Raw genomic sequence first — 72,089 nt, 5'->3', positions numbered from 1 at the left:
TGGAGTTTGGGATTGCAGCTTTAGCAGGTTTTCTATCATAACTGCACCTGCGAGTGTGGGACCGCAAGTGCAGAGCCGCAGAAGCGGCATTTGGCATCGTAGAAGCGGAAATGGGGAGGTTCAGCAGGAGCCGCAGAAGCGGTAGAATTTCCGCAAGAGTGGTACCGTATCTACGAATGGGGCAGTCCAAGCTGCCCCATCACCCTCGGCCTGATAGTGCTGATCAAGCCACCTGCACTCATGTGCACATGTTTTATTTAAAATGGATCGAGTGAGAAAGAAGGTTACCAGTGCATCATTGTAAGGTCGAGGTGAGGTCTTGGTACCCTCTTTGCTGAATGTAAGGGTGTCCTTGGGGGTATATCCCCAGATTTGCCTTTCTCCGGTTACGAGAAATTTTGCTCTCCCTTTTACAAGTTCTTGGAAAGGGTCGTCGCTCCTCCATTATCGTGGTAATGCACAGTGGCCCGTTTCCTTTGTTCCTCCTGGCCATCTTCCATACTAGGTACTGAACTTGAATTCGTTCACTCGTCAGTTCTTGGCGGTGATTTTTGTTGAGCGGCTTGGCGTTTTCCTTCGGAGCCGGTGGCTATCTTCGGCCCCACAGCCGCACTTACTGTGTAGTTTCCGCGCCAGGCTGTGAATCCTTTGAGAGGAATTCGATCGAATTGGTCCGATCCATTTGACGTCCCTGGTTTCGCCCACGGCGAACACGATGTTTGGTATAGCGATGTGGAAATTGTACTATGATGGCGAGGCGCCCTTGCTGGCCATGCTTCCTCGTCGAACCTGGCTTTGTTAACGATTCCTCTAGGATATTGTCCTCGGGCCATTCTCCGATCGTTGCGAGGTAGATTGCATCTCGGGGCGTTCCTCCTGTCTGTGGCGCATGGGTGGTACTTCCCTCTGTTTGGCATTAGTTTCTTTGCTAGGAGCCTATTTGGGTAAGCTGAGCCTGAGGAGGCTCTCGGATGGTCATCCATGGCCCTGATTTGCGACTGATGCCAGGTACGGGCATCCGACCAGGTCTTGGCTAGGTACCTGATCAAGTTTTGTTTGAACTGCGCTGAAATTGTCGGGCTAGGTTTGTTTAGGCTTTGAGTGAAGGCCTGTATTGCCCAGTCATCCGAGACCGGGGGTAATCTCGTTCGTTCCATCAGGGAATGTGGTGTGAATTCCCGTGGCGTTTCATTCTCCCTTTGTTCGGCCCTAGATGCATCGGGCTTTCTCGTCGTTGCTTCGATGGCACCGGCGTGTGCCTTTATGGAGGAATCTGCCGTTATGGTAAGCGATTTTATGGGGTCGGGCTCTAGGTTATGACGCCACATCATGGTTCCTTTCGAGAGTATTTCCCCGAACCTCTTTGATAAGACGGGCTTGGTCTCATTATATTTTGGGTCGTTGCCTTTTTCCGCACACGTATAGGCAGTGATGTGTTCGTTGGGATCTGAGGTCCCGTTGTACCTAGGGAGTTCTGGCGTTTTGAGCTTCTTTGGAATGGGTTCCGGGGTCGTTTCCTCGGGGGGCGGCCACTACATGATCTTCCATGATTCTGATTCGATCTTTTTGGTGAGATCCCCAAGCATCTTTGTTATGGCAGGGTCGGCTACCGATCCGTTATTGCTTGAACTCTTAGGTACTTGTTCGGCAGGGGGAGCTGCTTCCGGTGCTGCTGTGTCTGGAACCTTCGGATGGCTTTGTAACAGAGCGATGGCCAACTATTGTGCCTGCAACATTTCAAAAATAACGCGAAGGCTAACTTTTTGTTCTTCCCGGGCTGGAGTCTTTTGGGCTTCCTGTTGGTCGCCATGTTGTATGCTTCCGTCGGTGCGCGAGCGCGTCTGCCAGAATCAGTCCGGGCGCATTATCGGGATTATGTGATTGCATTCCGGGAGCCGGAACAGCCACGCCATTTTCCCCGTGGTTTTCAAGGTTGTCGTTCTCGACTCTGTTTACCAAGCCAGACATTTTGACCTGAAATCAAAAGATCTTGGACAAGAAAAAGTGTGAAAAATAACTTGCGTTTGTGGAATGAAACCAGCAAGAAAATAATCACTATTATTTTTAGCCCCACTGTGGGTGCCAAACTGTTTACCGTGAAAATGGTAACAACAATTAAATTTGTAAATGGGATTCTAAAAATACGTGATCTATTTTTATGCTAGTTGTTATAGCAATTGGTGCTAAGAGTATGAAGTTTAATGAAGAGATACAAGCTAAAACGGGGCAGTAATCAAACCTAGTGGCTTGCCGCCCGATCCTCGAACAGGTCGATGAAGGAGCCTCGGGGCTGATATCCGGCTCGGTCTCGAGCTATCGAGGGTAGTCGGGGATGGGATAACAGTTGAGATATGATCAAGCAAGGCTCTTTATGGCCAATACCAAACAATGAATGAAGAACAAGTATGAAAGCAATAAACGTTAAGAGTGGCCTCGAGCTAATAAGAACGAGCAAGTTAGAGAGAAGAGAGAGAGAGAGATATTATTGATCTTGTGGAGAATAGTTGGAGCAACATCATCCCTTTACAAAATAGCGTCGGTTCCCTTTATATAGGAGGGGACCCGGTTATAGTACAACATACATTAATTGTAAAGTATGGAGATGGGATGGCTAGACGTGATGCTTCGGCATAGGCACTGGATAGGCCGACTCTGCCAGACTTTGCCGTGTGTCTTGGGAACATCCCATTTTGCTCTAGTCTCAACCTTTTTCTTCTTTGAGTTGGGCCTTGACGAGCCCGAGGGAGGGACTCGGTCGCAACTCCACGTCCTCGGGGTCTCGAGGTATTCTTCCGAAGTGGCTTGATAGCGAGAAATTAAGCCCTCTGATTTCACCGCATACATTGGCCAAGGGCTCGTTTGGTACGAGGGATAAGGACTAATTAGTCCCAGGATTAAATTTGAGATGAGTTTATCTCACGTTTGGTTGGGATAAAATTGCGGTGTAATCAATCTCGGGATTAATTATCCCCGGATTGTAGTATTTTTTACCCCTATGGGATTGTGGGATAAGTAATCCCGGGATAACTTGGTTCCTAATAAAATGACCCCTAAGGGGTCGTTTAGTTAGGAAACAAGTTATCCTATGATAAATTATTCCGGGATTAGTTATCCCACCTTCCAATAGGGATAAAAATACGGAAAAGGGCCAAAAATGTCCTTCAACTATTCGAAATAGCTTAAAAATATCCTCCGTTTGTTTTCGGTGCCAAAAATATCCCTGCCGTCTATGTTTTGGACCACAAATGCCCTTAAACAGTTAGTCTTGCCATTGAAGCTGACATGACAGTCCAACTAGGTTAGATTTTCTTACATGGCCATCCTCCTAAGCAATCTAGCATGACAAAACTATTTTTTCGGAAAAACTATTTTTCCAAATTTTTTTATTAAAACACAAAATCAACATTTATTCCGAAAAAGTAAAAAATATTTAGAAAAATTATTTATTTCGGAATTATTTTTATTAAAATACAAAATCAACACTTATTCCGAAAATAGTAAAAAAATTCCGAAAAAATTATTCTTGATTGGGCTTCATGATTTGATTAAAAAACTCCATTGTTCTCTTTTGTGAATTTATGATTAGTTTTATCTAAATTTTTAGATACTTATCAGTTATAGCTTCACAAAAGGCACACCTCTACTGTAAGTATCAATTGATTCATCCGAAGTTCTTATAATTTTTGGAGTTTTGAAAATTTCAAAAATTCCGAAATTAACTTTAAGTGAAATTTAAAATTTTTACGGTCGAACACTTATTCCAAAAAAGTAAAAAAATTCCGGAACAATATATTAAAGCACGCCCCAAAATAATTTATTTTGTATATTATATATAATATTTTAATAAATAAATAATTTTTCCAAATTTTTTTACTATTTTCGGAATAAGTGTTGATTTTGTATTTTAATAAAAAAATTCCAAAATAAATAATTTTTCCAAATATTTTTTACTTTTTTGGGAATAAATGTTGATTTTGTATTTTAATAAAAAAAATCGGAAAAATAATATTTTTGAAAAAATAATTTTGTCACGCTGGATTGCTTAGGTGGATGGCCTTGTAAGCAAATCTAACCTAGTTGGACTGTCATGTCAGCTTCAATGGCAAGACTAACAGTTTAGGGGCATTTGTGGTCCAAAACATAGACGACATGGATATTTTTGGCACCAAAAACAAACGGAGAATATTTTTGAGCTATTTCGAATAGTCCAAGGACATTTTTGGCCCTTTTCCGTAAAAAAAATACTACAATCTGGGGATAACTAATCCGGAGATTAATTATACTATGATTTTATCCTAATCAAACATGTTATAAACTCATTTTAAATTTAATCTTAGAATTAATTATCCCTTATCCTTTATACCAAGCGACCCCTAAGTGTATAAAATAATCCTAAGGGGCATCGAGATTTGTTCCCAATTTTGGAGAGTAAATTATGTATTGTCTTTTATTTACCGAGAACGTTTTTCTTTTTTATCATTTTTATCAGACTACTAGGTATTTGAGCCACTTCCTTTGGGGAAGAAAAAGAATATTCGAACAATTCTTAGCCAATGGATGGCTGGTCCTAGTAGAGGACGAAACAACAGAACCACACTCCCCTCACCAACACATCCGTTAATTGATTGACTTGTAAATCCTATAAACTGAAAATCACTTGGCATCCTCCGACAAAGTGGGAAGTTCTGATTTGAGCATTACAATCTTTTCTTTACATCTGAATAACTATATGACCGCTTTGCTCTCTTTCCACACTGTTCCTTCCTATGTACTACCCACTAAACCATTTCCAAGAAATAATCTTTCAACACTAGTTCCTCGAATGTCCTTGTCTTCGTCAACTTCTAACCAACAGATAAGGTAATTCCTTTTTTCATAATTTTTTAGTGTCAATCATCTATTGATTATCCTTTGAGCTGCTCTTTTAACACGCCTCTCTGTCCATTGGCATTGGGAAAGTCTTGGTTACCTTTTTTCTTTATTTTGCCACAGCCATTATTTGTTTTATTTTTGAGGTTGCTAATTTGTGCAATTAATTTGTGACCGACTAGTGTAGACATTTTATAATTGTGATATATAAATGTTAAAGGGACTTTTACCTACAGATACAAAATTAGGCCCTAATTTGGTGGTTTGGCAAGATGGTTTAATTTTCAAAAAGTAGCAAGAGTTTATTTACCAAATTTATACAATCCACTAAAAACATACTCTCTTCGTTTCAAAAAGATTGGTACTATTTTCTTATTAGTCCGTCTAAAAAAGATTGGCACATTTCAATATTTTAATTAATAGAAAGCATTTATGGTCATATAAATGTTATGACATGTTTAAGACCACAAGTTTCAAAAGTTTTACGGTCACACAAATACTATGGCTTATTTAAGGCCACATATATCAAAAGTCTTCCCTTTTTTGTTAAGTTTGTGAGTCAAACTAGGACAATCCTTTTTTGAAATGGAAGGAAAATAACTTATTTACATACAACTCGCATACAAATATTATTGTATATATATATATATTACTCGGTAAAAGCATAAAACTTACATACAACTTGCATATATTATGTTGTTGTATGTATTATATATATATCATTTACATGTATTTTGTATGTCGAGTATGAATGTCCAATGATATATCCATACCACCCGACATACATCCGGCAAACAACTATTCTACCACCGGACCACCATTCAAAAAACCACCATACTAATCACCATAAACCATCATTCTTTAAACCTTTGGCGGAGTGGTAAGTACTCCCCCATTCTTAACTAGAGATCTTGGATTTGAGATCTAGATATGGAGTCGCCTTTGAAAGGGAGCGCTTCACCCCTTAATAGCTGCTTCCTCACTTACGCTGCCATTGCCATGAATGACGCTCAAAGCTACAACATTCTTTTTCCATCCTTTGACTCTATCTACAGTTACTGGCAACATTTAAGTTGCTATGTATTGAATATCTTGCTATGTTAGTTAATTAAGTGCAAGCATCCCTAATAGTAGGCTTCCAATTTTGCATATCTAGGTGAAGTTTCCAAAGTCAAACTCAAACATCACTAGGTGGAAGAAATGTTTAAATGAGAAGTATGGTAATGAATGAGGTGCAAGTCTCATGGGAGTATAGCCATGTCACTTTTCATTACTCTCTCGATTGTAAAAGTTCTTTGTAAGATTTTCTTGGGATATAGGGTCAAAGTGTATATAGCAAAAATATAGGGTGTGCAAATTAGTTAAGAGTGGTTAGTTAGTTATAGTGGTTAATTGACAGCTGCACAATGGTTGTCATTTAGTTAGTAGAAAAGCCCCTATATAGCATAGTAATGGACGGAGGTCTCACTGATTTTGGCAAATACAATTCCCTTCTTCTTTCTTCTCCATTCTCAATCTTCTTCCTTACAAATTCAACGTGGTATCAGAGCGGGAATTGCTGGGACTGTAATTTCCGATCTAGTTCCGGCGAGATTCAAGTTTTTCGGCAGAAATACAGAGCTGGAAAATTCTTCAATTTTGAGCTCAATTTCAAGCAGTCATGGCAGACAACGAAGTCAGCTCACTCGATCATAATCATCCGCTATTTTTGCAAGCTTCAGACGCTCCAGAACTAGTCTTAATTCCGCTCAAGCTCACAAGCCCAGAAAATTACTCACTGTGGAGCAGGGCGGTGAAATTGGCACTCGGGGGAAAGAGCAAGCGTGGATTTGTGGATGGATATTTTGTAAAAAGTATGTATAAAGGTGTATTGGCTGAGCAATGGGAGAAATGTAATGCAATTGTTCTATCATGGATTGGTAGTACTGTTTCGAATGAATTAATGCCTAGCATCGTATATACATCGAATGCAAAAAAGGTATGGGCTGATTTTCAGGAAAGATTTGATAGGTCAGATCTAACAAGTATCTATCATCTTTGGACTGCTATTGCAACTTTGAGACAAGGAACAAACTTGGTCACTAGCTATTATTCAAAAATGAAAGATCTATGGGATGAATTAGATGTCATAGCACCTTTGGCTTCGTGTGACTGTGAGGAGTCTAGGCCTTCAGTGGAGCTCTTGAAAAACATTCGCCTATTACAGTTCCTTATGGGACTGAACGAGAGTTATGGCAACATTCGAAGTAATGTCTTGGCCAAAAGACCTGTGATCACAGTGAATGAAGCTTATGCAATAGTTATACAAGAAGAAAGTCAAATAACTCTAAGAGTCACATGCACATTGAAGGATCCTCTTACAATGCTGGCTGGTAAAGGTCATGAGTTTAAACCTAAGAGGCCAGGATTAATATGTGATTATTGTGGTTATAAAGGACACCTAAAAGAAAATTGCTACAAGATAATGAGGTATCTACCAGATTTCAAAAGCAAGAAGGGCAAAATTCAGGAGGCAGGTCCTATGTGAACAATGCAACAAGTGAAGAGAAACAGGTGCCTATGCTGCCAACACAAGGAAATTTCTTCATTGAGGATCAAAACAAACAACTAGTGAATTTGTTGCAGAAGACTACCACAAATGAATGTTCCATTAATACTGCAAGTATCATTACTTTAATGACAAATGCAGCTGCTAGTGATCATGTTTGGATAGTGGATTCAGGTGCTACTCACCATGTGACACATTGTAAGAATGCTCTAAATAATCTTAGAAAAGCAGATCATAGGGCAGATGGAGTACAGTTGCCTACAGGCAGCAAAGCAGAAATTACACATATAGGAGATGCAATAGTTTTAGGGAATAAACTATGGAAGGAGTATTGTATGTGCCGGATTTTAAATTCAACTTATTTTTAGTGTCAAAGCTCACTAGACAATTATATTGCTCAGTTGGTTTTTATCCTGATTTCTGTATATTTCGGGGGCTCTACAATGGCAAGGTGATACGGATTGGTAGATAAAACAATAGATTATATTTGATAAAAGAAAATTTACCAACAACAGGAATTAGTTTCTCGAAGGAACATGGAGAAACAACACTGTGGCATTTGAGGCTTGGTGATGCATCAACAAAATCTATGCAGCATATTTCAGAACTAAAGAATAAGATACAAGCTGGAGAGAAGGACAACTGTGAAGTATGCCCTTTAGCAAGGCAGTGTCGACTACAGTTTCCACTTAGTAGCACCAGATCAAGTAGTTGTTTTCAACTCATACACATGGATGTTTGGGGACCTCATAAGGTACCTACGTATGACAGGAAGCTTTATTTTGTTACAATAGTAGATGACTACAGCAGGTTTACTTGAGTCTGCTTAATACAGTCTAAATGTGAAGTAGTTGTAATAAAGAACTTTCTTGCAATGGTAAATACTCAGTTTGAAGCTACTGTGAAGATCGTTAGATCAGATAATGGTACTGAGTTCTTCAACTCTCAATGCAATGTTTTATTTGCTTCTCTAGGAATCATACACCAAAGTGGTTGCCCATACACCCCACAACAAAATGGGGTAGTTGAACGAAAACATAGGCATATACTGGAGGTTGCAAGAGCCTTGAAATTTCAAGGCTCAATTCATAGGAGATTCTGGGGTGATTGTGTGAGAACTGTAGTATACTTGATAAACAAACTGCCCACTAGTATTTTGCAAGGAAATTCCCCTTATGAGTTATTGTTTGGAAAGCCAGCCAAAATAGATCACTTGAGGGTGTTTGGTTGCTTGTGTTATGCAAGTAATCTGTCTAAAGGTGATAAGTTCACAGCTAGAGCAAAAAGGGCTGTCCTTATTGGATACTAAGAAACACAAAAGGGTTATAAGCTGTATGATTTGGAGAATAGAAGTGCATTTGTTAGCAGAGATATGGTATTTAAAGAGCAGGTCTTTCCTTTTGAGAGAACTACTGATTCAGATTGTACAGAGGATCTATTTACTTCTCAACCTTCAATTGTGGAAATAGATAGACACCAACCACATGCACCTGTGACTCGAACCACAACCCAGAACATGCAAGTGCCAGTTGCTGAAAACATACACCAATCACATGCACCTGTGATTCCAACCACAACCCAAAACATGCAAGTGCCAGTTGCTGAAAACATTACTACAGAAGTGGAGAATACTAATATGGACACAATCATAGATCATGCAGAGTTTGCTGAAGACCATGAGACTGCAGCTGATGCCCCAATAAGTGAGAATCTCATTCCTGCTATCCTTGAACCAGCAGTTGAAACAAGTGAGAATCTCATTCCTGCTATCCTTGAACGAGCAGTTGAGACAACAATAGAAGAAGCAGGAACAAAAGAAATGCACTCACAACCATCACCTATAGAAGTAGAGACTAGGAAGTCTAGTCGACAAGGAAGGCCCTCTGTTTGGCTTAAGGATTACATCACCACTGCCAAGACACACAGTAACACTGTCTATTCCATCTCTAATGCTCTCTCTTATGATCATCAATCCCTTACGTACCAATCATATCTCAATGTTTTTCAGTTTTAACTGAACCACAGTCCTTTAAGGAGGCTGCAAAAGATCCAAGATGGATAGAAGCTATGGACCAAGAAATTAGAGCACTTGAAGAGAACCATACTTGGGAAGTGGTCGACTTACCAGAAGGGAAGAAACCAATTGGTTCTAAATGGGTGTTTAAGATCAAATATAAATCAACTGGAGAGGTTGACAGATTTAAGGCATGACTAGTAGCAAAGGAACACACCCAACAAGAAGGGTTGGACTATCATGAGACATTCTCACCAGTTGCTAAAATGGTAACTGTTGAGAACTGTTCTGAGTATAGTAGCCTCCAAGGGATGGATCCTCTATCAAATAGATGTCAATAATGCAGTCCTACAAGGGGATCTTTATGAAGAAGTATACACGGTCTTGCCACAGGGTTTCCAACGACAGGGGGAGAACAAAGCTTGCAGACTATTGAAATCACTCTATGGCCTGAAACAGGCTTCATGACGGTGGAACATTAAGCTCACAGATGCCTTAGTGGGAGCAGGGTATCAGTAGAGTGCATATGATCATTCTCTATTCACTAAGTAGACAGCATATGACATTGTGATTATATTAGTGTTTGTTGATGATCTCTTGATCACTGGTAGTAATGTTTCCCTAGTGGAAGAGGCCAAGAGCACATTGCATAACAACTTTAAGGTCGAAGATTTGGGTGAGCTCAAATATTTTTTAGGCATTGAAGTGCTGAGATCAGGTAGGGGATGTTATTGATCCAGAGAAAATATGCACTGGAATTAATATCCACCACAGGACTGGCTGCTGCCAAACCTACATCCACTCCTATTGAACTTAATCAGAAACTCACCACTATGGAGTATGACAAACATGTTGGGCACAATGGTGATGAAGAGCTGCAAGATATGGGCAGTTATCAAAGGCTGGTAGGCCAGTTGCTCTACTTGACCATTACACGACCTGACATTTGCTTTACCGTGCAAGTTTTGAGTCAATTCATGCAGCATCTCAAGCAATCACACTTAACTGCTGCACTTTGAGTGGTCAGATACATTAAAGGTTCACCTGGCCTTGGTGTCTTCCTCAAGAGGGATCCTATTACCCATTTTTCTGCCTTCTAATATTCAGATTGGGCAGCATGTCTAAACACACGAAAGTCGATCACTGGATACGTTGTCAAGCTAGGGGATTCCTTATTGTCCTGGAAGTCCAAGAAGCAGCAGACAGTGAGTCGAAGCTCAGCTGATGCTGAATATAGAAGCCTAGCAGCAGAAGCAGCTGAAGTTACTTGGCTAGTTGGATTGTTGCAAGAGTTGGACATTGAGATACATCAGCCTATTGATATATATTGTGATAGCAAAGCTGCGCTTCAAATAGCAGCAAATCCTATTTTTCATGAAAGGACAAAGCACATCCACATAGACTGCCATTTTGTTCGAGAGAAGATTAAGAATGGCTTGCTCCCTCCTCATCACATTTCAACCAAACTGCAGTTGGCTGATCTTATGACAAAAGGTCTTGGTGTTGCTCAGCACTCGTTCCTTCTTTCCAAGCGCGGAGTGTTCAATGCATTCTACCCTCCAGCTTGAGGGGGAGGCTTGGGATATAGGGTCAAAGTGTATATAGCAAAAGTATAGGGTGTGCAAATTAGTTAAGAGTGGTTAGTTAGTTATAGTGGTTAATTGACAGCTGTACAATAGCTGTCATTTAGTTAGTGGAGAAGCTCCTATATAGCATTGTAATGAACGGAGGTCTCACTGATTTTGGCAATACAATTTCCTTCTTCTTTCTTCTCCATTCTCAATCTTCTTCCTCACAAATTCAACAGATTTATTTGATACTAATGCAGCTCATCTTAGCACGATAAATAATTGAAAGAAAAATTGCAGCTAGTCGCTCAATCCAATAAGCAATATCATATAGCATGTCTTTTGATAATTATTGCAGCTTGTGTCTAGTTCAATTTACCGCAATATGTACTCTACTCCTAAAATGAGTTTATAGAATATTTTCTAGCATCTATGTAGAAAAGAGGATTTTCTGTATGACATTGTTTCATTTGCTGAATATCCCTTTTCTGTGAAGCAACAAATGTTATTTGCCAGTTGATGCTCCATTGAAAGCAATATTATTTGACATTGATGGAACATTATGTGATTCGGATCCTATCCACTACTATGCCTTCCGAGAGATGCTTCAAGAGGTTGTATTTTCTACTCATTGCATCTGTTGTTATCAGTTCCAACTCTGCACAATGAAGTCAAGGAGATAGTTCTTCATTTAACTAACAGTTTTCATTTCAAACAGATAGGTTTCAATGGTGGAGCACCCATAAGTGAGGAGTTCTTCGTAAAGAATATTAGCGGTATGCATAATGATGAGCTCTGTAACGTCCTTTTTCCGGATTGGGATTTCCAAAGAGCTATCAAATTTATGAATGATAAGGAAGACATGTTCCGAAAGTAAGCTACTGCAAAATTAATAAGTCCATTGATCAAAATGAAGTATATGTCATATAACAATTATCATTAGACCTCCCTGTATATGATTGATAAATTGCATGATTCAGATCAGGATCTAGCTCAATTGCATAATGTTGGGCTCAACCAGCCTGGAGATATTCTTTACATGGTGTGATATTATCCGCTTTAGACCAAACTCGTACGATTTTTTCCAAAAGGTTTCACACTATTACGAAATCCCTACAACTTATATGTAGTCTCCCAATCTTTTCAGCTGCCAATGTGGGACTTTGTTCGCACACCTAACACATAATGTGGCGGACTAGGCCAATTTTTTTGTTTTCTTTTATAGAACCAGCCAAATTATATTAAATAGAGTAGACTCAGATGCTATAAAATTTGGAAACTAATCATAAAAATGCACAGAATTGTATCAGAACAGCTAAAACCATTGGACGGCCTTGAGGATGTATGCAAATGGATTGAGGACCGCGGTCTGAAACGAGCAGCAGTGACTAATGCTCCAAGAGCGAATGCTGAGCTGATAATCTCAATGCTAGGCCTTGCAGATTTCTTTGAACTACTTGTCATTGGAAGCGAATGTGAACGAGCAAAACCTTTTCCTGACCCTTACATGAAGGCACTTCAGGAACTTGGAGTATCTCCTAAGCACGCATTCGTGTTTGAGGTTTGTAATACACATTTAACACTAATGATAGCCGTTGGTACATAAAGATTGATAATCAACTGCAATATGTTTAATTTCGATAATTACTCCTATCTTTTACTGAGTGTAGGATTCTATCTCTGGAATAAAAGCTGGAGTAGCTGCCGGTATGCCGGTTGTAGGTTTAGGTCTAAGGAACCCGGAAAAATTACTGTCAAAGGCTGGTGCAACATTTGTTATCAAGAATTTCAAAGACTCGAAGTTATGGACAGCTCTAGAAGAGTTGGAAACAGAAATGGATGCAGGAAAAATGAAAACTTGAGTTGGAGGCAGGGTGATGTAGAATGTTGTATCACCATAAATTGTTCTTTGATTGAACATCTATATGAACTTCAAAGTGTTCTGTTATATGTCCACCTTTACTGATCACCTCATGCTGAAGTTTGCATGATAAGAGTAGTATTTGTTTATTTTGGTTGAGTTGTCTTTATAGCAAAGTTCAAGGATTTTAGTTATATATGCTACAGTGAAAAATGTACACTATTAGTGTAGTTTAACTTGTTAAAGTACGTTAATTTCCAATTTTACCAGGTTAGCAACTAATGTTTATCATTAAAATTAATCAGTAGTTTAGCAACTTATCTCATTGCTACTACATTTCTCTGTCATAAACTTATGGCATCTATCCACTTATGGATCATATTTATTCCATTGTGGTGTTTACATTTGAAGTTTGTTCCTTCTATAATGGGAGTTATCTGCGCTATGATCCAGCACCTGGAGCTGTGGGGTTCTTCATGCTTTCGGCAAAATAATTTTGGGGAGAAGTTTTGTATTTGGACTACCTTTTGAGAATGAGATCTTGGATAACTTGTGTTGGTACTTTTGAAAGCATACTTTGAATTGTTTTGGTTTCCAGCAAATATTATGTCCATTTTAGGAGAACTAATATGTATTTTAAAATCAACACACTTGTAAAATTTCTCGAAATGCTAGACTAAATGCATAATTTAAACGAAGAGGTGCCAATGCCAAATCCAGTTTTCAGGTAATGGCCCCAGATATACGTATAAAAGTTGAATTGAAATCCATGTTTAATTCAAGGATTAATGACCAGAAATAATGTTCATCATTCTCTTTATGTTTTGTACATACTTTTTAGCTGCTGGAAATTTTTATATATGTGGAATCACGTTTGAGAAATTTAAAGAGTTATCAGTTAATTTTTAAGATTGTAATCGCTTTGTTCTGTTTAGACTTGTCTCACTTGCTATCTAAAGGAATGGAAAAAATACAATAGGTCCCATAAACCATTGTTTTGTCGAAGTGACAGCAAGGTGTTATCGCTTCATGGGGTGAAGTCATGTACTTTAAAGAAGTGTGTGCTTCAAACAATGACAGAAAATGTCATCCCAACGAAAAACAACTAATTCGTTGGATTTCAAGTTTGAGGAGATGAATTAACATTAACATTACTGTAGATTTAATACTGAAATTAATTCTTAAGTAGAAATTTTATTATTATGGTATAATGTTCAGTATGTTTAAGAAATAAACCTTCCATTTGGCATAACATCATCTCCCTTCCACTTAATGACTGGCTCCCACGGAAACACATATCTCATAGTTCTGGTCCGGCAATCAAGCTTGGCGAATTATGAGTGAAGCCAGTCCATCCCCATTATCATGTCAAAATCCACCATCATCAATTCAATGAGATCGACTGTGGTATCTCGACCATGCAATGTGACAATACATTCCCTATAAACCCCGCGTGACTATAATAGACTCACCAACTAGAGTAAATACAGAGAACAACTCACGAAGTTGTTCCGGTTCTATCCCAAATTCCATAGCAACATAAGGAGTGACATATGACAAGGTAGAACCAGGATCTATTAGAGCATACACATCATGAGATTGGACAGTCAATATACCTGTGACAACATCTGGGAAGCCTCTGAACTCTGGCGACCTCTCATAGCATAGAACCTACTAGGTCCTCCCGAACTCTATCCACCACCCCTAACTGCACCACTCCCTTTGGGTGCTGGAGTACCTCGAGTCGAAGGAGGTATTGTAGAAGTGGTGGCTACTGAACTGGATGGCTGCATCATACCCCCACCAGTGCTCTAACGGGATGAAGGGCAATTCCTCAGAATATGACTCCTAAGACCACACCCGTAACATACAGGATGGTCCATACAACAGACTCTTGAGTGCATCTTTCCACACCTAGGGCAAGTGGGCCTCTGCTACGGCTGAAATCTCTCACCTGACCGACCTTGCGGATAAGATCCTTGTTGCCCTGACTAGGCTTGAAGCAACTCCACTGCTGCTGAGCTGGCCCTGATAGCGATGCACCAACTGAAGACTAAGCAAAGGACTATGTCGGTCCAGATGATCCTCCCTTAAATACTGCCCTTCCACCACAATCCAAACTAGAAGAACCACCAAAGCTTCCAGCGGACGGGGCTTTCTTGCTACCCTCTCGCTCCATTCCATTCTTCAATTTTCAGGACTTTGTCGCTTGAGCAAATTCCACCATCTTCCCATAGTCCATGTCAGAATTCAAGGCGGCTGTTGATACCCAATTTTTCCTATATATTTTAAGTATGCATAAAAACCTTCAAGATAGCATATATATGCATATATAAGCATGCACAAGGCTTTTATTATTTTTTCCATAATTTTAAGAGTTTAAATTGATTTATTTTCTCCCCTTTTATCTATAAAATCCCCAATAACTGTTTTCAAAATTATTATTTTGATAATTCATCTATGGATTTCTATATTTATGCTAAAATATGGCTAAGATAATTTTTATATATTTTTACAATTATATTTGGTATTTTAACGCTAAATTGCATATAATTGCAATGTTAGCCCATTTTAAGATATAATTATATGTTATATGCATTAAATTGGACACAGTATTTTTAAATTGTTATTTATGTATTTTAAGTCATTTTTTCACCTTAATTTATTTTCCAGAAATTACCTATTATTTTTTATAAAAATAACAGGGAAAAATTGGCTATTTAAATAACAGCCAAATTTGGCTTTCAATTATAGCCACAATTGGACCCTTTTCCAGCCCAATTTCACACCCAAATCACCCGACCCATACCCTATTAACCCTTACCCAAACCCGAAACCCACCTACCCGTTGATCTCCAAGATAAACGTCCCAAATCATTCCCTTCCTTTTTTTAACTCTAATCGACCCCTAACCCTAAGTCATTTTTCTAAAGACGTCGCCTTCAGATACTCTCATCTTCTCCTCTCTCAAACCTAACCCTAACACTCCGTCAATCGCCTCTTTCTCCGGTCATCTCCGACGACTATCTCTCAAACCCCTAGCCTCCAATGGTCACTCCACCACCTCGCTCATCATCTCTAAGGCCCTCAAGAGTCCTAGGCCATATCGATTTGGACCTACGATTTTTGATTCTGTTGTTCGAAGTTTCTCTAGTGTGATTTGGGCAAAATCACACCATGTGTGTTACGATTTGTGAAGTTACAGCAGGTTCTTTCGATTTCTACTTATGTTTCCTTTTGAAAACCTAATTCTCTTCTGAATCTCTCAGATCTATGTCATTTTCATGCTTTAAGTCAGTTTCCTTCTATGATTTACTTGTTCTCGATCTTTCTTCTGAAAGATCTTCTACTCTAAACCGTTTTTACTTTATTTGAAAGCTAGGTTTTCTCGAAATTCTTTCTATACCTGTTCAACCGATTTCTTCATGATTAAACATTTTTCCCTTGTTTATTTGACCGATTTTATGTTCCTACTGCTTTTTAACTCAACTCTATTAAAAGCCCTAATTTTTTAAAGATATTTTCTTTACTTGTTTCTGTGTGTTAGCATGACTTCCTTTACTTGTTTCTGTGTGTTAGCATGAGTTTCTTTGCTTGTCTCTGTATGTTAGCTAGATTTTCTTTACTCTGTTTCTATGTGTTAGCATGATTTTCTTCACTTTGGTTCCGTGTAATTTTCTTTGCCTTGAATCTATATGTTAGCATGATTTTCTTTGCCTTGGTCTTGTTAATCTCTCGTGGTCACCATGCTTCGAATATGTTCTGCTGAATCTTTAGCCTACTTATATCACTTCTATACGACTGTATTTGCTCATCTCTTGTTTCTTTCTACCTATATAATTGACCTTGTTCATTTGCTACTTTTGTGCATTCGTCTTTATTTATATGTTGAAAATATGCAGAATCATGACTCCCCATGATTGGTTCTGATTTTCCTTAACTGTTGGAAACTGAAAGATTTTCCTTCAAAGCCTTGGAATTCTCCTCGTCTGTTTGAATTAACTGATTTTATTGCCTTATTTACTATGGTACTTGGTTTTACTTAGTCTTTCCTTAATTTGGTCTTTCTAAATTTGGTCCTAATTGATTACTTTATGCCTACTGAACCCTGGCTCCTTCCTTATTTAATTATGCACTGATTCCTCTTCCTCCCTTATATGGTACTGAATCTTTCTGTTTGATCTTAACTCCCTTAACTCAAGGAAGTACTTCCTTGATTCTCAAATTGATTGATTCTGAGTTCTTAAATTAGTGTACTACTATGATTTTTACCTTATTCTACTACCTACTTTCAACTATAAATTCTCTAAGTTTTCACAAACAACATGAACACTTGGTTTTCAAAAACTCTTCTCTTACTAAAATCTTTACTCTCTCTCGCTTGTGCTATTTTTCTACTATTAGACGGCTGCAAGCCAATGCTAATCATCTGTACTCTTTGGTTCCTTCATTCTGCTTACTTCTATCTTCATTGGTATGTCCTAGTTTTGATTTAAAGCCTCAACAACAACATGTTTCTCTTGTTGCTTCAGTTTCTCTTATTTCTAGTGTGCTTCTACATGTGGTTCTGTTGTGAAACTTGTAGTTGAGTTACATTACTAGCATGCTATTATGTCTCCCTTTCCCTTTAGATTAATGTATTCCCTTATATGTGTTTAAAAGCATGCCTTGTCATTTGTCTTTTACCTATTGTGTGCTTACCACCTTATGAATTCCCAAATCCTTATCACCCCTTTCTATGTGTTTGTATTCTCCTTGACTGGTTTGTGACTATGCTAGTATCAACTAAATCTGAGCATGTTTCAAACCAGTTTTAAGACCCTGCTGGGTTATTCATCCAAATGTTTATGTATCCCCAAACCCTTGACCCCTGTGTGACTATTGAATTCTGAAAACTAGCTGTGCGTGATCTTTTCCTAGGGTGTCTTAAGCTTGTTTACTACTTCAACCTTTTCAAACCATCTCTATTACTTTACTAACTGCTTTCAAATAGACTTTTAAGTCCAATTCTTAATAAACTGCCTTCAACCTGAATCTTGCACTTTTACTTTATTCTTAGTTAATAAGTTATGCCCCTATAGTATGTGTACTGCCTTGGGATCCTCTTGAGAACCCTCTGAACTCTAGCATACTGAGGCTGGCCTTTCCACACTGCACTAGTTCAATGCTTGGTTACTAAGTCTAGGTGTAAGCATTGTCCGGGGTCCTTGAGACCCATAAGGAACTTTGATGCACCTAGACTCTGATTTGTCTATGGAAATGAGGCTTGTGAGACCATTGGAGGCTTTGGGAAACTTGGGCCTAATTGCAGGCTCTCTATAGAATAGCTTCTTGGTTTTCTATTTCATTTATGTAATTCATTTATTGGCCTGTAATAAATTGTAAACAAATACTTGGGGTACTTAGTAAAAGGGTGGGTAGATGTATATCTTGTGGGGTAACATGGGTAGAAATCCTGCTCTTAGGATTTTTTTTCAAATCTGCCTGCTTCACACACTAGAAAACATGTCCATAGGGTTTTATTGAATCTAATTGTTTCTACGTACTAGAAAACATGTTCATAGGTTTTTATTAAATCTGATTGTTTTTTCGTAGTGGAGAATCATGCCTATAGGGTTCCACTTTCAATTTCATTTGCATAGTAGAATCATACCTATAGGGTTCCACTTTCAATATCATTTGCATCATAATAGAAATCATGCCTATAGGACCTAATTCCGAATTAGTAAGTCTCTCATATACTGCAAATTAACTAAAAACAGTAATATGCCTAGATATCATGTCTATAGAGATCTAACTCGCAATTCCGTCTGGTAATTCTAATTAGCCCAATAGATCAATTTCACCTAGTTTGCTTCTTAAAACCAGTCTAATAAGTGTCAACATTCCCTAAAACTAGTTCCGTCAAAATGGCTTCAATCTCATTAGATATCCTGCCTATAGGCATTAAAGGGGTCTATCTCGAAAACTTGTTTGTTTCTGCATTAACATAGACATAGTACTACATATAGGCAAGCCTTAGTGCATTTTCAAAACCTGCATTTCTCTGAAGTTGTTTCTATCAACGTTTCTGATTCTAATAAGTTTTAAAGAGGAGTTCCTAGGCAACTAATAGGTTATGACTTCTGTATCTGAAAGTGGTTTATGTCTGCATAATCACTTAGAAATCCTGCTTTAGGACTTTGATTAATAAAGACCTTACCTATGTTTGAGTCGTGCTGCCTGTATGTTTGTTTGAGGAGGAATTGTGAGCCTCTTAATTGCTCCCATTATGTGGAAGTCCTAAATGCTTTTTGACTGTCGCCTTAGACTTTTTCCTTTAAACCCTTAAGGGTACGTCTAGAACCACCTATAAGTAGAGGTCCTATTCCCTCCGGGACTATTAAGAAGGGACAGGTAGCAGCACGCAATAGGAATCAGTGACCAAACACTCACTTTGCATGACCAATAAGGGGACGGGAAGGGTAGACATGGGATATGATGACTACAAGTTAATGTCACGTGTATCCCCTCATTGAGGAGTGTTTATCGGACATTACATGGGGTGATCCTATAGGATAAACAACCTAGGACCCCTCCTTACCCCAAATCCTTTTCTTATTTAAACTTTGTTTTATATAATTTGTTCAAACCTTTATTTCACTACTTGACTTGTTCAATGAGCTTTACAACTTATTTGATTCAACTATTTGTATGGACTAATTTGTAAATATAATTTCGGTCGGGACCCACAGTTGTGGACCAAGAGGGGTGTCTAAAACCTTCCCTTCGAGGTTATCTCTGGTAATGCAAACCAACCCAAGAATTAATCACTCTAGGTGCCCTAATGCACCATAATTCGTTAGGTGGCGACTCTTCAAATACCCAGTTCCCAAAAGGAAATGAGTTATTACCCCTATGAATGTCGAAACCCGGACCTCTCTCCGGGAGGAGGGAAAAAAAGGGGCTCGACAGTGGCTGTAGTGGCCTCATTGATAACCAAAGGGCTAAAGCCTTGCACAAACTGGCACACCCTAGCCTCGATAGTGGGCAACATGTAAACATCATACTTGGACAAATGCACGAATCTCATATGGTAATCCCACACCCTCATACTACCTTGATTCAAGTTCTAAAACTCGGCGGCACGGGCTATCCTGGTCTCAGCATATCGATGAAAGCACCCACAAAATCCCCCCACTTTGCTAAAAGGATACCTTCCTCACAGGACTCCTCCCACAGCTCAAACCATAAATACTCCACCTCCTTAAGGCGAGAGGAGGGCAACTCCACTGCTTCTATTTCTATGGCACGTATAACGCAGAGATACTTGTGCATCTCACCTATAAAGTCCTGGGGGTCCTCCTCGGGCTTAGTACCCGTGAATCCTGGAGGATCCAACTAAATAAATCTGTTTACCATGGAACTAGCTGAATCCCCTTGCTGGTTAGAGGAAGTAGTTGTGGCATTTAATCTCTAGGAATAGGAAGCCACTATCTGAATCAACAACTGTATGGATCCCCTAAGATCCTCATAAGAAACACTAGAAAGAGGATTTGAGCTGGAGGTGGAACTGGAATATCAGTTGGAGGAGGAATCGTTACATTCTCAACAAGAGTAGTAGAATCAGGAGGTATTATGGTTGGGGGAATTCCTTCACCCCTCGGGCGTCCACCGTTACATCATGTATCTCATTAACTGCCACTCCTAGGGTGGCATTGGCCCTTTTGCCATTCTTTGCCTTCTTCTTAGGCGTTATATACTGAAAATTAGAACAATGCACGAGTTAAAATGAGGAACAATCTTAAAATCAGCTCTATTGCACGATCTAGAATATCAAAGAAGGGTGACATTTCTAATTTCCCAAGTAGCCTCTTAATTATAGATGTGGTCGACAACACACCAATATAAAGGATTCTACTAGACACGACTCCAAGACATCCATGGACACTTTTAAAACCTTAGGCTCTTATATCAAGCTTGTCACGCCCTGACCTTGGGGAGAGCGACCGATGCTAAACTGAGTTATCCTGGCTAAGCAAGCCTAATTGATGCCTTCTACCCAATCTTACCCAAGAATCATTTGAGAATCAATAACAAGAGTTAGATGTGAGAGGATAAAGTGTACAACATCATTTTTCATTACTTAAAAGGGGCTTCATTGACAACTTCCAAAAAATTACACATTCACATTAAAAAGTGGAACATCAGATAAATACAACATTTATAGTTTGTTTTTCCCAACAAAATACAACCCACAACATGTCTATGGAATTTTTAAATGGAACAGAAGAGTAGTATAATAGTGCCGGTGACAAGGCCCCGGTTATATCTCAAAATACAATGTACAAGGATCAAAAGACACAAGGCCCCCAGAGGTAGTGGGGATCACCAAGTCAGCTGAGAAGAGGGTGTACTGCTAGCAATAATCAATGCCGGCTACTGTGAAACCACCTGCATCCATTGAAGATGCAGCGCTCCCGATAAAAGGGATGTTAGTACATATGGAATAGTACTAGTATGTAAAACTAAAATACCTTTTTCATGGAGTAGCATGCCAACATAGGGAGAGAAATATGGAAACAATGAGTATACCAATCATATTTAAATGCCAAGTTAATAGAAAGTAAAACCTCGAGTAAACATTTTCATTTTTGGTAGGGAGATTCTTAGTACCGACACACCACCATTCCTATGGCATGGAGTCCAATCACTGCCATACCGGATAAGCTATCTCACCCCAAAGTATGAGTATAGACATAGAAACAACACTACAATGTGCACGGCATGGCGTTCGATCTCTGCTCAATCGGCTAAGCCGTCTAACCACAATGTCGTGTGGGTCGACATGGTTCTTTCTAGCTATTAACTCATCCCAATCAAGGGGAATAATCTCAATATAATATAACGGGAACTTGTCCCTCAAACAATCCCTATACTGGCATGTGTAGTTTTAAGCTTGGGCTTTTATGACCCAGCCTTCCTCGGTGACCTAACGATACTCCCAAAAATATTTATCATATAAAAGAATTACATTAGTTTCATAGCCTTCCATACATTCTTCATTTCATTGGCACTCTTGGCCACATATGTAAATCATCCTTTTTGGCACGATGGCCACATTTTATACTTCATATTTTTTATTCATTCATTTGACATGGACTATACAACATTTAAAGGCACATATAAGACATCTGGGAAATCATAACTTCAACATATGGATACATATGGGCTTAGAACACATTGGAAACGTTTACAAATAAAAGCATAGTGATTTGCAGTTGGAACATGAATCAAATCATAAGTCCTTGGATAAGCTAACCATATAAGTAGATCGTAATGATAGAGATAGGAACTTGATCAAACTATAATCGAAGCTTATGAGAATTTCGAGGAATCCGATTCTACGAAAAGGGTTTTGCCAACATACCTTGTTTGAGATTTCCTTAGTTTTACTACAACGTTTCAAGATCCTAGAAATTTCATTCTATAGGAAGATGGTAAAATTGAATAATAATTAGAAGGATTCTCATGATATAAGTCTCTTGGGAATTTCGTCAAATACCTACTATGCAAAATCAATTACAAGGCTCTACAATGGTAATCATTTCTTCCCTCAACCAATCTAAAAAAGAGTCTACCCGTAATAGTTCAACAATGTTACATACCACCTCCCATTGGCACATGCATGGACTAACTCCTATTCTACAGCTTACTAAGACCCATAAAAACTTGCATGAAAGCTTAGGACAAAGACTTATCCGAATAGTGATGGCCTAGTGAGTGGATTTCTTGATTCTTAAAGATTGAGCAAGAATGTATGAGTAGGATGGTTGGAGCTTCTTCTTATCTCTCTCTAAAACAACCCCCCCTCTCTAAACAACTGTTTTTTGCCTTAAAAAATGACCCCAATGGCTTTTAATCAAAATAGGGTCAGTTATAAAATACACAAAATGGACCCTCTGAACCTAATCTACTATTACAGAATGCACTGTAGAACAGGTCTGCGGTCTACGAAAGGGACCACAAAATCGCCCTCCAAAACTGGGTTGGTTTTGTTACACCCCATGTTTTCGTACGTGATAGTACGTTGTAAGTCAATTGATGTAAGCTCTGAAATAAGATCATCTTTGAAAGTACATAAAGTAATTTAACCATGTTAACTTAGAGGTTACAAATATTTAATATTATGGAATGCAAGTACCAAGAGGTTTGGAAGGCTTAGAAGCTAAACCAATTGAAGAAAATAAATTTTGTCAAATGTCGACAAGTTGGGAATGTTATAACATGTACTTTTGGGGTGATATTAGGGTGCTTAACATGATAAAGAGGTTATGTTATGAGTTATTTTAGTCTTATGATAGTTGTGTATTACATTTTTAATTCAAGCGAGTTGTGGAACAAAAGTTGGCAAAGGTCATCACAAGTTACATTCATTAATATGCTGAAAATCAGGTCAAATAGAGCTGAGCATTTCTTCCAATGTACATGGAATTATGGGATGGTCTACCTACCAAATTGAATATCTACGAGTCTAGTTTCCAACGGAGTAAACCGTTCATTGATACGATATTGGAATAGAGAGATATTCACATTTTCACAAGATTGAGTAGACTGGTAGGTGACAAGTAGGTGCATCACTTACTTGCCAAAAGTAGAGGCCTCAATTAAAAGCTCCAAGGTCGGCCAACGAGCCCTTTTAAGGGCTTATTTACTTCATATAGTACACACATAATAGATAAAAAAAATCATAAGTAAACCCAGCAAAATCCTCCCAAAAAATTCAACCCAAAACCCTAAATAATTTTCTCTTCTTTTTAAGTTCTAGCTGGAGAAAAACCTAAGGGTTGAAGAATCAAGATAGGAGCTGAGATATTCACCAAATATGGTAAGTATACTGCCCTTTTTAATCCACTTTTTCTGCTGTTAAAGTAGAGAAATTCATTCAATAATTGTAAAAACTCATGGGACGGTGATCGGAAGCCGTTAGTTCGAGTTGTTCAACTTGTAGTGGATTGTTTTGTGGGCTGTTTCATGTTGTTGTTGGATTGTCTCTTTAGCTACTGTTTTTGTGGAGTTTTGGAGGAGAAAGGATGTGAAAAAATACCACATAATGGAAGGGTAGTAAGCTGGTAGTTGTCGTCACATTTTTGGATTGTTTGACACTACTATGGTTGTCATTTTTGTATGGATTGATCGGGGTATGTCGGGTTATTTTGTGGTATTTTGTGATGGATATATGGTTGGAAAATGATGTATATATATATTGTTATTGTTGTGTTCTTGTGTTGTTGGTATTATGCCGAATTAGGGGGAAGTAAAGATTATGGGGGCGATGCTGCCCATTTTGTTACAAAATAAGGTTGTCGTTCGTTGTGTGATAGTTATACCTTCCATAACTTTATGATAGTATTGTTATCATTGTTGTAGATTAAGGTGCACCAATACGCATTTAACATGGTTATTCGACATATTGTGATAAGGTACGTTAAGTCTAAACCTTTCCTTCATTTTGGCATGATCCAGTAACTACTTGTGTTTGATAACGAGACATAAAGAGAAGTTCATATTCCTGAATTTATGTACATTTTTCTAGTCTCATAAGTTACAATATTCTACCTTATCGTGACTTTATATTCAATTGAATATTGTCTTCTTCTAGTCAAGAGAGCAGAGGGTCTATATATATATATATATACAGTATTACAATATTTTCACCACCATCTAGCTATAATCGATGGGCAGGCCTCTATTGGGCAACCTCTGATCAGATGGTAAGTTATATACCAAGCCTACTAGGGCCGAACACCTATGAGCGATCCCAGAATGGCCGAGATACTGAGCCTAGTATGGCCGAGCACCTATGAGCGAGCCTACTACGGCAGAGCAGTTACACATACTGAGCCTTATAAGGCCAGATATCTATTTTACTTACTATATTGAGAGAGCTAAGTCAGTATCAGCAGGTAAGCATATCTTCAAATTATCTTTGACTCCCAGTTACTTTTAGTTATTATATTATCAGTTTAGTTTTAGCTTTCAGTTATTATGTTGCCTTACATACTCGGTACATTATTTTGTACTAACGTCGGGGATGCTGCATTTCATGCCTGTAGGTCCTCATTCACAGTTGGACAAACCCTCCCAGCAGACAGAGTCAAACATCAGCTTGGTTGGTAAGCTCCACTTCCTTAGATTACCAGGTCTAGACCTTGGAGTTCATTTTTATATATACAGGTTTGATGGGTAGATTGAGGCCCTGTCCCGACCATGGTACAATTTAGTTATCTCTAGAGGTTTGTAGATGAGTCCTGTATATTTTTTATATTAGTAGATGTTCATGGCGGCTTAATCGGCTGGCACAGATATATATATATATATATATATATATATATATATATATATATATATATATATATATATATATATATATATATATATCACCTTTTGGGTATGTTTACCCCATAAATAAGAGAGACATTATTTTCAGACGATTCAGAGTATGACCTCATCGACTTAAGTTGAGGGTTACCCCTCCAGAGTTCACAGTTACAGAATGGTACGCTAGGGCCGAGTACAGAACTGGGTGCCAACCACGCCTCTTCAAGTTTAGGGCATGACAGGTCTGTCCTAGTCTGCAATAGATTAGTTATGCGGCCGAATAATACACTGCAAAATCTTCCTCCAAAAATTCTCATATTTATTCGGCAACAGATGTGCGGCCCGTAAACGGTGATACGATCGCATATTGGACCATGAAATGACCTTCAAAATTAAGTTTCACCTGGTTCGCTTCACAACGAATCTGCGGTCAGCAGAATAGTTTTGCGGTCATATAGTGGACGCAAAAATGCCATTTTCAAAAAATTTCACCAAGTCCACAATGCATTGCACAACCCAAAAGATTGCAGAAAATTATCTACAATGCATTGCCTTCTTCGGCACCATAAAACCTTAAATTCTTGGCAAAAATTTACGGGGCCTTACAAAGATCCATACCCATAATCACATCAAAATCCAACATATTAAGTAACAATAGATCTATCCTAGTTTCCTAACCCCCAATTGGTAACCACACAAGACCATAATACACGATCCACCATAATAGAGTCACCTACATGTGCAGATACATGAAATGAAATATCAAGAGAACCACTGGGCATATCCAAATAAGGAGCAAAATATGATGACACATAGGAATAGGTAGACCCCGGATCAAATAACACGTAACATCTATGATAGACTAAATCTATACTTGTAATTACAACATATGAGGCCACCGCGTCAGGTCTACCTAAAAAAGCATAGCATCGATCCTGACCACAACCTCTCTAACTACTGATGGTAAGCTATAATTACGTATTTTAGTCGTTTATTGCACTTTAATTCACTGCACTTTACTTGTTTTGAGCTTTAATTGATAGTATTTTTGTCACGCCCCAAAACCAAAGGGCGCGACCGACGCTCAATTGAGCAAGCCCGATTGAGCAAGCCTATTAGGTTTCATTCTACCCAAAATTAATTTATGAATAACAAGGAGATGAACTCCATAAATCCTACTTTATGAGCATTACATTGACAATTTTTACCTTTGTCTTTCATTAACAGTTCAACCATACTAACAAAATTATTACAATTAATAGATACGAAGGAAACATTCTGCCAAATAACAACATATCTACTTCAAATTTTCAATACCCGACACCACTCACAACCTGTATACGAAGCCTCTAAATACAATTGAAGAGTAAAATAAAAATGCCGGCAACAAGACTCCGGCTATACCTCAAAATACAAAGTACATGATAAACAACGGTACACGACCCCGAAATAAAGTGGGGCTCACCAAGTCAGCTGAAAGGGAGATGCGTCACTAGCTGCGACCAACACAGCCTGCTATGGAGCCACCTACACCCATTTAAGACGTAGTGCCCCCGGCAAAAGGGATGTTAGTGCCATCGAATAGCACTAGTATGTATAACTAAACATCATCTCATGAGAAAGAACAACCATACAAGAATAAAGAAATCATAAGGATTCAATAAAAGCTTTAATCAATAACCACATCATCAAATAAAAGGAATCACATAGCTTTCACATAATTTTCATAGCTTTAGTTTGGGGCATTTAATACTGTTCATCATCATTCATAATACCACCGCTTTCTTGAGTGGAGTCCGATCACGACCCGATCGGCTAGGTTGCCTCATTTGAGATATGTGTGAGCACGTGATTTTTGCCCTATATGTAATACTCCTATAAAATCCCAAGAAAATAGATTTTTTCCTAATTATTTGCCATTATAGGATTTTTTGTGGAATTTTATTAATTGTTTACATTTTCTATGCACGTTTAATTTTATTAAAAATCATGAAAAATGACAAAAATACCATGCATTGCATTTAGGTTTGTTTTTTTTATATTTTTAGGATTAATCGGTAATTATTTGTTTTATAAAATGAAAATCACAAAAAATGCTTCATTTTTACACTTTTGCCTTTTATTTTTAGGTTACTGATTTTTCTCTTTTAGTTTAGGATTAAGTAGCTTTTATAATTTTTGTAATTAGTTAATTAGTTTAATTTCACACTTTTGGATAGTTTAGGATTTTTATTTTGTAGGATTTTTAATCAAAAGAAAAGAAAAAATTAGAAAATAAAAGAAAGAATTGGAAAAAGGGTTTATCTTGTGATATTGGGCCAATTCTCACCCACCCCAGATCTGTTCCAAAACTTCCCTTTAACCCAAGCCCAAATCCCTGCCCGACCCGAACCGAACCGACCCAAAACCCGGATCTTTTCTTATTAAACTAACCTAATAACCTAGAAAAATATGAGGAGCTCCCCCTCTCTAAAAACAAAGAGAAATGGTGCAACACCCAGGGCACCCTTCCCTTCTTCTTTTCTTCTTCTTCATTCCTCCACACACACAGAAAACTACGCACAAGAGCTCCTTCTTCTTCTTCTTCTTTCATTTCTGAAAATCCCACGCATAAGAATCAAAAAATCAAAATCAGACCTAGAAGAAACCCAAAAAAGCGGCGGATCTCAAGGAGCTAAAAAGAGCATCAGCTAAAGAGAATAAAGATTTTCGCCGATAACTATGGAAAAGCATCAGCTACTGACTCCCCTAATCCCTCTCAATAGACGGATGCTAAGTTGGAAAGAAAGAGTTCAAAAGTTGATTTTTAATTTCTTTCAATTGGTACATGTTCTCTGAGACTGCGAAAGCTGGTCCGAGTTGAAGAGTTGCTGATTTCGGCTATTTTCATGACGCTGTAGCTGTGCTTATGAGCGTTAACCTTTGTTGGTCTTATTCTGCTGCCTTTTGTTCCTGCTGTTAGGTATGTTAATTATTTCCTTTGTAATTCTCAGCTATATATGAATGAAGGTCTAAATAGTTTGCTGAATCCATGTCTAATTTTGGTGTATTCATTATGTTTGGCTACTAGATCTTCTTCCCTTAATTGCTTTGTTAAATATTTAAATCTGGATATTTTAGTTGAATCTCTTAAAATGTTGTGGTGTTGGGCGTGCCTTCACAGAATTGCTTTACATTTTTATTTGAGTTGGAATATTTTCTTAAAATTGTGCAAAGTAGGGAATCGGTTGTTCAAAAAAAAAAAAAAACTTGGCAAAGTGAGGACCTAGTAGTTCTTTACAATTTAGTTGCAAATATGATGCAAAGTTTTGTTGATTTTTGTGAAGTACTTTGTATTCCTTTTTTTATTATTTTGGAAGTAATTTGCAGCATGATCTTAGAATATGTATTTGGCATTTCTTGTTCACTGCAGCAACTCGGAATGAGTACTGATAGATTCTGCAAGTTTTGTTATGTAAAAGTGTGCATAGTGATGACATATTTTAGGTGATATTTGTTTAGGACAATATGCTCATTGACGTTATCTAGTGACAAGCTCTTTTCTTTCAAGGGATTAGAATAGTCTGGCATCACTAATTTTATATAACATCTTTAAGATATGCAAAGGCTGGAGTTGTGCAATCATACTCATTTTGAGATTGTTGTGCATTTTTATATATCGATACTTCCATAACTGAAACCTCCCCGTGTAATTTCAAACCTTAGAAAGTTAAAACAACTCATGAACATCCTAGCTTGCTTTAGGCGCGATTAAAAAATCATCGTGGCTATGGGTACGGTGCCCGTGGCATGTTCATAATACGTAAATCTCAATTCGGGGGTGCATTTCATGTAACCCGATTATAACAACTTCGAATAATAAAACCCTTTGAAATAATTTGAGGCGTGTCATGCCAAATAAAATCCCTAAGCCCATGGCCCTCGCAAACCTAGTTAGTTTTATAGAAAATTTGAGGTGTGCCATTTTCATTAAATAACCCATGACCCTCATATAATTAATACTAACTCTTTTAAAATCGAGGTGCGCCATCAATTGAATTTTCCATGGCCCTCGCAAACCTTGTTATTAATTTGAGCTTCGTATTTGCTTTAGATGCGTTCCTTAAATTGACTTTCTTTTAATTATTAAATCCGGGTGTGCATTTCATGTGATCCAATTTCAATTCTTCACAACGTTAAATAGAACGTGTCGCAAATTGCGGGTGCATTTCATGTGGCATGGTTCAAGGCATGTTTTAAATAGCGTTGAATCTTCCTAAAATAATTAAAAGCGATTAATAAGTTAAAAAATGCACAATAGGTTAAAACATGTAATAAATCAGATAATAGGCTAATTGTAATAGTTTAAGTGACCGTGCTAGAACCACGGAACTCGGGAATGCCTAATACCTTCTCCCGGGTTGACATAATTCCTTACTTAGAATTTCTGGTTTGCAGACTTCAAAAGGGAAGTCGAATTTCCTCGATTTGGGATTTTAAAATAAACCGGTGACTTGGGACACCAAATAAACTATTCCAAGTGGCGACTCTGAGAAATTAAATAAAATAATCTCATTTCGAATAATGTCACTTTAATTGGAAAAACTCCCCTTATATCACATTCGGGTGTGTAAAAAGGAGGTGTGACAATATGTACCTCAATCACAATCTCATTCTCACTTTCCGAAATTCAATATCAGCACAATACCACCATGTGTGCGGTATGATGTTCGATTACGGCCCGATCGGCTAGGCCGCCTTATCAAGGCGTTGTTCCTTTCTTATTAATCATCTCATTTCAATCTTTATTTCACATGTATCAATTCATAGGCACTTGGGGCCATAATTATCACATTATATTTGGCACTGGCCACATTTCATAATTCACATTCCACATCCCTTTCACTTTCAACATCAAACTTGCAATTTAAGATAATGACACATACAAGAGAAATTCAAGTTGAAAGCATAGAGAGAGATTCACATGATTTGGCGTAATAATCACAAGTTAAACTTGACTTGAAATCTAGGCAATTTAGCATATAGTCCACATTCTTCACATATCACCAATTTACCAAGAATAGCATATTGAACATATTGGGACACACTTTTCACATATATTATTGCAACACTAATTCCTTTGAAATAACAAATACTACGTCACTCAAATTCCGGACTTACAATTTTACATGGACACCATGGTAGCTCAATTTCTAAGAAGAGGGGGTTTTAGCCATACATACCTCAAAGAGCTTTTCCTTAAGCTTCTACAATCCACTAACATCTCTAGCAATAAGAATCCGAAAGATAGTGAGCTAGAGATTAGCATGCTTGATTCTTGAGGGTTTGTGCAAGATTTATGATTAGGAGGCTAGGTTCCCTCTTTCTCTCTCTAAAATGCTCTCACCTCTCTCTAGATTTAGTGTAAAATAGTCCAAAATGTAGCCTCAAAGATTATTTATCAAAGTGGGTTTGGATATAAAAATTTCCAAAAATAACCCCCGAAGTCAAATATGTGGTGCAATTATGCTATAGCATAATCGAAATGTGGGCAGCATTCTTGTAGTATAATCATTATGCTATAGCATAATCAGCATGCGACAACATAACGTTTTGCCCGACACTGAGTAAAAGCCCAAGGGATTAAGCCGAGATCGTGTTTGGGGGTCGAGGACGAAGTCTGGGCATCAAAAATCAAAGTTTGATCTTTACTCTAAGAAAACACCACTGCCACGGTGCGTGGGGCGCCGCGGCTACCCAATATCTGCTGCCTATCAATTTTTGAGCTCCTTGAAGATGTCACTAATGCCCCTTATGGCGCGTCGACGCATGTGGTGCGTCTGTGCAATTTTTATAGAGTAATTGTTCTATTTCGGCTAGGAAAAGGTGATTTCATTTGGGCCCGACCCTACCTGGTATAAATACATGGGAAAACGTTATTTTATGGACTTTTGACATATTTTAGACCTAAGAAGGCTAAGGAGGAGTTGGAGAAGCAAAAGCACAAGGATTTCATTTTTGAATCCTCACTCGAGATCTGAGTTTGGATCGTTTTATGTTTTCCTATACTTTAAACATATTTGTGATGAATTTCTCCATGTCTACGGAGTAGTTCTCATTAGGGGTTGATAGATTTGGTGTATTGATGATTGTTTTTGGATTATTACTCATGTTTTATGTATTGAATCATTTTGGATAGTTTAATTATTGCATCTATATTCACTAGTTCATGTAATCGAGAGGGGCATAACCTGTGATATCTTTGCATTATATTGTTGGTTGAGTTCGCCAATTCTTCTTAGTAATCAAAAGAGGCTAATTGAATCATTGATTAAACCTAGTTAGGAGGATAATCAAGAGAGGTTCTCCTAAAGATCAATCTATTACGAATTCTTACATATTTTTACAGAGCTTAAATTGGTTCATCTTGTGAGGTTGAGACTTAATCGAGGGAGGAGTTTCTACTAAACGTTTGAACTAATAATTGAGTGAATATGAGAGACTCACTTGAACATTAGAAGTGAATCATTTAGAGTTAGATCCCAAACAATTATATTACACCTATACCATCAAATTCGTATTTTCTCCCACTGATAACCTTCTTTGCTTACTCATTGTTACGATTTTCACTAGTCAATAGCTTTATATTCTTAGTTAATTTTAGTTAGAAATCATATAAATCTCAACTGTTGATCATCTTGGATAACAATCAACCACAGAAACTTCGAGAATACTATTTAAATCCAATCCCTATGGATACAATATTATACTATACTATATTTGATTAGCGAGCATAATTTAAGTGTGTTTCGAGCTCGTCAAATTTTGGATTTTAGTAGTTAGGGATAGAAAAATAATGGAAAAAACATAAATTTTTTAATTTTTTTTGACTTTTCCCCGACGATGGATATCATCAACAGGTTTCTTGAGGGATTAAAGTCAAAGAAAAAAGACAAAAAGATTTCTTTTGTTAGGTAGTGTAACAAGTCCCCCTTAGTTTTTCTTTGTGTCACGGTTCTTTTCCAAGAGTTTTATTTGAACCAAGTGTAGTTCTTATTTTTTTAGGAGTAGGAAACCTTGTGCCATGATTTGAATGGAAGCGATGTCTCTTGACTTCATTATACCTTGAGAATAGTGAGTACTTTAGTGTGATGATTAGGCTCAGTTTTTGACTATTGTATAGGTACCTTAATTTATATGATCTTAACCGTGGTTAACTATTTTGACTAGAGTGTCTTGATAGTCCGATCCAGAGTGAGTTATGTGCCATGTGTGTGAGAGATTTTGTATTATTCATTGTATTGCATTTGATGTCGAGAATTTGTCCCGTGTGTTTGCAAAGCGAAATAGTAGTTTTATTCAGTCTTGGAAGTGATATAGGTGTTTCTTTGTTGAGCTAGTTATATGCTTTCACCCACCTAATCGTTATGTATCTTAGCTACCCCTTTGAGCCTGTAATCTTGTTTCTTTGGCAACCACATTACGAGCCTTACCCGTTTGTTTGAATTGACCATTTATTTGAATCTTGTATCTCTCATGAGCACTTGAATTTGTATGAACTTTGTAATAGTTGAAGTGTGGGGTGGGTGGTTTAGCTTTTGAGTGGACCTAATGAAATAAGGAAGAAGGTGCACTATTTTGAAAAAGTAAGAACCACTTGAATTGAAAAAGAAAAGAAGAAAAAAATAGTTGTATTGTTGTGCAAAATATTCTTTGATAGTGGCGACTCTTGTTGTATTTTTGCTTAAAGAGGTAAGGAGTTTATGTATATTGATGTGAATGTGGAGTTATGGTTTGACATAAGTGTGGGGTTTTGAACGGTTAAGTATATGTATTAAAGTGCTTAGGGAGGTGTAGTCACTCTTATATACAAATATATCCTACCCGTCCCACAGCCTATATTACAACCGAATAAAGTCCAACTTGATCCTTGACTGAATGAGCTCAATTAGTAGAGTAGTACACTATGGGCAAGCTTATGGTACGTCTTTTGTGACATATGAATGTTATTTCTGAGAGTGAGTGAATTCTTTCTATCTTGAGTTCCTAAATGTTCTTAAATGTTAGTGTGGGTGGAACTACTCTCTATTGTTGTGTGAGGGCAGTTGATTCATAAAGGAAAGGTAATGTCGTTAACCTCTGTGTTAGAGTAAGTGAGCGGGTTATAAAAAATACGTGGTGTTCTTGAGGCGAGGATTTTACGTCTTTGTGCTTAATCTATTTTAAATATTCTTGGTGTAATGAGTTAGGAGGGTTGTTTAAGAAGGTCGTGTATATATAACGTGTAGTTTGATTGCTCGAGGAAGAGCAATGATTTAAGTGTAGGGTGTTGATGGTAGGCTATAATTACGTATTTTAGTCGCTTATGACACTCTAATTCACTGCACTCTTGTTTTGAGCTTTAATTGATAGTGTTTTGCACTAATTGTGTTTTATGCCTTGTAGGAGTGATTCTGAGTTATGTAGATGTTGTGGAGATAATTCGAGCTATTTAGAGCTTTGAAGTCAGAGTAAAAGCTCAAGGGATTAAGCCGGGATCGTGTTCGAGGGTCGAGGACCAAGTCTGGACATCAAAAATCAAAGTTTGATCCGTACTCTAAGAAAATGCCACTTCCGCGGAGCGTGGGGCGCCATGGCTGCCCAATTTTCGCTGCCTGTCAATTGTTGAGCTCCTTGAAGATGTCCACTAATGCCCCGCATGGTGCGTCACCCCATGCGGTGCGGCTATGCAATTTTTACAAAGTAAATGTCTTATTTCTGTTAGGAAAAGATGATTTCGTTTGGGCCCGACCAAACTTGGTATAAATACATGGAAAAATGTAGTTTATGGACTTTTGACATATTTTTGACCTAAGGAGGCTAAGGAGGAGTTGGAGAAGCAAAAGCACAAGGATTTCATCTTTCGATCCTCACTCAAGACCCGAGTTTGGATCGTTTTATCTTTTCCTATAATTTAAACATATTTGTGATGAATTTCTTCATGTCTATGGAGTAGTTCCCTTTAGGAGTTGATGGACTTGGTGTATTGATAAATGTTTGTGGATTATAACTCTTGTTTTATGTATTGAAATTGTTTTGGATGTTTTAATTATCGCATCTATATTCACTAGTTCATGTAATTGAGAGAGGCATAACTTGTGATAACTTTGCATTACATTGTTGGTTGGGTTCACTAATTCTTCTTAGTAATCGAAATAGGCTAGTTGAATAATTTATTAAACCTAGTTAGGAGGATAATCGAGAGAGGTTCTCCTAAAGACCAATCTACTACGAATTCTTGCATATCTTCACAGAGCTTAAATTGGTTCATCTTGTGAGGTTTAAACTTAATCGAGAGAGGATTTTCTGCTAAAAGTTTGAACTAACAATTGAGTGAATTCGAGAGACACACTTGAACATTAGAAGTAAATCATCTAAAGTTAGATCCCAAACATTATCTTGCACGTATTCCATCAGTCATTTTTACGATTGTCACTAGTTAATAGCTTTAGATTCTTAGTTAATTTTAGTTAGAAAGCATTTAAATCTCAACTGTTTATCATCTTGGATAACAATCAACCACATAAACTACGAGAGTACTGTTTAAATCCAATCCATGTGGATACGATATATAATATACTATATTTGATTAGCGAGCATAATTTAAGTGTGTGTTTCGAGTTCGTCAACTACCAACATGTTCCCCTAATCTAGGAGGAGCTCTGGCTGCATGTCCTCCCCCTCTAGCTGACTGGGAAGGGTATAAAGCATCTGATGCAGGAACAACTGTTGGAGAAGTTTGCGGTGCTGCACCTCTAGCAAGTCTGGGTAAATGCCTCCTCACATGGCCAAACTCTCCGCACTCAAAAAAACCTCTAGCTGATGGAGGCTACTGAACCTGAATCTGTCCCTGATGTCCCGAATAGCCAGTAAAAGAGCCTTGAATAGACAGAGCACGATACGAACACATTGGAGAACATTAAATGATGATGGAACTGGAGTGCTGAAAGATCGTCGAGCCACATCACCATGGGCTCCTTACTTTATGGAATGAGCTGGCCTACCATGATCGACTTTAGCAAACTAATATCTAACCTTAGATGAGGTACCACTGAAACTACCAGAACAACGAGGCCTCTTATCCCTGATCATAGCCTCTCTGCCTTGACTAAGAATACGCTCGATCCTCCGATCTATCTCCATAGACTAATGAAACGTAGTCCCAATCTCTGACTCTCGGGCCATATCAATCGTGATACCATAAGTCAATCACTCAATAAATTGACTCACCTTCTATGCCTCAGTGGAGATCAAGAAAGCAACATGACAAGAAAACTCTATGAATCTTGCCTCATGCTCGGTCACATTTATGCGATCCTATTGAAGGCGCTCAAACTGAACTCTCAACTCATCCCTCTTTGTGTGTGAGATGTACCTCTCGAGAAATAAGTGTGAAAACTGAGTCCAAGTGAGGGGATATGAACGTACTGGCCTGCCCAGCCCATCTGTTTGCCACTATGTACTAGTAGCCCCTTTCAATTGGAATGTAGTAAAATCCACAACATTGGACTCTACCAAGCCCGAATTGCTAAGCATCTAATGACATCGGTCTAGGAAATCCTGGACATCCTCTAAAGCATCACCATCAAAGTGAGGAGGATGTAACTTCTAGAACCTCTCAAGCCTCTTCTGCTCCTCAATAGACATAGCAGGATTAACCACGGGTCTAGCTACCACTATAAGGCCACTATCTAAAAATACACTCGATGTCTTAAACATCATTGCAGCCTGCTCAGTACGTGCGGCAGAGGTCCAAGCTCCCCCTCCAGCCTGGATGTGGCTTGGGCCATTATAACCACTCCAGCCCGAGTCAAAGTATCGATAAAACTGACCATCTTGGCGATAGCCTCCTTAAATACTGGTGCGACAATAAAACCTTCTAGATGCTAAGCTGGCACGGGGCCTCGACATGATCATCAATAATATAATCCTCCACCTGATCTGCATGTGGGTGTACTGATTTCAAATCGGGTTCAAATCCTTATTTTTCATTTTAGAAAAGTTTTACCAAAACCCCCAATTTCTCACTTAAATTCACCAATAAGTTTCCAATTTTAAGGATGAAATTAACCATAATATTCAAATCCAAGTCAAGAACACTTTCCCTAATCCAAGTTGTGAAAATCGCCTTTAAAATTGCCCCAATTCGAGTTCCCAATCTTAAAATATGTCAAACCCTCGAACTTAATAAGCTGCCCAGTCTTTTCATATTTGCGATAAATACTGCTACTTCTACGACTGTCATGACCGAAAATTCACCTAGTCGTGCTGGCACCTAACCCCAACCCGCTAGGCAAGCTAAGCAAAATTCAAGACAACTCTAATGAAGATAATAAATAATCAATAAATAAAATTGCTGAGTTTTCATATAATATCCCAAGAATTCGTAGTACAAGTCATGAATCACTAAGATTTAGATTTGCAAAGTTGGTACGAGAATAAATACAATATCTGTTTGGAATATACATAAACGAAGTAAGAATCTAAAACTACCAAGGACAAGTGGTAGCTACATCCGGAAAGCAGGTACATCTTCAATGCCAGCTCCCGTCATCCATAGCATCTTAGCTCCAAGATATGCACACAAGGTGCAGAAGTGTAGTATGAGTACAACCGACCACATGCACTTAGCAAGTCTCATAACTAACCTCAACAAGGTAATAGTTAAAAGAATTATTAATGATACTCGCTAATAAACTGTTCATTTCATAAATCTCACAAGTACACAATAATAATATTATTAAGTTGTATATCACAGATAGGGCCACCTCAGTGCACAAAGATAACGTAACATGCTCTATTTCAGTTAACGATCCAGCGTATAGAAAAGATATGCTTGAAAATACCATATAATCCTTCACCAGTTTCATATAGAGAAGATATGCATGAAACCTCAATTAATCCTTCAACAATTGCATATTGAGAAGATATGCATGATTAAACAAGTCAAATCACACGGATTTACATATAGAGAAGATATGTATTGTGTCTCATCTCATCCAGTAAGGTAGCATATAAAAATAAGATATCCATAAAGGCATGTACACACCCCGGAGCTAGCAAATAGAGAAAATATGTAGCAAAATCATGTATACATCCAAGGAAATTGCAAGTAGAGAAGAAATGCAATAACCAAAACAAACACTTGCCAGTTTTCCTAATACCGCGTGTACATTATCAAGAGTGTAACATGAGAGGGTAACCCTAGGGGTATGGATCCTTATCCACACGCTGCACGGATAACTCACATGCAATATATAACTACTGTACGGACAACTCACATGCCAACATAACTCAGATCCGTACGGACAACTTACATTCTATCCACTCAATCCATATCACACAGAAAGCATATATAAGAATACATGTACATGAACAATAGATATCAAATTGCATACTCATGGACTGATATAAGTGACATGCTAAGGTGTAGGCATGTGCGAAATGTACTACCATAGTTCAAATCAGGTAATTACGCCACGAGAATAGCAGTTAACATGTTTGAACTGGAGATCAACCAACCAATAATCTCTAACATAATTTAATTAACTCATAAACGGGTACAATATAGGAAATATATGATAACATGAAGCTTAGAAATCAATTCAAGGATTTTAATAGCCTAATCACTACCCCAAGCATGGATAATACTCTAGTGCATGCACATGGGCTCAATCCCTTCACATATGCGCCACCGATAGCGCATAGCCAACACTAATAACTCAGGCAATTAGTGCTTCATCCAAGTGTAGGTAATATACTTACCTCAGACATGCCAAATCAATACTATGATAATTCTTTCCCGCGTGAATCAACCTCCGAGCGACTCAAATCTACCAAAATAACTTAATAATATCAATAAAAGCCATAGAAAACAACATCAAACAATAAAGCTATGACCTTGATTCAATTATGCAAAGTCAATCCAAAAAGTCAACTCTCGGGCCCGCACTCCAGAACCCAACAACACTCATAAATTCCGAATACCCATTCTAATATGAGTCTAAATATATGTGTTTTATCCAAATCCAACCTCAAATCGACCCCCAAATTACTAATATTCACTCTCCAAAACCATAGTAACCCCCCCCCCCAAATTTCACCTTTAGTTCACATAAACTAGGAGTAATAATTCATGGGTAATCAATATCTAACACCAAAATCAAGAAAAGTGCACTTACCCTTCAATTGTAGTAAAAAACCCTCCAAAAATCGCATCTAGCCGAGCTCCACAACTCCAAAATTTGATAAAATAACCAAACACTTCGAAATAAATAATCTGCTCAGCTATTCTGCATTTGCGGAGAAACAACTCGCATCTTTGATCCCCCTTAAAAATCCGACCAACCACATATGCGCTCATCCATCCGCACCTGCGCGCCTGCTTCTATGGAATGTACCTGCATCTATGGAGTTTCCCCCTGCTTGACCAAATCCGTACATGCGCAACCAAGGCCTCTTATGCGGCTTTACATCAGCGACCATATTTCTGCAAATGCGGAAAGACCAAACAAAGCAAAACTACAGCAATGTCAACTCAATCCAAAATGATCCGAAATCAATCGGAAACACACCTGAGGTCCCCGGGACCCCGTCCAATCACACCAACCAATACCAAAATATAACACGGACCTACTCGAGGCCTTAAATCATACAAAACAACATCAAAATCATGAACTGTACCCTAATTCAAGCCTAAGAAACTAATCCACATTTCCAAATTCAAAACTTACACCGACTATGCCTAAATAACTCGGAATGACTTCAAATTTTGCATGCAAGTCTAAAATGACACAATGGATCTATCCCAACTCCTAAAATCACAATCCGAACACGATAACATCAAAGCCAACCCCCAGCCAAACCTATGAACTTTCCAAACCTTCAAATTGCCAACTTTCGCCAAGTATAGACAAAACTTTCTAGAAACATCCAAATGCAAATCCAGGCTTACTCCCAAGTCCAAAATTAAAACTTCGATCCAACGTCAAATACACAAATGTCAAACTTGGACAACTCTTCAACTTAAAGCTTCCAAATTGAGAATCATTCTTCCAAATTAATCCCGAACCACTTGAAAACAAAAATCGTCCATACACGCAAGTCATGATACATCACATGAATTTACTCAAGACCTCAAACTACCGAACGGAATGCTAATACTCAAAACGACCGATCGGGTCGTTACATTCTCCCCCACTTAAACATATGTTCATCCTCGAACGTGCCAAGTGTCGTTACAAAGCCATTAAATTACTGTATAAACTCATCATACACATATCCATGGGCTATTTTAGGTCATATGAATCCATATAAGCATGACAACACAACCTAACTGAAGATCCTTACTTCAACTTTAGTCCATAAATATTAGAATCCAATCTCCAACATCTGGAGTTCATCATAAGACACGATTCTCGTATCTATAAACTGTATAAGCCTAAGCAAGCAGTATCAAGCCATGACTGTATTCCAAGATATAATTATATGTTATACCACATAACTCATATACCCATAGCAATAACTTTCGACCACAATAGCTACTCAATAACAAAGCCGGTACCTGCGACATACCTCATCTCAAATAAAATCTTGTCATGAACCTTCATATACTGCCAAGGATGAAAGAAAAAGAGTAGAAACTCATAACTACTCATCAAAGATCAAGTCATGGAGCTCTCTCGCCCGCCAAAACCGATAGCCAAATTCTGAGATGACTCTGGACATTATTCCTCCAACCAAATCTCAATCAAATCTGATAGCACTCCCTTCTGGTCCATTAACCTCATCTCATTCGGTACAACCTGCTCGACCGACATGCCATATCAATACCACATAGAGCTACATACCATGCAATCTATGCACCAAACAAGCAACAAGTCGAATGTGACCAATGATGAATGAAAAACCAAATGAGAGAACCTTCCCGCAAGCTTAACAAATACCACCACAAAACATAGTGCTATAAACCCATCCCACAAAGGATAAACAAAACACACAAAATAAGCACCAAGGATCATATTCCAACATAACTCTATACTCTATTACGATGCGCAACCCGATCCAAACATACCCATCCATATTAATTACCCATTTCCCAAATTCTCATATTTACCAGACGCGTGTATATCAACAGCAGGCACGTGAAAAGCATGACCATAACAATGGAGGAACTGATAGCACAATATACCACAGACCGGAAGACCATAACAATCATGTAATATAATTGAAATTGGATCAAATCACTTACCCAATAGTTTGGTATGAATATCTCTCCTCAAAATCGCCTCCTACCGAGTCTAGGATTCTAAAATATGATAAATGAAACTAAGTCCCGAAATTCCACTATTTTGATCAGCTGCTAAAGTCGCAAATATGACCCAGGGGTTCGCAAATGTGGAAAATCCATTGCAAATGTGGCGCCTGATGAACATCAAAAAAGTTGCAAATGCGTCCTTGACTTCGCAAATGCAAAGTCAGGCCCTCCGCAAAAGCGATCGTTGATCGCAAAAGCGTTTAAGCCAGCCTAGGTTCCCCAATCGTAAAAGCGATAACCAGTTCGCAGATGCGAACATGGCAGCCGCTAGACCACCTCGCAAATGCGATCCCCACCTTGCAAATGTGAAGTTCGCAACTGCGAATAGTGTCTCGCATTTGCGAGACTTGCAAAACCTGTCCGACACTAGCAACTATGGAACATGACCAAATTAATCTAACACGTGTCCGAAACTCATTCGAGTTCTCGGGGATCCACACAAACCATTTACACATGTTTAAAAATATCATATGAACTCGATCGTGCGATCAAAACACCAAAATAATATCCGAAACTACGAATCAGACACCAAAACACATAAAAAACTACAATGAACTCAAGAATCGCTAGAAACACAACCATGCGTCCGATTCCTATCAAACCAACTCAGAATGACACTAAACTTTGCAGACAAGTTCCAAATGACAACAAGTACATACTCTAAGTCCCGGGACCACAATCTGAACCCGATAGCTATAAAGTAATCCTATGGTCAAACTTAGAATATTTCTAAACCTTCAAGTTTCCAACTTCGGCAAAACAAACCAAATCAACCTAGGAGTCTCCGAATTCAATTCCGGGTATATGCCTTAGTTCAAAATCACCATACAAACCAGTTGGAACCAAAAAAAACTACGACCCAAGGTCAAATACACAAAAATCAAACTTGGTCAACTCTTCCAACTTAAAACTTTCTAGTTGAGAATCATTCTTCCAAATCAATCTCAAACAACTCGAAAACCAAAACCCATGATACACTCAAATCATAATACACCATACAAAATTACTCATGATCTCAAACCATCGAACTGAATTTAAATGCTCAAAATTACCGATTGGATCGTTACAACTCACCTCAAAATCAAGTAATTTCAAAAGCAAACTGAAACCACAAATCAAAATCTACGCTGAAAGAAATTTTCTCATTACTCAGGAGAAAAACGGAACAAGCAAATCGAGATCAGAAATTATGCAAAAGTTCGTCACATCTTCTGCAGAGTCATCTCCATTAACGTAGTTGAGAGCACTAACTTATGAATCATATTGAGATCGTGTCTTTTGCTGTGATTTCTCGGGGTTACAATACTTTTCAATATTTCTTACATAGTTCTTTCATTGGGTCCAGCAACAAGCTGTGGAAACTTCTTCAATTACTTTATATTTTTTACCATCCATGATTCTTTCTTCTTAATCACTTCTTTCATGTAGTAAATAACTTGCTCCGCCTTTTCATATTTGGCTCCATTGAGAACACCGAAATATTATCTTATACCCTAGCAAAATAGTGACATCTAAGATGAAGTAATAAGTAGATGAAATTTTCACATCCATCGCCGATGAAATAAGTTGCCAATGAAATTTTCGGACTTGGTGTGAACTGGCAAAAATGTGTAACTTGAAACTGCTCATTATTATTGTGGTTTTACTCTTGTTTTTTCACGTAAAATTCTCATGTGTTATTTAATTTCGCACTTTACTATTTTAGTTGTATAAGTACCAGGTTCTTATACAAATTTCTAAGTGATGCATAATTCTAACAATAGTGACATTTATGATTAAGTAATAAGCAAATCAAATTTGGCATCCATCACTGATGAAATAATTTGCCGATGAAATTTTCAGACTTGGTGTGAACCAGCAAGGTATAAGGAAATGGTGGGTTTTTCCCGAAAATGGACCATTTTCAGTTTAACCCAGGTGTCCATTATGCGTAGTTGAAAGAACACGTGACAAAGTTTTAGTTGTTTACTTTAACAAGTAGGATGTCTTGAGCCGAGGGTCTTTTGAAAATAGCCTCTCTACCCTTTTAAAGGTAGGGGTAGGGTTTGCGTATACTCTACCCTTCCTAGATCCTACTTATGGGATTACACTGCATATGTTATTGTTGTAGTTTAACAAATAGGATGCACTTGTGAATTGATAGTAGCCTATATTATACGATGTAGATGCTATTTATACTCTAAGTTAACCATACTTTATTGATGTTTTAAGTGTTAAATGATAACCAAATGCTCTAATTGAGGTTTTTATGCTTTGCAGGAACTACTCCGATTTAGGAAGAGAATATAGAGTATTTTGGGGTCAAATATGTAGATACAAGGCCAATAGAGAAGAGCCCGGATGAAAACAAGCAAGAAAAGGTGAAGAAAAACTGGGCAACAGCCCACCGCGACCGTGGCTAGAACGCAGTGAAAGAAGGCAGAAAATATAATGTTTGGAAACCACCAGGATCGTGCCGCGATCGTGCCGCGACCGTAGTAGATCTGAAGGAAGCCAAAAAGTTTAAGGGCCAAAGTGTAAATCGTGGAAAACTTATCCTTACCCTATATAAACTCAACAAACTTGCCCAAGTCAAGGTTAAACTTGTTTTTAGACTGAATTGGAGGCAAGAACAAGTGTGAGAAGATCAAGACACCATTAGAGGTTTTCAATCTTCTTCTTGTTATCATTATTTGCGAATTATGAATGATTTTATGGTTTTATCTTGCTTTACTATGAGTAGCTAAACATTTAATCTAGGGTTGATGGAACCAATTGTTGCATGAAGTTTTGACTCAATTTTGTTATAATCGAGTCGGGTTTATTATATGATTGTTCAACTATGTTTTGTATGGTGATTAATTGAATGAACCCTTGATTAATTGTGTCTAATTACCTTGTGTTGCTTGAGAAAGAATACTATGTTAGACTACTATTGAACAACACCACTTTTGGATAATTGAAGAGATTCATTACTTGAACTTAAAAGTGGGGTTAAAGATAACGAAACTTTGGTGGGATAATTCAGAGCTGCATAAATTATCAGCTAGAGTAGTTCGTGAGAATGCTCTAGTAAATTATCGTAGTTGATCGAGAGATAATTGCGGTAACCCATAGCTCATAATCCTCATAGAGTATTACAGCGAGATTATAGCAAAAGAGTTAAGAAGTAAACTAGCAATTGGGGAAATCAATACCCTAGATCTTTTTACCATTGAATTATCTTTGATTTAAAATATTGTAGTTTTAATATCATTTTGATTTAGTTAAATAAAACTCAATACTTATTTAAAAAAATCTTGCATCCGAAAATTGTTTGAGCTTGTAATGGCATTACCAAGAGTTGCAGTAGATAGGTTAATTCCCTAAGGATTCAACTCCGGACTTGAAACCAGATTATATTTGCAACGACTGCGTTGTCTTTTATAAGGCATAGTTGGGCATGATCAAATTTTGGCGCCATTGCCAGGGAACTAACAATGTTATTTATTACAACTTAGAAGTAGTGCTAGAATTATTAGTTTAGATCAATTTTCTATGGTGATAAATAATTTTTCATTGAAATTCTAACGTTTGAACTCTTGTGTGATTCAGGTGTATGCCTAGAGATTCTTTGAGGACTGGCAAATTGCTTGAAGGACTCTCAGACCCCGAGAAAAAATTCAGGGCTTTAAACCGTGCCAACAAGAGGAACAAACAGTCACAACAAACACACCAACTTGAAATTGAAATGGGTGACGTAGATAACGTCAACGGGAACATCAGGGATGATCAAGCTGACCCAAACGTCAGAGTGGTGGCACCTCTTATGCCAGAAGCTGCACTTTATGATTGGGCACAACCAATAGCTGACAACCTGGCCACCGCCGTTGTTGTGCCCCCAATATAAGCGGAGACATTCCAAATCACGAACAACATACTGCATCTTCTGTAGAATAAGGGATTATTCTCCGGGTCACACATTGAAGACCCTTAACAACACCTAAATTTTTTTTGTCTATTTGTGTGACCCAAACGTAGCCAAATGTGACCCCAGAAGATATCAAGATGTTACTATTCCCATTTTCTGTGACTGGGAAGCTCAGACTTGGCTGAATTTGCTCCCAATAAATTCCATTATCACTTGGGAGGAATTAGTCAAGCAGTTCCTGAATAATTTTTACCCGCCCGATAAGACTGCAAGATAGATTGATGAGATATTGCAGTACAAGCAGCAGCCTACTAAGACCTTGCAGAAAACTTGGGAAAGATTCAAAGGGATGCTAGTGAAGTATCCCCACCATGGTATTCCAGACCAGATGCTTGGACAGAGATTCTACTTGGGGTTAGCAGACAATTTAAAAGCTAATGTAGAAGCTTTAGTTGGGGTGCATTTTTGAGCAAGACATTCACAGAGTGTAAAATTCTTCTTGACAAGATGTCCCAGAATTCGGGGAGGATGACGAAAGGTACGACCCTTGCAACAATAGTGCATTCAGTTCCTCTTGACCCAAATAATTCACATGTAGAGAACATAGCCACACTCATGACTCGGATAAGTATATTGACAAAGAAGATTGATGAGATGGGTACAAAGTAAGTGCATATCGTTGACACAACAAATGGAGGACTGTGTACACCTTGCATTAATCTATCTTATGTGTGTTCATAGAGTGAAGAAGGTGACAACCAAGGGTTAAGAGAGGATATGAATTATGTCAACAATTTTGGGGGTCAGAGACAAAGAGGACAACAATGGAGACCAGCACCCAATCAGCAGTACAGACCGAACATGCCACAACCTGGAGGTATGCACCCCAAGGCCAAATGATTCATTATCAGATACAACAGGGCTATCCACAGTAGAACCAGCAATAGTTGGCATATTAGCCACCTCCTCAGTAACAGGATGGCAACATGGTAGAAATCAGGGTATGCTGCAACAACTCATTGGAACAAATGGTAAGATGCAGGAAAAGTTGGCAGTGCATGACTCAGCAATAAAGAATTTTGAATTTCAACTGGGGCAACTGTCCATGGCCTTAAATAAATGCCCCTAAGGAACATTGCCAGCCGACACGAACATTAATCCCAAGGATCAAAACCCGAATCAGCTGTGGCAGTAAGTCTCCGGAATGGAAGAGATTTAGACAAGGAGCAAGAAGTTGCTCAATCTAGAAGAGAGACTACACCAGCCACTCTAGTTCCATTAGATATAGATGAATCAGTAGAACAAACTGAGTGGTGGTTGAACAGGTTCAGGTTGATAAGGGTAAGGCAAAAGAGAGTGAACAAGCTGCAAATAGGTGGTACCTCTTGTGCCATAAAACCCCAACAAAGAGAAGCCGACAAGTAGTGAACAAAGGGTGATACCTGCATTATTTCCTCAAAGACTAGCAAAATAAAAGAAAGAAGATCAATACAGGAAATTCATGGAGATGCTTCGTCAAATTCAATTAAATATTCCTCTAATGGATGCATTGAGGGAAATACCAGGCTATTCAAAGATGATGAATGACCTGATGTCACGAAAATTTGATTTTCAGGACTGATCCACAGTAACTCTAACACAGACATGTAGTGCAGTAGTGACAAGACCCATGGCTCAAAAGATGTCTGATCCAGGTAGCTTTACTATTCCATGTACTATTGGGAGTTATGTATTTGCAAAAGCATTGTATGACTTAGGAGCCAACATAAACTTGATGCCTTTGGCAATATACACAAAACTGGGCATTGGCAGAGCTAGACCGAAGTCGATGCTGTTGCAGCTGGCTGATCGCACGGTTAAAAGGCCGACGGGGATTCTTGATGATGTGCTGGTACAAGTGGGAAAGTTTGTATTCCCTACAGACTTTGTTATTCTGGACTGCCAGGTAGATGAAGTGATACCCATCATTCTGGGGAGGCCATTCTTAGCCACTAGCAGAGAATTGATTGATTGTGAAACTAGGGAGTTAAAAATGAGGTTGAACGATAAAGAAGTTATATTCAACGTTCAACAATCCATGAGGAGAGGGGAGCTTTCTTGACAAATTTAAAGGAGATGGATGGTGGAGGCTGGCAAAGTGGGTCATGACACTCGAAGGACAAGGATTCTAGAAGAGGGAACCTCAGTTCGAGTCTCTTAAGTTAGAAAAAAGAGCTACACCACCTACAAAACCATCAATAGAGGAACCACCCCAATTGGAGCTGAAATCGCTTCTAGTCCACCTCAGGTATGCTTTATTGGGTCCCAATTCTACTTTTCCTGTTATTATATCATCTGATTTGCTAGTTGTGCATGTAGAAAAATTATTACAGGTCTTGCAGGAATGCAAAATTGCCATTGGGTGGACCATGGAAGACATAAAGGTAACAGCCCGGCCTTTTGTATGCACAAGATTCGCCTGGAAGAAGGGAGCAAACCTTCTAGGGAACATCAACAAAGGCTGAACCCGAATATGAAAGAGGTAGTGAAGAAGGAGGTAATCAAGTGACTGGACGCGAGCATCATCTTTCCCATCTCTAATAGCAATTAGGTAAGCCCGGTCCAGTGTGTACCGAAAATGGGTGGAATGACAGTTGTGCAAAATGAGAAGAACGAGTTGATCTCAACTCGTACAGTAATAGGGTGGCGGATTTGCATGGATTACAGGAAATTAAATGCAACCACCCGAAAGGACCATTTCCCCTTACCCTTCATTGACCAGATGTTGAACAGGTTAGCTGAGCGATCCCATTTTTGTTTCTTGGATGGATAATCAGGGTACAATCAGATCTCAATAGCCCCGAAAGATAGAGAAAAACATCCTTCACATGTCCGTATGACATCTTTGCCTTTCGGAGGATGCCCTTTGGACTTTGCAACGCACCGTCCACATTCCAGCGGTGTATGCTAGCCATCTTCACCGACATGGTCGAAGACATTATGGAGGTGTTTATGGATGATTTCTTCATGGTAGGGGATTCATTCAAAGATTGTCTTCACAACCTTAAGAGAGTGCTCAAATGATGTGTGGAGACAAATTTGGTGCTGAACTGGGAGAAGTGCCGTTTTATGGTACAAGAAGACATAGTGTTTGAGCATAGAGTGTCCAGAAAAGGGATTGAAGTAGATAATGCAAAAGTTGACATGATTGAGAAGCTCCCAGCACCCACTTCAGTGAAAGCAGTGTGAAGTTTACTTAGGCACGTCGGATTCTACAGGCGGTTCATCAAGGATTTTTCAAAAATTGCTAACCCCTTATGTAAACTGCTAGAAAAAGATCAGAACCTTTTGTTTTATAATGATTGCAAGTTAGCATTTGAGAAGCTGAAGAAGAGATTGGTGAATGCACCCATCATTGTTGTACCCAACTAAGAGCAACCATTCGAGCTGATGTGCGACGCTAGTGATTACGCTATAGGAGCAGTTTTGGGGCAGCGCAAGGAGAATTATGCACCCAATTTACTATGCAAGCAGGATGCTTAGTGGTGCAAAACTGAACTACACGGTCACGGAAAAGGAAATGCTTTCTGTAGTGTTTGACTTTGACAAATTCAGGTCATACTTGATTGGCTCGGAAGTTATTGTTTATACTGACCACGCAACCATTAGGTACTTGATAGCAAAAAAGGATTCCAAACCCCGCTTGATTTGCTGGGTTCTGTTGCTACAAGAATTTGACCTGGAGATCCGTGACTGAAAGGGGACAGACAACCAAGTATCATACCACCTCTCGAGGTTGGAAGGGGCAGAAAAGACAACGAAGGTTGAATATATCCTTGAGACATTCCTTGATGACCAATTACTTCATGTGACAATGGAGGAGGCACCATGGTATGCTGATATTGCTAATTACTTAGCATGTGGTATTGTACCTCATAATCTCTCCTCAATTCAAAAGAGAATTTTTTTCCGTGATTGTCGGGCGTATTATTGGGACGAACCTTTATTGTTCAAAATATGTGTTGATAACATGATCTGGCGGTGTATCCCCGAGCAAGATCAACCCTCTATTTTACAGGCTTGCCATGCTTCACCATATGGTGAACACTTTAGAGGAATTCAGACAACAGCAAAGGTGCTGGAATCAGGCCTATATTGGCCTACATTGTTCAAGGATGCCCATGCTTGGGTCAAAAACTGTGATGAATGTCAAATAACGGGCAACATATCCCATCATCATGAGATGCTAATGACTACAATCCAAGAGGTGGAAGTGTTTGACATGTAGGGGATTGACTTCATGGGGCCTTTCGTCAGCTCATACGGTAACAATTATATACTAGTTACTATTAACTATGTCTCCAAGTGGGTCGAAGAACTTTCTCTCCCAACCAATGACGCGAAAAAGGTGACCAGTTTCCTAAAGAAAAACATCTTCACATGTTTTGGCACCCCCGAGCCATAATCAGTGATGGTGGCTCTCATTTTTGTAATAGAGCGCTTGCACGCCTATTGGAGAAGTATGGAGTTCGCCACAAGGTAGCCTCACCATACCACCCACAAACAAGCGGGCATGTGGAAGTGTGAAATATAGAAATCAAGAGTGTCCTCTCAAAAACAATGAATGCAACAAGAACTAATTGGGCGATGAAGCTGGATGATGCATTGTGGTTATTCCCACCTTCAAAACTCCAATTGGTATGTCACCATACAAGTTGGTATTTGGAAAGGCATGCCACATTCCGGTTGAGCTCGAACACAAAGCACTGTGGGCATTGCGGCAGCTGAACTTAAACATGGAGACATCGGACAACAACAAAGTTATTGGGTTGCATGAGCTTGAAGAATTCCGGTTCCAGGCATTCGAGAGTGCTAGACTATATAAAGACAGGATGAAACTGATGCATGACAAGCATATCTTGAATCAGAACTTCAAACCCGGAGAATTAATGCTGCTATACAACTCAAGATTGAGGTTGTTCCCGGGTAAGTTGAATTCCCGGTGGTCAGGACCGTTTAAAGTGGTGCAAATGTTCCCAAGTGAAGCTGTGGAGATCAAATCTGAATATGGGACGAACAAATTTACAGTGAATGGGCAGAGGTTAAAACATTACCTGAGAATGACTGAAGGAAAAGGGGACAGCGTGGTGATAACATTGGAGGAGCCCCAATACACAAATGAGGAGTGATGATATGAGAATGCGTCATGCCGCGACGCTAAATCAGGCGCTGCGTGAGAGGAACCCATGTTTTCCTTTTTTTTGATGTTGTACTTGATGTGTAAAAAAACACTTTTTTCGGAAACCCGTGACCACGACTTTGGTGAAACGCAAACATTCTGTTTCTGTTCGATCTATTCACCGCGGACCATGGCGGGACCGTGACACAACCGTGGTGAATGGCAAACATTATGTTTCGCCCCCCTTCATCGCGGCCGAGATGGGACCGCGGCGCGACCGCGGTGAATTGCGACAATTCTGTGACCCAGGTAAGTTGTAACTAAATTTTTTTATTTTTTTTATTTTCTTTTCTTTTTCTACTCTAAACCCACTAATAATAAAACCCACCCCCACTTCCCCACGGCTCTTTTTACCCTAAATCCCTAACCCCACACTCTTTCTTCTTCTTCTTCTTCTCCCCATCTCTCAGCAACCCACTTTTCTCTCTCTCTCACACACACACACAAACACACTCTCTTCTGCCTCCCTGTTCCCCAACTTTCATTACTCTCAACTTCTACAAGAACCAGGTATGTCAAGATTTTCATCTCTCTTCTTGTAATTTTCTATTTTGCATTTTTAATGCTTGAATTGTTATAGTATCTCTAGTTAGATTTTTGGTTTTATTTTCTTCTTTTTAGTGGGTAATGTGTAAAATGTTGTAGAGAAGAACTTGGTGTTGTTGTGTAAAGTTAATTGTGGTGGGGTGGAGTTGTGAAGTGAGAATGGTTGATTTGGGGGGAGAGTTTATGCTTCCATAGGATAGGTGTGTTTAATTATAGACCATACTCACAAGGTGTTTGTGAAATTGCCCCAATGGAGCTATAATGGCTAATGTGACCATGGTGGTGGTGAAGTTTGAGTAACCATCCAGGGTTCACACAACTCAAACCCTCACTAATAGTAGCCTATGTTTTGTAGGTACAATGCACCAGTCAAGGAAGAGACGTTCCACAGTTTCCTCCGCTAGTGGACCAGGAGGTTCATCTAGAGCTCGGGGTCAGGCTAGTGCGGACCAGTTTGACCGCACTCGGTTTGTTTCCAAAGCAGCTCAAGATAGGTTTAACGCAAAGACATCCAAGAAGTTGTTACCTGAAGTACACATTGACAGGCATGCCTTACAAATTGAACGCCCAAGTATCTTTAAAGAATTGAGGAGGTGTCAGCTGGACATCTTCTTTGATGAACCGGAAGAGGCAAATGTACTGATGGTAAGGGAGTTTTACGCGAATTGCCCGGAGCATGTTGATAGGGTGGTCACGGTGCGAAATACCCCGGTGGATGCGTCTCTTGAGACCATCTGCCGAGTGTACATGCTGTCGGTATTCACTGGAGGGATGGATTATTACCATGCTTATCACCGCCCAACTGTCTGGTGGGCACCAATTCTTGAAACAATCTGTGTGGCTGACCGGGAGTCAATATGGATAAAACAGAGAATTACCCTGAACTCCCAATCTCTCACTTGGGAAGCTAAGTGTTGGCTCACAATCATCAACAACCATTTGCTGCCCTCCAGTAACACTACAGATGTTAATGGGCCACGAGTAGTGGCGTTTTATTGTTTTATGACCCACCACAATTTGATGTGGCCAAGCTCATTCAGGATGAAATGTTCATTTTCTCCCCAGAAATATTCTAAGGGTTCTACTTCCCCTCCCTAGTCACCAAGCTATGTCATGCTTCACGAGTTCCTGAGAATCTTATAATAGATGGGAAATTGCCATTGAAAGCCACATTCAGGGCTAGCAAAATCACAGTTGGGAAAGAGCCGGTTGTGGTGGTTGATGATGATGAGGATGCCGATGATGATGATAAGGAAACTATGCATGCTACCGCCCCATCAGAGCAGAGTGTTGAGGAGGCGGGCCTTTCACAGGCCCGCCGGAGTACCCGCATGACAACCCTAGAGCAAGAAATGGCTGGCCTACGCACTTCGGTCACTGACGTGAATACTAGAGTTGACAATTTGGCTACTCAAAATGCTAGGTCAGAGAAAAAGATCATGGGCTAGTTCCGGGCGCTAGGACGAGCGTGTCACGTCGATCCTGATACCATCTCTGATCAGGACTGAGCATCAATAAAGTCCCCTTACCTTACTCTACTTTAAATTATTTGACATTGGGACATGCCAAATCTTTAAGTGTGGGGTGGGGGATGGTTGTTATTGCACAATTGGATAAATTTGTTTGGTGTTGTTGTTGTTTGGTATTTTTGGTTGATGTTAATTAACTGCGACTTGGACGAAGACGGACACCTCTCGACGGGTCTCTTGAGGGACTTAAGTCGAACAAAAAAAATAAATAAAAAAAACAAAAGATTTTCGTTTGTTAGGTAGTGTATCAACTCTCCCTTGTTTTTTTTAAATCTCGGTTCTTTTCCAAGGGTTTCCATTTGAACCAGGTGTAGTTATGTTTTTTAGAGTAGAATTTTTGGGCGAAGAATAGAAATAGGATCCCCTAACTCCATGATATCTTGAATAAAGATTGATTTAGTGTGACACTTAGGCTCATTAGTTGACTCTAGCAATAAAGCCTTAACTTGTATGTTCTTGAGTTGGCTTAAGCATCTTTAGCAGAGTGTCTGATGATCCTAACTGAATTGAGTCATGTGCCATGTGTGAGTGAAGCATTGCGTATTCTATGCTAACACTTAATGCCTAGAACTTGCCCTGTGTGTTTACGAAGCGAAATGGTAGTCTTAATTGGGTTGGAAAGTGATATAGGTGTTTCCTTGATGAACTTATCTATTGTTTTCACCAACCTGATTGTGTATATCCTAGTTAACTCCTTTGAGCCTGTAATCACTACTGAAAAATTGGTCTATAGTAACGGTTGGACAACCGTTCCCCTAGATTGTCAAACCATTGCCATAGGTATATTGGAATAGTTTATAACCCGTTACATCCCCTCGTGTGCCAATAGGCCTATTGGAACGGTTCGTGTAACGGTTTGCATCACCGTGACTATAGATACGTCTATCGCAACGGTTTTCACTTTCTCTGTTGGAACGTTTATTTTTTTCAATTGGAACGGTTTAAAACCGTTACTATATTGTTTGCACAACGGTTATTAACCGCTACCATATTATTGAAAGCAACACTTATGTAAGCTATTTTTACGGTTATGTATGGATATAGCAACGGTTTCTGTAAGCTATCGCAACAGTTATATTTGTATTTGGAATGGTTTATAGATTAATTTGGAATATTTTATAGGATCTATTGCAACGGTTTACATTGTCTACTGGAATGTTATTTGTATCCTATTGCAACGGTTCTGGTAGGCTATTGTATCAGTTCAATTAAAACCAAAATATAGCACCTGTTATAAACAAATATTTATATATATAACAAAATAATAATAACACTAGTTTTTAAATACATCATAAAATGAAACTAGTAATAATATAAAATTATCCTTCAGTAAAATAATATCCATAAAGCAAATGTTGTACCCCAAGTGCATAAGTTTAGTACATTTCAAGAGAGTAAGTAAGTTTCAAAAATGTTGATAACAAAAGATTCCTAGAACATTCATCTATAACAATTCAAAATTCTATTTCAAGTAAGGTCTAGTTCTTCTTCATCATCCATTTCTTGATCTACTCTACCTACAAAAGAGGATAAATAAATTTATTAACAATTTTAAACTTCTGAATGAAACAACATGATTTGATTATACTTCCATTACTTTTTCAAAGGAATAAAAGTAATGGAACAACTTTAACTAACTTTTATGAATAAAACAACAGGATCAGATTGTATATTTCTTCCATTTGAAGCAAGAAATCAAGATCACTACACTTACACCCAACTAAGTTGTAAAAGCAGCTAATTTTTATGAACTATATATTAAAAAAAATAATAAAAAAACAACTTCAGAAATCAAGTCTTCCAATCTGATACAGAGTATATTGACTAAGTAATAAACATCTAGAAAGGGAACATATGAAGCAAGAAATCAAGATCTTTGAACTTACCCAGGTAAATATGTAAAGACATCACGTCATTGGACTATATATATTAGACAATAGAAGAAGCAACTTACAAATTCAATTTCTTCCAATATTATTCCAAGATTACATTTGACAAAGTCAGAAACCTCTAAAACAAGTTAAAACATGAAGCAAGAAATCAAGATTATTACACTTACCCACTTAAATATGTAAAGGCAACAACTTTTGGACTTACAATATTTTGAAAAATGAAGTAGCAACTAGCAACTTTACAGTAGTACTTATTAAAAATTGAGGCTGAAAAGCCTGCAGACAATGTTAAGAGTAAGCTTTAAATTTTGGGTAATGGCTTTCTTTGGAGGTTGTTCTTTATCTATCCTTGCATTATTACCATTCTTGTTGTTATGAATTGTAGGCTACTCTGGTGGTGAAGCTACGGTTGTGGGATCTGTTGTGGTAACCAACCTCACAAAGGGGATAAGAAAAGGAGCTTGGGAAAGGTCAAAGGTATATTTTTTCTCCAAGTGAAGTAATTCCTATGTGCTGGAGACTATTTAAATATAAAAATACATTTATACTCTGACTTTTAATTTTATATAGAAAGTTTGCTACATATTGTAGTTTTTAATTTGTTAAGAACTTAGTGTTTCAGTCAATTAATGTTAAATTAAATATTCAAACGTTTTGTTATTCAAATATATGTGGTGGAGATAAGGATATTAGATAGGGTTATTAAGATACAGACCAATTAGAAGGTGTGATTTTGATATGCATTCTAACCAAGTCAGTGAAGTCCTCAGCAAACTTAGACACATATCTATATCACAGTCCAATTCTAAACATATAATGCAACACTAATCCAAAATTGCTACAAGAATGAACCTTAGAGCTACTTCTTAGCAATGTACAATGCCCGAAAATGCAGGAACCCAAAAAGACAATCAGGTTTGACACATAAGTACCAAGTCTCAACCACAACTACCACCTCAGTCATTAACTCTCAGTCGGTCACAGAGAAGTTGGATACCAATAATACTAAAATAGGCACATCAATAGGAAGAAAAAGGGATATTACCATATCCACCGGTGCAGATTTGACTTAAACCAAAAAACAACTGACTTGAGAGCTCACTTGTGCAGATTTGCTGCCAAAATTACTACATAAAACCAATCAGAAACAACCTAGATTTCAATTTTTAATGGCTGCAATTCTGTTGTTAAGTTGCAGCTCAGCAAGAAACAAGACAGTATCAGCAAGAAACAGGACATTTTGACATTATGCAATTCTCCTATGGCAATCTTAATTCCATGAATATTAAAGAAAAAGTCGTCCTTTCTTATTAATATCCAATATATTTTATTTTGTAACACCAACTTGAAATTTTTTACTAATTTAATTCCACATGGACATAGGTTCTACTTGCCTTATATATAAATGTAGATGTCTTACTAAACTAATCCAAGCAGGCTTTAATACATCTCTAACTCTCTGCTTCTTTCAAAAATTGGAAAAAAATATCAAGAGAAAATTACAAAGAAACGGAAAATGGGTTGTTGGTCTGCTGAAAATGCCACTAAGCTTTTCTCAAAACCATGAACATAGTAAGTACAATTATGAACTTATCATATCTGCAATCTGATATACAATTCAAATGATTTTTTCTCCTCAAGTTGTTACTAATGTTATGTTGATCTGATTTAGGGAAAGAGAGCTACAGAACCAAACGGAGCAGAGTTCATCTCCACGCTCGCAACAGGAAATAATGTACAAGTTATGGTAGTTGCTTGTGCAAATATTGAAGACTCCACCACCCTTGCACTGGTAGCAGCAGCTCAACAAACAGGAGGACGCGTTGTAGGAGAAAGGCTGCTGCTGACCAGAATTGGTGCAAAGGCGAAAAAGGTTACGACTCAAAGGATGGAAAATAGAGGACATTGGATTGTTAAGGTAGATAAATGCATAGGAGAAGAACATGTATACAGAGTAAAATCTCTTCGAAGGAGAGTGGTTGAAGCCTAAATCTTGATACATTATAATTACTACCGGATACAACTAGTCTTTTAGAGAATTTTAGTAGATTGAAATTGTAAATACTTATTTAATGTAGAACATTTCAACTTTCATGGAAAACTACCAAAATTTAAATATACGGGAGGAGAAATTTTGATAAATATAAAATGTATTTTCCAGTATTCTAATCTGAAAACTTTATGGAGACAAAAATTGTTCTCATAGACATTTACTTTTGAGTTCCTAATATTAATTTCATATTTCATTTCTTTAGTTCTAGAAGTAGAATTCTCCGTAATAGATTGGGAAGAAACTGCATTATGAACCCGCACGTTCTACAATTTGAAGGAAACAAGTGTTAAGGCATCATGACATTTGCATTAGATTTTGTTTTACTTTGAAAGATCATATTCTTTAAAAAATTTCAAAACACTAGGACTGATCATTGTGATATTTCTTCAAGCTAATATCCTCCATTTCTTTTGGCTAAGTAGGGTTTGAGAGCTAAAATAGAATGAGAAAGGTGGTATCTTTCTTTGCAAGTATACAACAACAACAAGGATCCGTCAAGGCAACCACAGAACTACGCAACGATAAAGGGCCGGAGGCGAAGTTAAAAAATGATGAAATTAACCAGACTTAGCCATCTTACTAACTTCCCTCTAAAAAAGTAGAACAGAGAGAGAGAGCAGTGGTAGAAAAGTAACAGAAGGGGTGTAACATTTGAAGTATGTACTAACTTTGATTGTTAGTCCCAGTAGATATAGACGATTGATTAGTTGAATAGCAGCTTGTTGTGCAAAGAAAGATTCTCCAGGTGAACGAGCATTGAAAGCTAGCATGTCAGGATCAACCCGTAATCCTGGATTCATTCTCCATTCGAATCTCGTCATTCTCATACGGTTCAAAATGGTCTTTCTTTAACTGATTTTTATACTTTCTCCAAGCATTTTGAATTGATTAAAAACCCCACTTTTTTGCATCTTCATGAATGTCATATTTTCCCTACAAATTTAATGCATTTAGGTTAGTATAAACAATATAAAATATCCACACACATAACTATTAAATATTGTGAACTTCAAACTTTGATATATTTCTACATATCTTCTTTTGTCTCAAGTTTCCTCCAATTAAACACATTAAGAGAACAAAAGGTTGCATTCCTTGCCAATGTACCGAGGAAACTACCCAACTCATTTGCCTCTTCATCAGTAGGACCTATGGGTTGATTGTTCTGATTTAGTACAATTTGCTTGCGCTCTTTCAATCCATAATTGTACAAAGCAAAGATAATCATCAATCACTATTGTTAGTTAATTCTATTCACTCAACAGATATACTCATCTGTCCATCTTAGGAGATTCATCCAACTTTTTTCACCGTAATCCATAATTATCATATATAACATATTCAAATCACCAAAATTAATATTCAAGGTAAGCAAAGTTAACTTTTATCTATATTAGGCTCAAATTAAGTATAATGTGAAAACCTAAATAGCCACATGATTACATGGACTCTTTATTTACTTTGATGTACTAGATAACAATTAGATGTGCTTATATCAGATACTCACCTATAAATGAGTTCATGTAATATAAATAACAATAATTTGCCTACAAAATTTTAGCCTAAAAATAGCTCCGGATGGAATCTAAAACTGATTAAGAAGCTCATGATTTCCAAATAGAGTTAGTACTTTCCACATTGAGAAGAAAACATATGATCAGTTTAACCTACGTAGAGATATGTATCACTTTGTGCATACAATTTTGATGGTGACTTTGACAATAAGAAATCATATCAGCTATGAGTTTAGAGTGTTCTGAAAGAAAAGAAAGTTGCATCAACATATATCTGATCCTTAGCAAATTCCAAGTCAACATTATATCAAAAAAAGATTTCGCGATTGAAATCCCTTACCATTTTTCAGTTAACACGACTTATTCGGACAACATTGTAACATATCAATTGAAGGTAAGTTACAACGACGAACACATAAAATGGAGTTTCTGGCTTATGGTTGCTAACAATGAGAAACTATATCCTTTAGTTTCTGGCTTATGGTTGCTAACAATGAGAAAAATCATTAGTGTGGCAAAATAAGGGATATGGATATCTACTTGTAACAAGCAAGCATATTCAGGTATTTGCTCACCTTTTGACTTCAGTATATAATGAAAAGATATTAACTGTGCTAAGTAAGGTCACATATATGCTAAGAACTCATAGATATCAAGAACAAAAAGGGAAAAATTATAGTACAACAAAATCCTAATAGAACTCTAACTTAGATTAAAAGCTTCAATAGAAAAAACTCAAAGCTTTAAAGCTGTTATGTTGACCAAGAAAAAAAATTTAACAAAGACAACTAAATCAAACAGTGATATATCTAACAAAATATAGAATCAAAACCTATCAATTGTACCTACGTAAAGCATAATTTCAATGAAATTCACAATTTCAAGTACAATAAGAAGACATGCACCAGTGTGTTTAATCTCCATTCAATTAGATTATGCCGCTCAAATACTCCCAAAAATAAAAATCAGTTGAATCGGATAATAACGAACATTAATACTAAAATATTAATTCAAAAACACAACTATCGAATGCGGTTATCTAAAATTTAAATTAAAAAGAGATTTAAAATACTTACCATGATTTATCCCACCGTTATTAGTTGCAATTTCTTCCTCACTAATGGAATCTGCAAATTATGGCTCAACTATTGAGAAATTGCAAAAGGAGGTGGTCGAGCTTAGTCGAGAAAAAACCTTAAAATTTTGGGGCTATTTGAAAATGTGGAGCTTGGATTAATAGAAGGAGGTGGTTGTTTCAGGTGGAGGAGATAAAGTTTATGGGTGAAGAAAAAAAAAATCAAATCTTGGAACTAGTCAAAGAGCTGGAATGATTTTGTTGACGGGCGGGATGGTGGTTGTTGTTGACGGGCGTAGAAGGAGGTGGTTATTGGCGTTCATAGCTTTTACATAGTCGGAGGTTCTACTGCAGACGTTGGCGGCAGGATGGCGGCAGAGTCGGCGGTTGATGGCTGCCTTTCGATAGTTCTTACAGAGTCGTTGTTCTGGGTGAAGTCCCTTTTGAGAGGGATGGAATTTCGATAGCCTTTAGTTGTTTTTAATTTTATTAGGTATAGAAATCGATTAAGACAAAAAGAAATTTATGTAAAAATTAGGGTTCTAGCGTGAGTTTTACGAAAATTCAAAGGGGCCAAAATTTTAGGAGGGAAATAACAACCGTTCCCATTGCATTTTTTTCAAGATCTGTGGCAACAAATTTATTTATTGGCACGGTTAGCATAAGCGTTGAACGGTTGCTAATTAATGGCAATGGATTTATAGCTAAAGTGTGCTAGTATCACCCATGTAATATTACAACGGTTAGAACCGTTCCAATAACCGATCTGCAGGAACGGTTTGTGAACCGTCACAAAACCAACCGTTCCAATAGGCCCATTTTCTGGTAGTGAATCATGTTTCTTTGACAACCATATTACAAGCCTTACCCAAGTTGTGAATTGTCGATCTTTTTGAACCCTATCACCTCTTAGAAGCACTTGAATTGTAATAAATATGGAAAATTTAAAGTGTGGGGTGGTCGGTTGGGCTTTTGAGTGCAGTTAATAAAATAAGGAGAAAGGTACACTGTGTTAAAAAAAAAATAACAAAAGAGCCACTTGAATTGAAAAGAAAAAAAATCCTTGTTAAGTGGTGACTCTTGATGTAAATGTGCTTAAAGAAGTAGGGGTTTAACTCAATAATGTAAAGGTGGAATGAAAGTTTGACAAAGGTATGGGCTTAAAAGTAAAAACTGTATTGAAGTGCTTAGGCATGTATAGTCACTATACCCATATGTATCCTACCTGTCGCGCAGCCAACATTACAACCAAATAAAGTCCTACTTGATTCTAGACCAAATGGGCTTGATTAGTCGAGTCTTACACTATGGGCAAGCCTATGGTGCGTTGTTTGTGGCATACGAATTTACTTCTGAGGGTGAGTGAAATCTTACTTATTTGAATTCCTCAGTGTGTGAAGTATATATGACATGACACATGTCTCTTTTGTGGTGAGTAGGGACATGATTCAGGAAGGAAAGGTAAGTTTGTTTGACCTTTGACTGAGTGTATGAAAGCCGATTAGGGACATTACATGGCTAGAGAGAGATTCCATTCTTTAGGTTAGGAGGTTACGCTAAGATTGTCTATCTATGTGAATTGTTCTTGGTATAAGGAGTAGGGAAGTGACCCAGTGATGATGAGGCCTATAGAGTGTGGTTTTGTTTCTAGAGGACTAGCAACCGTTTAAGTGTGGAGTGTTGTTAGTAGCCTATATTATACGATGTAAATGTTATTTATACTCTAAGTTAACCATACTTTATTGATGTTTTAAGTGCTAAATGATAACCAAATGCTCTAATTGAGGTTTTTATGCTTTGCAGGAACTACTCCGAGTTAGAAAGAGAATATAGAGTGTTTTGGGGTCAAATATGTAGATACAAGGCCAATCGAGAAGAGCCCGGATGAAAATGAGCAAGAAAAGGTGAAGAAAAACTGGGCAACAGCCCACCGCGACCACGGCTAGAACGCGGTGAAAGAAGGCAGAAAACAGAATGTTTGGAAACCACCGCGGTCGTGCCGCGGTCATGCCGCGACCGTGGTAGATCTGGAGGAAGCCAAGAAGTTTAAGGGCCAAAGTATAAATCATGGGAAACTTATCCTAACCCTATATAAACTCAACAAACTCGCCCAAGTTAAGGTTAAGCTTGTTTTTAGACTGAATTGGAGGTAAGAACAAGTGTGAGAAGATCAAGACACCATTAGAGTTTTTCAATCTTCTTCTTGTTATCATTATTTGCGAATTATGAATGATTTTATGGTTTTATCTTGCTTTACTACGAGTAGCTAAACATTTAATCTAGGGTTGATGGAACCAATTGTTAGATGAAGTTTTAAGTCCATTTTGTTATAATCGAGCCAGGTTTATTATATGATTGTTCAACTATGTTTTGTATGGTGATTAATTGAATGAGCCCTTGATTAATCGTGTCTAATTGCCTTGTGTTGCTTGAGAAAGAATACTAGGTTAGATTGTTGTTGAACAACACCAATTTTGGGTAATTGAAGAGATTCATTACTTGAACTTAAAAGTGGGGTTAGAGATAACAAAACTTTGGTGGTATATTCAGAGCTGCATAAATTATCAGCTAGAGTAGTTCGAGAGAATACTCTAGTAAATTATCGTAGTTGATCGAGAGATAATTGCGGTAACCCATAGCTCATAATCCTCATAGAGTATTACGGCGAGATTATAGCAAAAGAGTTAAGAAGTAAACTAGCAATTGGGGAAATCAATACCCTAGATCTTTTTACCATTGAATTATCTTTGATTTAGAATATTGTAGTTTTAATATCATTTTGATTTAGTTACACAAAACCCAATACTTATTTACAAAAATCTTGCATCCGGAAATTATTTGAGCTTGTAATAGCATCACCAAGAGTTGTAGTAGATAGGTTAGTTCCCTGAGGATTCAACTCCGGACTTGAAAACCGGATTATATTTGCAACGACCGCTTTGTCTTTTATAAGGCATAGTTGGGCGTGATCAAGAATACGCACCTGAGTTTTCTTTGGGATTGAGTATTTTGTGTTTGTATATTTCTGTTGAAGTTGAAGTGTATAATAGGAACAAACTTTAGTTGAGGTGGCCAAATAAAAAAATTATGGAAATTTTAAAGGACCACATATGTATTTCGCCTTCAAAGTTTTTTCTGTCGGATAACAAAAGAGCTAATTGCACTGAATTACGACTTTCATAGCCAATCTCTCAAATCCAGAAACTTTAATGCTATATCAATCTCTCAGAAAATTAAGTTGCGATGACTCACTGAGGCACATGCTGATTTTAAATTGGTACTTTGCTCAGTCTTCATCGATTAAAAAATATACATCAGAACAGTTGATCTTATATAATGCAACTTACAATTTAGAAGCTTCACGTTTTTGTACAGTTAAATGTCATGTTGGTTTAGAAAGGAACAATCATAAAAGGGCCCAACATTAAGTTGGAAGCCATAACTTATAACAACCACGAGTGGACCACTTTACCAGCTTCAAACGACCAAATACTGTTATTTTGGTCGCCCTGGGAGTTCATTTTATTCTCCCCGAGGTCTTCTATTGCAGGCTACTATATTAAAGAAATTTCAACATAAATTTATTTTTAGAAAATTATCGCAATAAATATATATATATATAGTAATAGATCTTTAGGCTTGGCCTTGTTGATTCATCTATCATTAAATTCTCTTTCCTGCGCCAATCCACTCCAAGTTAAGAAGATAGTAATGGTCCACTCATTTATTCATATTTAATTAATTAAAAGGATTTTAGTTAATATAATAGTACATAAATTAATAGTGTAAAGATATTTTATACCATGAATAACTTCGAACTTATAATATCTAGGTTGGACACTTTTTATTATGTTATAATTAATTTTTATTATAGAGATTTTACTTGTAATATTTTTGTCTTTATTTTATACCTTTAAAAAAAATGAGTGACTTTCTGGTTACAAAAATAGTTTAGTAACTTTTATGATACTTAAAGTAAAGCTTAGTGGCTTTTTTGTTACAAGATAACTTTGGTGATAAACGAAAAATTAACAACCATGAAATCTTTTGGGTTGCTTTTTGTCTTTTGGTACCTTTGAAGCATATGTTTTTTGAGGGAACCTAATTACAGTTGCATTTTCAGGGGTAAGACTTGCTTTAAGTCTCTTGTACTCTTCTTCTGGCAATGTCACAACCTATCACAAATCACAATAAATGAATGAAAAGAACTCCAAGGGAGGATGTATTCACTGTATCATGTTATCAATTTAAAGAGACCTCAGCTCCTCCTTGGAAGAAGACATGGGCAATTTCATTAGTAAATTTGGACAAACGTTCTACGGACCACTATGGCGGTTCCTTTAGTGATGGAGTTTAGGACCACAACTACAACTAGGCTACTTCAATATGCATCCTTCACTTTGCATTACGGATGCCTTCATATATCATAAAGCTAACCATTATTATCAAGTTCCTTATCCTGTAAAGTTTCATGTATATCCTTTGGCTACGTCATCACCGAGTTCGAAAGCTAGTGCATGTTCCATGTAAATTTATGCTGTCTTATATAGCACTTCACTTTTCTCCCACTTTACGATGTGGGATTTGCCTGAACATTTAGTCATATTACAATGAACTTCTTTAGAATCTTTCCAACCTACTAACCAATCTTCTTTTTTATCCACCCTCCGTCAAGGGCGTCACACGCACCTCCATTAGGGACTTGGCATCCTTGTGAGGTTTTCCCCACCATTATACCATGTGGGAATCCGACTCTAATACTACATTGGTCACAACCCAAGTTCATGGTACGTATTACTTGCTTTACCCGACAGATTTCATAGATATATCTTCAGCAGGCAGGTTGCACTCTAGGCAGCTAGGAAGGCTCGCTAGACCAACAATTAGATCAGAATGAATGTATAATGATGGGGTGATATGCATTCATCATTCTCAATAGCACATGTACCATGTGAACATATGTTGTATCTTATATGACACTTCATCTCTCCCTTTCCGATGTATGATTCACCTATGTTGTCATATACACTCATTGTCAAAAGCTTATCAGCCTAGAAGCCATCCAGTCCTTCTCTTTGACTCGCCTTGTAACTATTCCTCCAAAATATACACGCAAGTATACATGGTTAACAAGTAGTACAGTGACTTTTAGTGGAGTGTCGAACCCATCGAGACTCGACATTGACTACTTTCCAATTCAACTAAATTCTTTATCTATTCGAGTTCACCAAATTGAGTTTTTGTTATTACTCTAAGTTGCAGTAATTAAGTAAATAAATAAAAATACGCTAAGGACAAATTGTTGCTTATGAGTTCTAATTTAGTAAAGATAAATGTTCCAGGATTGTGGTCGGTTTACCAATCCTATTGAGTTCACATTATTCCTCATTAAACCAAATTATTAATGATTACTTATGACCTGGATTATAATGACTCATAGTATTCTTCCGAATTATTACTTTCCTACTCAGAATAGATTAATACCTATATTCCTATGGAAAATGATTATACTATGTAATTAAGAAAGGTGACAAAGTATATTCTGATCCTAACTACTCATACCCTAATCTAGAGTTTAGATCAAGCTCTCCTTAATTCTTCTCTAATATAAGAATGACTTTTCCAAATATAACTTAGATAGTAAATAAAACCTTACTTTTTGCTAGACAATCAAGCAATTATGTGCAGAATTAAACAGACAACCATAAGATGGTAATTCGTATTGAAGGAGAAATAATTATTAAACGTCAATATTCATGGCTGACCACAATCCATAAATAGAGAAATTAGACACCCATAACGTTTATCTCAAAACAATGGTAGAACTCCATGACTAACAAAGGGAATGGAAGAAAAAGAAACTCATCACTGAATTCCTTTAGCCTTTGCTCATCGTATGCTCCTTGCCTCGAAAGTAGTATTTCCCCATCAAAAGGTCGTTCTATGGGGTATTTTTGTGACATAGTGTTTATATGGGGTCGCTCAATATAATCCTAACTCGGATAGGATAGTTGAAGATCTCGTCTGCAATGCTCGTGATGCGAGCACTGGAAGACGTCCACTTTTAAGTGTCCTCCAAGCACCAGATGCGATTGGCTCGACTTCTCCTTTCTTCACTGGTTTGCTAAACTAATGGAATAACTGGCTCATTTGGCTCCGATGTGTCGCGAGTGTCCAGACGTCCCATCCATTATCATTTCTGTGTTTGATAAGTGGGAATTTTGACTTCTTATTAGCACCTTTTAATTTTTGTTTTAGTCTAAAAGCATTGAATTTTGTTCCCGAAACTAATAAAATTATGCAAAATTATCGAAATGATGGAAGTTGATCTACCGAGATGAAATCTAACTCAAAAATAAGTAGTTTGAGGCACAAGGCAATAAAGCGTGCAGGAGCACAATTGTGCGATGCGCAGAAGAAATTGCGGACCGCAGATTTCCATCTGCGGCCGCAAACAAAGAAGGAAACTTTAGCAGAGATTTGTGCAAATTGCAGGCTGCACATGAATTGTGCGGCCGCAAAGATGAGCCAAGAGTTGAAGATCAGAGAGTGTGCAAAAAGACCAAGTCCAAAGCCCTTGTGAATTGCAGACTGCACAAGGATTGTGCGGCCGCAGAAGAAAGCCTTGCGGTTGCAGTCCTATAGCTGCGGCCCGTAGAAGAGCTTCCTCGTGGTCGCAGTTTAGAATTGCATGGTCACAGAGCTCCAGTTCCTGTCAGATGAAGAAATCTACGGACCACACATGAAATTGTGCGGCCGCAGAACCTCCCGAAGGGTATTTTTGTTCGAGATTTCCAGTTTTGTGTAAATAGACGTGTTTCATGAAATTAGGTCAAGTTTTGAATCTCTGAAGTACTGTAGCCATTTCTCTCTGCTGTTTTAGAAAACTTTAGCTTATTTTGGTGTTTTAACATTAGATTCTCTATTTTAATCTTTCAATATGAGTTTTATTATCTTTTCTTCTTTATTTTCTTCCACACCTACTATGAGTAGCTAGATTTTCACTGGGATTGTCACCCAACCCTAGTGTGTAAATTTTATGGGTGATTAATTTTATGCTTGTTTATGATTGGGAGTTTATTATTTAGCTTAGTTTATACTTCAATTGCAGAATTGATGGTTGCAAACATTGATTCATGCCTATTTGACTTAGTCTCTTCTTGAGAAAGATGGGTTAACTTAGCTAACAAGGAATTTGGTCAATTGAGAGATTGATTAACCTAGTTATGGGGTTCAACTGCGAGGTAGTAACAACCCGACTTGAGCTCTTATCAACTGTTTTGGTTGATACCCATTTGGCCTTGAGAAAGCCAAATTGGGCAAAATCACTTTCTGACCGAGAGGTATTGAGTGGATAACGTAGAGTTGTGAGCTATAATACACTCCAATCAACAAAACGAGCATAAAAGTCTTTATCCCATTAGACAAACACCTAGGTCATAGTCACAATCCTAGGCCTTTTAATATTTGGAAAACCTTCAAAAATAATTATCTCTAGTCTTATATCTTTAATTTGCATTCCTTAGAATAATATTAGATAAAGAAACAAAAATCTCATTGTGGAAGTGCAACCTAGATACTTCACTTGCTCATTCCGAATATATACTCCTAACTCCCATCTTAGCTCCCTGCGGATTTGACCCCGACTCTTAGTTGGGTTTTATTATTACAAACGATCGTGTCATACATCTTTAGAGGCATGCATTTGGACATGATCAATTTTTGGCGCCGTTGCCGGGGAGTTAAAAATAGTCTTAGCTATATATTTGGGTTTGTGTATGGATTATCTTCTTTCTCTTCCGTGTTACTAATTTGTGTGAATCAATTATAGGTACAAGTATGGTGGCGAATAACAATGAACTCGGAAACATGTCTTTGAGGGATAGGGACGTTGAGGATGACCAAGTTGAAGAGGTTCCTCTTGAACCTCAAGCCAATAGAAGAGGCTGGACGCCTCATGACAATGTCATAGTTCCACCCCCACCTCCACCATGAGCGGCTCCACACTAGGTGTTGCCCGATGAAGGGTATGCAAGTGCAATAATACCTCACTGTATTAGGGTGGGCAACTTTTAAATCACCAATATGATGCTCAGTTTGCTAGAGCAACGAGGTTTCTTCATCGGGGCTCCAAGTCAAAATGCGTGCGAACACTTGAAACGGGTTTATGGACACTTATTGGGGGAGAAAACAAACAAATGTCTCCGAGGATGCTTTGAGGCTAAGGCTTTTTCCATCCTCTCTACAGGGGAAAGCCTTAGATTTGTTGGAACAATTGTCGAACCATTCCATTCCTACTTGAGATAAGTTGGCGGAGAAATTTATTGCTAAGTTATTCTCTCCGGGGCATATGGCTACCCTTAGAGATGAGATTCTAGCATTCAATCAAGATCCCATTGAATCGCTACACGATATATGGGAGCAGTATAGAACAATGGTCAAAGAATGTCCTAACAACGATATGACGGAGAATATGATTCAACAAACTTTCTATCGTGGGATTAACTCGACCAACCAATGTGTGGTGAATCAACTTGTTAGTGGAAATTTTATGGCAACGCCTTATGTGGAGGCTTGTGAGATTTTGGATGACATGGCGGACATATCATCAACATGGAAATCTCGGGCTAATGTTCCACAAGCTGATCTGAATGTGATTCACCTCCATAAAGAGTTGCATGACCATGGGCAAACCATTGCCCGAGTTGACTACCACCATGAATCGGTTAGCAAAGGCTCAACTTCAACAAGTGAAAAATCCTAAGCAAGCCAATGCCTTGGAGGGAGTGAACATGATGGTGAAAAAGAGGAGAACAAAAGGGTCCGCAAGTGCAAAATCCAGTGGAGAATTATGTATAAGAGGATAGTGGGTTTGATCAAGAAGACTCTTATAATGAACAACAGGAGGAGGTGAAATATGTGAACAACTTTCAAGGGTAAAGAAACAACTTCCAAGACCCAAATAACCAACAACGGAGACCTTAAAGCAATCAAGGTAATTGGAACTCTAACAATCAAGGTAATTGGAGTGGTGGCAACAATCAAGGGAATTGGCATAACAACAATCAAAAAAATTGGAGTGGTGTCAATAATCAAGGTAATTGGAATGGCAACAATCAAGGAAATTAGGGAGGTAACAACTAAGGTGGATGGAACAATAATCAAGGCAACCGGGGGTCGGGTTTTCAAAGTCCCCCGATGTATCAGCAACTAAGCAACCCGCCTCCTTATCCTTCCCATGGTCAAAGTTCTTCCAACAATGAAAAGGGCATATTGAGAATATGTTCAAGCAAATGACGGAAAATAATGTCGATTGGGGTGCCCAACTTGTCTCACACAACACATCAATCCACAATTTAGAAGTTCAAATGGGAAAAATCTCTCAAGATCTAAATACTCATCCTAAGGGGGCACTACCAAGTGACATGGTGGTGAACCCAAAGAGTGGGAACAACACGGGGCATGCCATTGCCATTACTACAAGAAGTGAAAAAGGATGGAATACACCTACCTCAAGCCAAAGACAACTTGTGGATGAAGAGAAAATGGTACAAGAAGAGGAAATCCCGAACAATAAAGAGCAAGCTAATGATGAGGTTCAGATTGATATTGATGATAGTGTGGAATAGAATCAAGAGAAGGTAAACCCGTTTAGGGATCACATTATTAACATACCGGAAACAGTAGTTCAAAAGGCTAAGACACCATTACCTCAGTCTCCACCTCCATACCCACAAAGACTTGCAAAGCAAAATGGCAAAAACCAATTCAAGACGTTTATCCAAATGATGAAAAGTCTCTCAATCAATGTGCCATTAGTTGAAACCTTGGAGCAAATGCCCGGTTATGCAAATTTCATGAAGGATTTTGTGACAAAGAAGTGGTCGATGAATTTTGAAACTATCAAAGTCCCTCATCAAGTGAGTCAATTGTGCATTCAATGGCTCCCAAGTTGGAAGATCCCGGTGCTTTCATGATTTCTTGTACAATCGGATGTTTTGCGTTTGCTAAAGCTCTTTGTGAACTTAGGGCAAGTATCAATTTGATGCCCTATTCGGTTTCCAAGACATTGGGAATTGGGCAACCAAGGCGCACGTATATGAGATTGCAAATGGCCGATCGTACTATGAAGAGACCTTTGGGAGGGATTGAGGATGTTTTGGTTCATGTTGATAAATTCATTCTTCCGGCGGACTTTGTCATTCGAGATTGTGAGGTGCCGATTATTCTTGGAAGGCCTTTCTTTGCTACGCGGAAGGCACTTTGTGATGTTGAAGTCGGAGAACTTACTTTCCGGGTTGGTAATGAAAAAGTAGTTTTCCATGTGTGTAAGTCCATGAGGTAACCCAATAGCAATGAGGTGTGCTCTTTTGTGGACTTGGTGACCAATGTTATTGTGGATGAAACAAGTGCAGTGATCAATGTTGGTGATATGTTGGAGGTCGTCTTGCTCAACTTTAATGATGATGAGATGGATAGCTTCGTAGAATGTGTGAACTCTTTGCAAGGAATGAGATCATACACCTATGAACCCCTAAAATTGTCCTTGGATCTTGAAAATAGGAAAACTCCTCCTACAAAGCCTTCAATTGAAGAGCCTCTTATCTTGGAGTTGAAGTCATTGCCTCTACATCGTCGGTATAAATATCTTGGCCCTTCATCTACTTTACCAGTTATTCTTTCCTCTTGTTTGACTAACTTGAGGTAGACTCTACATTGGCGGTGCTACAAAAGAGGAAGAAGGCTATTGGGTGAACATTGGCAGATATTCGGGGAATAAGCCCCATATTTTGCATGCATAAGATCAACTTGGAGGAAGGTGCCAAATAATACCTCATTTGTTTTTTTTAAGATTAAGACGTCTGAATCTGAATATACATCTGAATATCAAGATGTGTATTAAGATTAAGACATCTGAATCTGAATGCACATCTAAATATATTAAGATGTGAATAGAAATAATTAAGACTGTTTGATTTTTAACATCTGAATATATAAAATTTATTTTTATTTGAAAATTAATAAACATAAAATTCAAATGAAATACTAACTAATCTAAAATTCTATCAATAAAATATATAGTTTTTTAAAATACGATAGTTGTTGGTGGTGATGGCTAACAGGTGAATGTCGACTAGCGGTGCTGTTGGTGGTAGTTTTGGTTGATGATTGTGGTTAATGCTAGTAGCTAGTAGTGATTGGTAGTGGTAGAGATTATGATTGAGGATGGTGGTGGGGGTGGTAATAGTTAATAATGGCGGGTGGTGGTAGTAGTTGTGACTGATGAAGGTGGTGGGTTGGTGGTGGTAGGTTATAATGATGGGCAGTACCGGTTGTGGTTGTTGATGGTGATGGGGTAGTTAGTTGTGGTACTTGAGGTGGATGAGTGTTGGTTGTAGGTGGGAGTAATTATGGTGGTCGTAGTGGTGGGGATAGTGGGTGGTGATGGTCGATAATGGTGGCGGCTATGATTGAGGATGATAGTGGCATGGTGGTGGTGGTGGTGGCGGCATAGTGGTAGTTGATGATGGTAGGTGGTGGCGGCAGTTAATAAAGAATATGTGATAGCATCATAATGAAATTAAGTCCTTATTATAGATCTTAATCATACAGACTTATTCATACCCAATAAGTGGTTGTGAAGTAAAAAAAACAAACACACTTAATGATTAAGATATGAATAATTAAAATTCAGACTTTAAAAACAAACGCACTTAATGTTTGAGATCTGAATGATTAAGATTCAGACCTCCATTAAGTGCAAACAAATGAGGCCTCAATGAAGCTATGCAAGAGGTTGTCAAGAAGGAGATTATCAAGTGGTTGGATGCCGGGGTTATTTACCCGATCTCCAATAGTTCGTGGATGTCTCCGGTTCAATGTGTTTTGAAGAAGGGTGGTATGATGGTGGTCACCAATGACAAGAATGAGTTGTCTCCTACACAAACAGTGACCGATTGGAGAGTGTGTATGGACTATAGTAAGCTCAACAAAGTCACAAGGAAGGTTCATTTTGCACTTCCATTCCTAGACCAAATGCTTGATGATTGGCCGGTCGTGCTTTCTATTTCTTTCTTGATGGGTATTTCGGCTACGACCAAATTCTTATTGCTCTGGAGTATTAAGAGAAAATAGCCTTTACATGTATTTATGGTACTTTTGCCTTCAAATGGATGTAATTCGGTTTGTGCATTGCACCGGCGACTTTTCAAAGGTGTATGATGGCTATCTCCACGAATATGGTGGAGGATTACCTTGAAGTTTTCATGGATGACTTCTCGATGGTCGGGAATTCTTTTGATAATTGTCTCGCAAACTTGGATAAAGTGTTGACAAGATGTGAATAAACAAATTTGGTGCTAAATTGGGAGAAATGACATTTCATGGTCAAGGAAGACATTGTCCTTCGCCACATGATCTCAAAGAATGGAATTGAAGTTGACAAGGAAAATATTGAGATGATTTCTAAACTTTGACCTCTAAATTCGGTAAAGGGCGTTCGGTGTTTCTTAGGTCACGCAGGGATTTTACCGGCACCTCATCAAAGATTTTTCTAAGGTGGTGAACCCGTTGTGCAAGCTTCTCGAGAAGGATGCTAAATTTAACTTCAATGATGATTGCATGAGTGCCTTTGAATAGTTAAAGTTCAAGTTGACAACTACTCCCATTATCACCACTCTAAATTAGAGTATCCCTTTTGAGCTCATGTACGATGCAAGTGATGTAGCGGTGGAGGTTGTTTTAGGGCAATGCATGAACAAGATTTTTCCTCCGGTCTACTATGCTAGTAATACCATGAATAGAGCCCAAGTCAACTATACCGTTATACAGAAAGAGCTCCTTGCCATTGTGTTTGCAATTGAGAAGTTCCGCTTGTACTTGATGAGTGATTGTCCACACGGATCATGAAGCACTTTGTTATCTTATGACCAAGAATGATTCCAAAGCTCGGTTAATGAGATGGGTGATTTTGTTGCAAGAGTTTGATATTGACATCCAAGATAAAAAAAGGGAGTGAAAATCAAGTGGCGGACCACTTGTCTCATTTAGAGGAGGAGGGGAGGCTGCATGATGGCCTTGAAATCAATGATTGCTTCCCCGATGAACAACTCTTGGCTATTTCAATGAAAGAGGTGTCATGGTTCGCGAATCTAGCAAATTTTCTTGTGTGTGGTATCATCCCGGATGAGATCTCTTCAAATCAAAGAAAGAAGCTCAAACGGGGTTGTCAAGATTATTATTGGGATGAACCATACCTTTTCCGAACTTGTATGGATGGGGTAATTAGAAGATGTGTACCGGCAGAAGAGCAAGGAGAAATTCTTGGGGCTTGTCATTCTTCACCTTATGGTGGTAATCATGATGGAGCGAGAACGGAAACCATAATGCTTAGTTGTGGTTTCTATTGGCCCACCCTTTACAATGATGCAAGTGATATAGTGAAAAGATGCGATGTCAAAGGGCCGGTGGAATCTCAAAGAAAAATGAAATGCCCCTCACCACCATTTTGGAGATTGATATTTTTGATGTGTGGGGTATTAACTCCATGGGTCCTTTTGTGAGTTCTTGTGAAAATACCTACATCTTAGTCGCAGTTGATTATGTTTCCAAATGGGTTGAGGTCATTGCTCTACCAAACAATCAGGCGAGAAATGTGGTGACGTTCTTGAAGAAGAATATTTTCACAAAGTTTGGTACTCCGCGGGCTATCATAAGCGATGGGGGGTCACATTTTTGCAATAAAGCCTTCGATACCTTATTTACCAAGTATGGTGTCACTCATAAAGTCACAACTCCCTATCATCTACAAGCAAGCAGT

At 38.1% G+C, this 72,089-nt stretch overlaps 3 protein-coding genes and 1 long non-coding RNA gene across 4 annotated transcripts; all 4 read left to right on the top strand.

Annotated features, from left to right (window-relative positions):
* The first annotated feature begins 4,484 nt into the window (after positions 1-4,484).
* LOC104240789 (haloacid dehalogenase-like hydrolase domain-containing protein Sgpp) lies at positions 4,485-13,142 on the top strand. The gene is made up of 5 exons (XM_009795673.2): positions 4,485-4,860; positions 11,496-11,613; positions 11,718-11,872; positions 12,299-12,560; positions 12,670-13,142. Exons 1-5 carry the CDS (start codon positions 4,730-4,732, stop codon positions 12,859-12,861), a joined length of 858 nt encoding a protein of 285 aa, XP_009793975.1. The 5' UTR covers positions 4,485-4,729; the 3' UTR covers positions 12,862-13,142.
* A 14,531-nt stretch (positions 13,143-27,673) lies between these two features.
* Positions 27,674-34,287, top strand: LOC104240788 (uncharacterized). Its single transcript, XR_714535.2, has 2 exons — positions 27,674-28,182; positions 33,645-34,287. It is a non-coding gene; the product is annotated as an uncharacterized lncRNA (long non-coding RNA).
* An 11,825-nt stretch (positions 34,288-46,112) lies between these two features.
* Positions 46,113-46,544, top strand: LOC138882956 (uncharacterized). The gene has a single exon (XM_070163605.1). It carries the CDS (start codon positions 46,113-46,115, stop codon positions 46,542-46,544), a length of 432 nt encoding a protein of 143 aa, XP_070019706.1.
* Positions 46,545-49,218: 2,674 nt separating this feature from the next.
* Positions 49,219-49,611, top strand: LOC104240790 (uncharacterized). The gene has a single exon (XM_009795675.2). It carries the CDS (start codon positions 49,219-49,221, stop codon positions 49,609-49,611), a length of 393 nt encoding a protein of 130 aa, XP_009793977.2.
* The last annotated feature ends 22,478 nt before the right edge of the window (positions 49,612-72,089 follow it).

The sequence above is a fragment of the Nicotiana sylvestris genome, chromosome 12, assembly GCF_000393655.2.
Source record: "Nicotiana sylvestris chromosome 12, ASM39365v2, whole genome shotgun sequence".
NCBI lineage: Eukaryota > Viridiplantae > Streptophyta > Magnoliopsida > Solanales > Solanaceae > Nicotiana > Nicotiana sylvestris.
Note: the sequence above shows the minus strand (reverse complement) of the source record. Positions and strands in the feature narration are given on the sequence as shown.

Bases quoted from the DNA above. Each gene is read 5' to 3' on its own strand.
- LOC104240789 (XM_009795673.2), top strand. From the start codon at position 4,730: ATGACCGCTTTGCTCTCTTTCCACACTGTTCCTTCCTATGTACTACCC. The intron at 11,614-11,717 runs GTTGTATTTTCT...CATTTCAAACAG, and splicing joins TCCGAGAGATGCTTCAAGAG to ATAGGTTTCAATGGTGGAGC. The intron at 12,561-12,669 runs GTTTGTAATACA...TACTGAGTGTAG, and splicing joins AGCACGCATTCGTGTTTGAG to GATTCTATCTCTGGAATAAA.
- LOC138882956 (XM_070163605.1), top strand. From the start codon at position 46,113: ATGGCTCAAAAGATGTCTGATCCAGGTAGCTTTACTATTCCATGTACT.
- LOC104240790 (XM_009795675.2), top strand. From the start codon at position 49,219: ATGGAGACATCGGACAACAACAAAGTTATTGGGTTGCATGAGCTTGAA.